The 72,089-nt window shown below is 35.9% G+C and overlaps 3 protein-coding genes and 1 pseudogene across 3 annotated transcripts; all 4 read right to left on the bottom strand.

Moving 5' to 3' along the window:
* Positions 1-15,589: 15,589 nt before the first annotated feature.
* On the bottom strand, positions 15,590-16,438 carry LOC111905267 (uncharacterized). The gene has a single exon (XM_023900958.1). It carries the CDS (start codon positions 16,436-16,438, stop codon positions 15,590-15,592), a length of 849 nt encoding a protein of 282 aa, XP_023756726.1.
* Positions 16,439-16,564: 126 nt separating this feature from the next.
* On the bottom strand, positions 16,565-17,413 carry LOC111905268 (uncharacterized). Its single transcript, XM_023900960.1, has one exon. The coding sequence runs from the start codon at positions 17,411-17,413 to the stop codon at positions 16,565-16,567; it is 849 nt and encodes a 282-aa protein (XP_023756728.1).
* Positions 17,414-28,211: 10,798 nt separating this feature from the next.
* Positions 28,212-30,298, bottom strand: LOC111905269 (casein kinase 1-like protein 4; annotated as a pseudogene).
* Positions 30,299-53,536: 23,238 nt separating this feature from the next.
* LOC111905303 (probable xyloglucan endotransglucosylase/hydrolase protein 26) lies at positions 53,537-54,969 on the bottom strand. The gene is made up of 4 exons (XM_023900996.3): positions 54,762-54,969; positions 54,554-54,654; positions 54,186-54,379; positions 53,537-54,096 (listed from the first exon to the last, which is right to left on the bottom strand). Exons 1-4 carry the CDS (start codon positions 54,931-54,933, stop codon positions 53,688-53,690), a joined length of 876 nt encoding a protein of 291 aa, XP_023756764.1. The 5' UTR covers positions 54,934-54,969; the 3' UTR covers positions 53,537-53,687.
* Positions 54,970-72,089: the final 17,120 nt, after the last annotated feature.

The raw sequence follows: 72,089 nt of genomic DNA, 5'->3' as shown, positions 1-72,089 counted from the left end.
CCCATATGCTTTGGATATAGGATTGTTTACATATGTTATAATTTTCACTTGTTTTGATTTTTCCATATGCCTTGCGTATTGAGAGGGGAAAAGGACTAGAATGTGGTGTGACTAAAGTTGTTAAACAATTGTCAAGAACAGTTTGAGGTTTACTAAAGATTGGTTGCTTGTGGACAGTTAGAAGTATAGTATTATAATGGACGGACCATATTGACATAATTCTGGGTGGAGGTGATTATTATCCGGAATATATGGTCATATGGGGATATGAAAATGTTTCCATAGTAGGATTTGTTTATTAAAATCTGCATATGAGTTAGAAACTTTAGTGCAAGGAAGGGGTTCAAGGAGTGTGCTCTGAATTTGAAACTTCAACACCATCGAATTGTTTTAAGTAACAAAGCTTCAATGGAACATTTTGTAATATCGTTGGAAAAGTCACTGTGACTTTGAAGCCTCGACATCAAAAAAGGATATTTCATGAAAGGTTAAACTCTAACACATTTAGTAGTAACAAGAATTTGAAATTGTGAAATGAGCATCATTGGAATAGTGTCCAATCGATCTATTCACAAAGGAATGACCATAGAGAGACATAGTATGCATGTTTATAACATGGCATGACTGATGTTTAATTTAAGTGTTTAGTTGATTACGCGAAACATATAATGAATAAAGTCTAATTAATATGGTGATTAAATAATAAAAGTTTTATTTATATTCAATAGTTTTAAGATCATAGTTAATTAGGTTATTATTGTGTTTCATTTTGCATCTTTTACTTTCTGAATAATTGGATTATTCAAATATCCACAATCAATCGTACTTTTGGAAGTAAGTAGCGAATTAAGACTGTCATGAATATAATTGTAGATTGTGTATAGGGATTAGGCATAGCAATTGTTTGCTGCAATGTTCATGAGTACTTGGAAATGGGGATTTTGAGTATTGGATTAACCCACGCTCAGAGAATTACTTCATGGATTTATCACAAGTAATTTTGAGACGATAATATCTTATATTCTTGAAACAGAGATATATGAGTTGTTTACAAGTCGGTTGTGCATTGATAACACATAAATGCATCAGTAACTTGATGTTATAAAATGTATTGTTATGCGTGATTTGATGAGTGAATAGTGCAAGAATATAAGTCGAAGTTTATTTGTTCCTTTTTCCCTAACGGGAAAAACGATATATGTGGGCCCCTCGATGATTCGATAATGACATCTAAAGTGCTTGGCCAAGCCTGGACTGAATTGATGTGCTCATTTGGTAGTCTGACTTCAGACGTCTTAAATCAGAAATCGGGAAACAAATTTTAGATAAGGAGATTGATTATAATCCATGTCTCATATCTATACGATGTCTTATAGAACATAGGAATATTTGATTACTTATCTTAGGACACGTAACTGATTGGGTCAAAGTTCAACAACAACTTTTGAGAGCTACAATTTGCTAATCGGTTTTTGAAGGATATAGTGGAAACTATAGTTATTAGACTTATCCAAGTGGGAGACGATTGGATTAGGTGTATAAGCCCATAACTATAATTAGTATATACTTAAATTGATAGTAGCACAGTCCTTTTGGGTTACCCTCAAAACTAGTATCTGGACAGATGATTTTGGAGAATGAGGTTGATTTATTATTTGATAATAAATTGAAATAAACAATTTGTTAATATATTATGAGAATAATATATTAACTAGAAATAGTAATATTTAATTAATACTTAATTAGAAATTAATTTCTAGATTAAAAGAATTAATTAAAAGTGCAGGGACTGAATTGTAATTGTTCAATAGTTTGAGCAAGAGGCAATCTAGAACCATCCATAAGGTGGGACGATTTCTTGGAGCCTAAGGGTTCTAGAATAATCCCTAATGGATAATCAGGAAAGTAGATAATTACCCGGATTAAGATAATCTTGGATTTGGGCTTATCTAGGGTTTCCTGACTACACTATAAATAGGGCATAACCCTATGATTTTTGGCCACCCCTCTTTAGAAGAGATCCAACCGAAAATTTGAAGTCTTCTCCTCTTTCTCAATCATCTTCCATATCTAGTGTTGGGTGTGAACCATTAGAGGCGTGACATTTGTAACGCTATAACAATCAAGGTCTGATTATTCTAACCCTATTTGTGAATTTCAAAATTATAAGAGCATGCAAAGGTTTTCTATTTATTGTTTAACTTGTATGTTTAATTAGAGAAAACATAGATCAAATTATTTATGGTTGCATCCACAAATAGGATTGTTTGGTATGCTCAAACTCCATCACCTGAAACATAAACAACTAGGAAAGCACAAAGCTTAGTGAGTTTTCCAAAAATAACCCATACAAAAAATCTACTAGCATGCATACTGGGTCCACAATCATCAGATTAGATTACCCTGGCCAATCAGTCATCGGACTGGAATACCACCATGCGACGGATCTAATTAGTCATCAGACTGGAATACCCTAGGTTTGTTGGCTTGCCACCTCAGCCCAACCGCACTTCCCGAGCCCTCGCGCCTACAACTTACAACTGACTCACACTAGGTATCTTGGCCTACAACACACACCAGAATCGCCTCAACCTCAATCATCACCATATGTATACATATAAACAAACAAGGATCAAGTAGGCATATAATATATGCAATTTCAATCATACAGTTCGCTACCACCTACTGGATTTCTCACAACACACTGTTCCAGTACCAACTAACCTCCACGAAATGTGTAACCATATGTAACCAGAGGTTAGATAGCCACCTGAATAGATGATCATACTCTAGAGCCACAAACAAACAAGGAACATGCAAGAAATCCTAGATCAAGAGTTCTCAGCCTATCCTACATGACTACACAGTCCCTAGGGCACTCCAATAGATGATAACCTGCCCACCGGTACTCTACCAACATACCACTACTATTACACCTATACATATATAATTCTAACAAATCACTTGTGACATCCCCAATTTCACGACCAGAAAAGACCGATTTATTTATGCTTGTTTTTAAAATAAGAGTAATCTTTTAAAGAAAACAGTTGCCGAATTTGTTCCCAAAACAAGATATGATAATAACTTATTAAAACATTTCTCAAAGAGAATGTATTTTTATTTAATAATAAAACCTCGAGATGTCATGTTCCGATACAGAAATATAAGCATAAACATAACTTACATTCAATTACACTAATGATTTATATCTCTTTTAAATCTCTCTATGAAATATGTCTTAATATCGATACCTGTGATACAAAGAAAACTGAGTGGGTCAGGCTTGGGAGCCTGGTGAGCATATAGGGTTTTCATCCCACAATGTTATATCATGTATTTATAAATATAGAACATTCAAACTTGTACAATTTCACCATATAAAGGCAACTCTTATCCCACCCCATCGATCCTTACAACGACACAATCTAAACTCTCGTATCTAAAACTAACATTTTTACCTGATCCATACTCACGGATCTAAAACTAACCTTTTCCCCTGATCCATACTCACAGATCTAAAACTAACCTTCTGATCTGATCCATACTCCCGGATCAATAACTGTACCCGATCCATACTCCCGGAATAGGTACAAATAACTATACATTTATCTTGATCTGATCCATACTCCCGGATCAATAACTGTGTCCAATACATACTCCCGGACTAGGGACAATTAACTTAGTCTTAATCAATAATCCCAAACTAATAGAAAGTTTTATCTCTTTACCTGATCCATACTCCCGGATCTAAAACTAACCTCTTGGTCTAATCCATACTCACGGATCTCATCTACCCATGTCCTACCCAACATATTTGTAGATATAAATTACATATACAGTTTAACTCATTAAAACCTATATCGTTCATCCATTCCACCAATATCTCAAATAAACAACAATATATAAACACATAGCACGTATTTCGTAGCAAATACTTTATACTTATGTGTTAGAAGAAAGTAACCACACACTCACTTGATTAGAAGATGATCGGACAACACTACGGCTTGTAGAAGTAGTATTCTTCGGTAGATCTGGAAGATCTTCACAAAAATTGGCTTCTCGTGGGCAGAGCTTCGGCTCGGGAATCGCACTTCTCGGGATCTTCGGGCTTCGGGACTTGCTTCGGGGCTCGGGAATTATATCAGGGCTTCGGGGTATAAATTGCACGCAAAACGAGGTAAAAACCAGAGAGGAATGAAGAATGGAGCAATAGAACTCGGCTGCCCTCGACTTCCTTTTATAGGGGGCTGGAAACCCGAATTACGCTGGGCGTAATGAAGATAGGGTCGCTGACTCCCCCCTTTGGATAATATTGAAATTTATATTTAAATTTAATATTTTAATTATTTAATAAACTTCAAAAATTCATATCTTCTTCATACGAACTCCGTTTTCGACGTTCTTTATATCCACGCGTAGGTGAGACTACGCTTTAGAACTTTCGTTTAGACTTCGTCGGCTAATTTTGACTTTATTTTTATTATTTATTTTTAGTAGGCCGGGACAAGAAAACTCCGTTATAAATTCATAACTTCATCCGATATCCGTTTTCGCCTATCTTTTTATCGTTTCACTAATATTAACTAGATCTTCGATTCTCGTTTAGATTGTTTCGGCTAAAAACCGCTCAGTCTCAAATCGAGTATTCGGGCTGCACACCGCTAAGTCGAAACTTCGAAAAATCATAACTTCCTCATACGAAGTCAGATTTGGGCGTTCTTTTTATGAACGCTCACGGTTTAACGAACTCTACGACTTTCGTTTAGATCACTAAGGCTAAATATCGCTCTAACGTAAATTCACTTTTTACGTCATTCAGCGTCGTGCCGGTTCCGTTGCGAAACTTCGACAGGTCATAACTTCTTCGTTATAACTCGGATTTCGGCGTTCTTTATATGCACGGAATCCTTGTAACATATACTACAACTTAGTTAATAATATTCATCCTAAATAATTTTCTATAAAAAAGTCATTTTTGACACTTATCGTCTCTAAATTGACTAGCCCTGATCTACAGGCGTTACAATTATCTCCCCGTTAGGATGATTACTTCCCGAAATCATCAACGAAAATAGAACTTGTATAATGATTCCATACGCTATCTCTTCATCCTAGGTAATAACCGTAACTTCTATGTTTCCTCGAAAGAGTATTTAACTCTATGGATTTCTTGATCGCAGACGATGCTCAATCTTGCCTCTGCTTATCGTACTATGTTGTACTTTCAATCGTAACCTTCAAGTTACCAAATAAGTCCTTATTATGGACTCCTTCTTCTTCTTAGGATAAATACTTTCATTTATTTATTGTAACAGATCGATGGGTCATGTTCTAATGACCTCTCATCGCATGATGCAATGCTTTGACTCAAGTCTCTTAGAGTCAAATTCCATAATGGAATATACCTTCCTTCATATTCTAATGTGATATAATCACATTTTTACATGTAGCATTTCTAGCTACAAGCTTCCTTAACAACGAGCATGATTCTATCGATCACATTGATTTCAATCTTCTAACTTGAGTCAGATGCTACCTCGAACTTGGTTCTATGAACCATGTAACAAACTCATCGTAGTCGGACTCAATTTGATATGACCACTAGGGTTGGAATAACAACCATCTTACTAGTAATTACCGAAACAAGGGTAATGACATATCCGAGTAAAATGGAATCAATCACTAGCTTCTTGGTAACCTTGTGACTTTCCCTGATCCAAGTGTGAGTCATGTGCTTCCGGTAGTATATGCATCTACTACCTTTCACACCTACTCATACTCGTCCCAAGTATTGTCCCGCAGTCGACCAAGTCACCATATAAGAAAATCAGACAATCATTCAACACACCATATAACAAAACTAGGGTTTATATTAATTCCTTGAAACTGTTACACAAAAGTTCAAGTTCACCCTATACTATGCCTCTAATAGGCTACACCACATGTTACTTTTCATATCGCTACTTTATAACTTGATCTTTAGATATAAAATCCTTATTCCTGATTCCTTGCATTGCCATCTGCACCATCAAGGATCATTTGAAATGCTCTTGCCTTTGGCTTTGGCGGCACATTTGGCTTTGTAATCTCTTCCCTTCCTGGGCAGTTTTGTTTGAAGTGTCCTTCTTCACCACACTTAAAGCAGGCTTCTCTTTTGTTTGGGCATTTGCTGGCGTAATGACCAGTCTTCCCGCATTTGAAGCAGGTCATTTCGTTAGAGCATTCCCAAATGTGCTTCCTTTTGCACTTGTCACACCATTGTGCTCCTTCTTCGAGCTTCTTCAAATCAGACTTTGAAAATTTTCTCTTCTCATCGGACCTTGAAGATCCTTCAATCTTTCTTTTCTTGCCCACCTCGATTCTCTCTAGACCCCTTTCCTTTAACTGGGTCTCCACATTTCTAGCTGCTCGGACTGTTGTCTTCAAAGTAGTTGCCATCTTGACCGTTGGGCCAAAGTCGACAGGCAGTCCGTTTGCGAACCTCTCAATTTTTGAGAGTTCAGTTGGCACTAAGTATGGAAATAACTTCATCTTTTCGGTAAATTCCGTAGCATAATCATCAATGCTCAATTTACCTTTCTTCAGGTTCTGGAACTCATTGTTCAGATCATTCAGATCTATCTCTGAGCTGTACTGCATCTTTAACTGCTCCAGGAATGATTCCCAAGGCATCCTTAGTGCTTCCCCTTGGGGCATCGTATCTGCCAGTAACTTCCACCAGCTCAAGACTCCAATCTTCAGTTGTCTAACTGCAAAGACAGTCTTCTGTTTGTTGCTACAGTCACAACTTTCAAACACCATTTCCATTTCGGAGATCCAGTCCATAATCTCTACAGGCTTTGGGCTCCCAGAAAGACTTGGGGGTTTGGCGCACAAGAAATTCTTATACATACGCCCATCCCTGTTTATTTCCCTTTTTGGGTCATTCCTTTCTACCACTGGGGGTTCTGCTTGTTCAACAGTCCCACTGTAGTCACCTCCCTCCGAATGCCCTCTATTCAGTTCAGGCTCTTCCACTTGAAGTGACACTTCCTCACGACTCTGTTGGAGTAATCTCCTTGTCTCGTCCATTTGGCGATCCAACATCATCTGTATCATCGCTTGCACCCCAGCCATCGTCATTGGCTCTGGTGCTGCTGCTACAACAGGTGCTTGCTCAACCATTGGTGGTTGATTCCTATCTTCGTTCACATTTCCAACTCCACTTCTAGTTCTTACCATTTTTGATCTTCACACCAAATAAGGTGAATTCAGATCCTCAATCACAATAGATAATTAAATCATCTTTATTACTCCGAAACGTTTACATGCTAGTTCTAATATCGTAGTCGTACACTTAGAATCCTAAACACATAAGGTTTTTAGATCCGGTCGGCAACAGACCATGGATCCGAACAAATAATAGCATTGATAAAGCTATCTCACAAAACATTTAGCACAAAAAAGCATCTTATGCATCATTCCTAAAATAAACTAGTGCTTGTATCAATTTAGGTGTACTACCTAACATATTTTAGTCACACTCCTCACAATCATTACTTAGCATTCTAAGTTTAAGTCTAGAAATTTCCTACAAATTCCTACTTCGCTTAAACTAATGCTCTGATACCAACTGTGACATCCCCAATTTCACGGCCAGAAAAGACCGATTTGTTTATGCTTGTTTTTAAAATCAGAGTAATCTTAAAAAAAAACAATTGCGGAATTTGTTCCCAAAACAAGATATGATAATAACTTATCAAAACATTTCTCAAAGAGAATGTATTTTTATTTAATAATAAAACCTCGGGATGTCATGTTCCGATACAGACATATAAGCATAAATAGAACTTACATTCAATTACACTAATGATTTATATCTCCTTTAAATCTCTCTGTGAAATATGTCTTCATATCGATACATGTGATACAAAGAAAACTGAGTGGGTCAGGCTTGGGAGCCTGGTGATCATATAGGGTTTTCATCCCACAATGTTATATCATATATTTATAAATATAGAACATTCAAACTTGTATAATTTCACCATATAAAGGCAACTCTTATCCCACCCCATCAATCCTCACAACGACACGATCTAAACTCTCGTATCTAAAACTAACATTTTCACCTGATCCATACTCACGGATCTAAAACTAACCTTTTCCCCTGATCCATACTCACAGATCTAAAACTAACCTTCTGATCTGATCCATACTCCCGGATCAATAACTGTACCCGATCAATACTCCCGGAATAGGTACAAATAACTATACATTTATCTTGATCTGATCCATACTCCCAGATCAATAACTGTGCCCAATCCATACTCCCGGACTAGGGACAATTAACTTAGTCTTAATCCATACCCCCGGACTAATAACAAGTTTTATCTCTTTACCTTATCCATACTCCCAGATCTAAAACTAACCTCTTGGTCTAATCCATGCTCACGGATCTCATCTACCCATGTCCTACCCAACATATTTGTAGATATAAATTACATATACAGTTTAACTCATTAAAACCTATATAGTTCATCCATTCCACCAATATCTCAAATAAACAACAATATATAAACACATAGCACGTATTTCGTAGCAAATACTTTATACTTATGTGTTAGAAGAAAGTAACCACACACTCACTTGATTAGAAGATGATCGGACAACACCACGGCTTGTAGAAGTAGTATTCTTCGGTAGATCTGGAAGATCTTCACAAAAATTGGCTTCTCGTGGGCAGATCTTCGGCTCGGGAATCGCACTTCTCGGGATCTTCGGGCTTCGGGACTTGCTTCGGGGCTCGAGAATGATACCAGGGCTTCGGGGTATAAGTTGCACGCAAAACGAGGTAAAAACGCGAGAGGTAGGAAGAATGGAGCAATAGAACTCGGCTGCCCTCGACTTCCTTTTATAGGGGGCTAGAAACCCAAATTACGCTGGGCATAATGAAGATAGGGTCGCTGACTCCCCCCTTTGGATAATATCGAAATTTATATTTAAATTTAATATTTTAATTATTTAATAAACTTCAAAAATTCATATCTTCTTCATACGAACTCCGTTTTCGACGTTCTTTATATCCACGCGTAGGTGAAACTACACTCTAGAACTTTCGTTTAGACTCCGTCGGCTAATTTTGACTTTATTTTTATTATTTATTTTTAGTAGGCCGGGACAAGAAAACTCCGTTATAAATTCATAACTTCATCCGATGTCCGTTTTCGCCTATCTTTTTATCGTTTCACTAATATTAACGAGATCTTCAATTCTCGTTTAGATTGTTTCGGCTAAAAACCGCTCGGTCTCAAATCGAGTATTCGGGCTGCATACCGCTAATTCGAAACTTCGAAAAATCATAATTTCCTCATACGAAGTCAGATTTGGGTGTTCTTTTTATGCACGCTCACGGTTTAACGAACTCTACGACTTTCGTTTAGATTGCTAAGGATAAATATCTCTCTAACTTAAATGCACTTTTTACGTCATTCAACGTCGTGTCGGTTCTGTCGCGAAACTTCGATAGGTCATAAATTCTTCGTTATAACTCGGATTTCGGCGTTCTTTATATGTACGGAATCCTTGTAACATATACTACAACTTAGTTAAGATTATTCATCCTAAATAATCTTCTATAAAAAAGTCATTTTTGACGCTTATCGTCTCTAAATTGACTAGCCCTGATCTACGGGCGTTACATCAGTATAGCATAGAAACATCCTATACACAAGGATACATGACTAAATATTTAAGAATGTGTAACCATATGTACCCAGAGGTGAAATAGCCTCTTAGACAGATGATCCTACTCTAAAGCCACAAAAAAACAAGGAACAGGCAAAAAAGCCTAGATCAAAATTCCTCTGTCTATCCTACATGGCTACATACAATCCCTAGGGGATCCTTTGAATAGCCGACATTGGTGCCTTCGACCAATGAGTACAATAAGGAGAACTCATCAAAAATGAAGAACCCCAAGTTACTGAGACGTGGTTCCTTTTCTGTATTGCTTGCTCCCGTGAATCGACTAATCACTAAAACCACGTGAAATCTTAATCACCAGTCAAACCCTCAAGTTTCACCTAAAGTCAAACTTGGTCAAAAAGTCAGTGGTCGGCGAAAGTCAAGATCCAAGGCAGGCTGAGTACGCCATGTGTACTCAAGTTATGCCCAACATACTCTCATGTACACCCAATGTATGCAATATGGTTCTAACATTTCCATTAAGTAATTTATCCCTTAATACATTTCATCCAAAGCTCATATCTAAGTCCAAATGATATTCTAAATCATAGAGTTTCCAACTTTATGATTTTTCATGGCTAGAAAGGGTCAAAATCCAAATACCTAACTTATCATAAGATTCTATGCTTCATAACTCATGCATGAATGGAAGAACAAGAAAAAGATAGCATTTTTATGACTTAACACCCTCAAATACACCTAGATTTTACCTCACAAGATCTGGAACAATTCACACTCAAACGGACCAATTTGTGGGACAAAAAGGACATAAATTTGACCTCTAAACTAAATCTATCAATATAGGCGTAAAGGTACACACTTTATACCTTCTAGAGATGAATGGGGGAGGCGAACTTCCAGATCCAAGGTTGCTTCAAGCTTCTAAGCACAATCACCACCTTCTTTTTCCTTCAAAGGCACTCAAAACACCTTCTTTAGATCATAAGGCTCAAACTAGGGTTAGGGTTTCAAGGAAGTGTGTTTAAGCGATGGAGGTTGAGAATGGAAAGGGTTTGGGGAAGTTAAGGAACTTAAATAACACTCAAAACCCCGAAATTAGGGTTTGGGTTCGGATCGCGTACTTCCAGTGTACCAAATGGTATGCCCAGCGTATGCTTCCAAAGGCGCGTTTTTGGTTAGCTAGTATGCCAAGCGTACCTAAAGTACCCCCCAACATACTACTGTGTTACAACATTCAACGCAAAATTCAACTTGTTACAACTTCTTCGTTTCAACTCTGATTTTGGCATTCTTTATATGCACAGAAAGGTATTGAAGATCCCTACAATGTTATATAGATAGCTTGGACTAAAAAATTCTCGAACTAAAACCCGTAATACATGCAAGAAACCCGGTCCATGACTCCAAATTAAGAAATGACCGAAAACCGGATGTTCCAATTCTCCCGCTCTTAAATTAGATTTTGTCCTTGAAATCAGTTCTTGCTTCCACTACTCGATGTAACCCCTTGAGGGTCCTTCAAACATGACTCCAATATTTGATTCATCTTTATTGTAGCACCTTCAGCAGTCGACCATCCCTCGACAATTCTGCCAGCTCAAAAATTTTGGCGATACCACGCGGCTTGAAGAAATGTCTCCACACAACCTCCTTAAATCATAACAAAAAGAACCTCTTCCCTACTCGGGACCTGTTACAATCCTCACATCAACCAATACTTACTAAAAATATACAGATTGATTATCCTAAAACTTCTCGGCCAAACGTCGTCATGCTAATCCCGCACACAAGTATACTGACACAAGGAATCCAACGGTCACATACTAAAATAGAATAGGCTCCTACGTGACTCTAACAGCCCATACACTGCTATCCACTGACGATACTTGAGCTTACACCCGATTCACCAACCAACAACTACATTCTGGTTTACCCCCAATCCACTAACCAACAAATGTACTCAGGCTTACCCCCGATCCACTAACCAACAACTACAGGGCTTACCCCCGATCCACTAACCAACAATTACACTTGGGCTTACCCCTGATCCCAACAAAACTTAACTGACCTTATCAGGCATTTGGGTCGTGACTCAAACTTCCAAGCCCCAATCAGACAAGAACATACAAGGAAGTCCTCATCACATCCCCTCAACCTAGGCTCCTAGCACTGTGGAGTCTAAAGTACAAGCACATCCTATAGGTTTCTATCGCAACTAAAGCTAATAAGACTTGACAGAAATCCAATAGCTGATGATATTCTTGATACGAAACCAGAAGATTCGATAGTTACATGGAAGTCTTGAACTTGGAGAAATTTTGACTGAGAACTGAAATTTGGTATAGGGTCTTCCTACTGCAGGGTTCCACTATCCACTACTTTAAGTATGCTAGAATCTGACAACTTCATAATCCTTGATACCCAGACCAACTTGCACTCTATTACTTGATCCCAAACACTGATATCCAGATACACAAGAGACTCTAAATCCACACAACATTCACAAATTCCAACACACATGCAACCGATGGCAAAGATAATTAATCCATTCATAATAAGAAATCAATTAGAACATAGCTAAATAAGATAATTCCATTAAACTGATCATCCAAGATTACAACTGAACTTCGAAACGTAAATAGTAAGTACAGCTGAATACCAACACTACAACATTCGACTAAATAGAAGAACTAATAACTCAAACCACGACCCTAAAACTCCCGCTATCCTATGACGACTGTCGGGTAACGCCAAGCTAGGGGTGTGTGGTCCAGTACCTCACCGAAAACCAGAAAGGGACAACGAGCTCTAATGTGGCCCTCGTGGCCATAATAGAAACAAACTCACACACTACGTCTGCAATCTCCATCAAAATGACCCTTCTCGCCACACCTGTGACATACAAATTAGCTACACCTCCCAATAGTTGATCCTGAACTCTATTCGGTGAACTTGAACCGCATGGCTGCTGGCGGATATTATCCTGAAGTTGTCCCTTCCTCCTTCTACTGAATCTCCAACTCAATCTCGCTCTTTCTAGCGCTTGACTGCATCTCGGTCAAGGTCTACTGTTGAGTAGATACAGACTCTAGAATATCTATCTTGAGCGTACTCAGATATTGCGACATCTGCACTTGCTCTGAAGCAGCATACTCAAGGCATAAAAGAGCTCTCTCTGTAAACTTCTTGGTGATCTTTGTCATCGACTCAATTGTCTGCTTGAGCGACATGTACTCATGTGTCGTTCGCTCCCGCTCCACAAGATGAACGTACTTTTCTCGGAACATATCCAAAAACTGCTCCCAAGTCACTACGGCTCGCTCTGTACGTGAAAAGCCTTGGGTCACAAACTCCCACCAATCCTTCACACCTCAGCGAAGAAGATTCAACACAAATTTTACATTCTGGCCCTCGGGGCATGAACACATGAAGAAACATCCCTCTACATTAGAAATCCATCTCAAAGCGATGATTGGGTCCCTATCACCTCTAAAGTCTAAAGACTTCGTATAATTATACCCTCGGTACTGCATCACCTTGCCTCCTTGAGATCCTAATGGTGACGACTGCGGTAGTAGCTATCTACATGACGATGACATAACGTTGGTCAAACTCCTTGATCAATGCGGTCTTGACCTACCCAAACAACTTCGTAATTGCCTTCCTGAACGTCTTTGCTACTTAAACAACAATGATCCCGTAGATCTCCTCCTTACTCAAACCTACTCTCCCAGTGCCACCAACTCCTGATCCTGAACCTTCAATAGCCGCCATACTGAAAATTCACCATGGAAAGATCAGACATCAAAACATAGTGCTCAACACACCAGGCCACCCCATATTAGTTCCTTAGTAACCTTGAGATTCCTCCTAAATCTCATACGGATCCTATACTTTCAGTAGTAGGGGCCCATACTACCTTTCACACCTATCTGTAGTTGATTTAGAATTCATCCCAAGATTCTAAGTCACTACACCAGACCACCCCTAGGTGTGCTAACACCTACTTCTCCTACAAGATATAACTAACTTTCTAGGCACCCTTTAGGACCATCCTCACTCCCATAATATTGGTTGCTTTTGTGCATGCTTGTTGTACACAATATAGGGTCAGATAGACTGTCGAATAATTGACTATGCCCTAAGTCCACAACCAAAAAAGGAATAGGAAGTAAGGCTAATTCGATCATTCTAAGGGTATTTAATCTCGACCATATACAACTAATCAACATATACGTAGCTATCACAAAATTAAGTAACATATAGCAAGTAATTCCCTATATCACCAGGCATTACCAAAATCAGCCACTTCTATCCAACAGTTCCCAAAATAATCTTATCTACTAGCATGCTCTTCTAACAATCCACATATCAGCAAAATCAAAACTCAACATGTATGACAAGTATGGGTATCTTTGGGACCACTCTCCTGTTCGGGCTCTAGCTGACTGTACACACCACATCTTCATGTAAAACCAAAGTTAAGTCAAGGTCCACGTTCCCGATCCCAAGCCAATAATCAAAGAAGAACATGTCAAGAGATCGAACCCATGTCCCTAGCCCAACCTTTTTATTATAAATTCTTTTCAAAAATGTTTTTGTGAAAATTCTCAGACCCTAGTTTGAGTTTGGATTCACACAAGTGTTCCTCCAATTCGCTCAAACCAGGGTTCTGATACCAACTTGTAACGTCCCTTTTTCACAACCAAAATTTTTCATTTTTATTAAGGTAAAACTTCCCAATTAGAAATCCATTTTAAGAGAACCATTTATTTAAAATTACATTTATTAAAAAGAATCAGAGTAATATAAATATCGCGACATCCTCAATGTTGCTAATGCATGTATATAGTCTTGCCTTCGCCTTCCCGCGATCACCGATGGAACCTGAAACATAAACAACTGGGTAAGCATAAAGCAAAGTGATTTTCCCAAAAATACCCCATACAACAAACATAATAGCATGCATATCGAGTCCACAATCATTAGATTGGATTACCCTGGTCCAATCAGTCATCAGACTGGCCCAATCTGTCATCAGAATGGCCCAATCAGTCATTACACTGGAATACCCTAGGTTTGTTGGCATGCCACCTCAACCCAATAGCTCTTCCCGAGCCTCTGTGCCTATGGCTTATAGTCGGACCACACCTGGTATCTTTGCCTACAACACACAACATGACCGCCTCAACCTCAACCACCACCATATTTCGACATATAAACAAACAAGGATCGAGGCACATAATACATGCAATATCAATCATACAGTTCGCTACCTCCTACTGGAGCTCTCACAACACACTGATCCACTGCCAACTAACCTCCATGGAATGTGTAACCATAAGTAACCGGATGTGAGATACCCACCTGAATAGATGATCCTACTCTAGAGCCACAACCAAACAAGGAACAAGCAAGAAAGCCTATATCAAGACTTCTCAGGCTATCCTACATGACTACACACAGTCCCTAGGGCACTAAAATACACGATAACCTACCCACTGGTACTCTAACCAACATACCACTACTGCTGCACACCTGCACCCTATCACACCCAGATATATGCATATATAATTCTAACAGATCACTACAACATAGAAACATCCTATACACAAGGATACGTGACCAATTTTGTAAGAATGTGTAACCATATGTACCTAGAGGTGAGATAGCCACCCGGAAATATGATCCTATTCTAAAGCCACAACCAACAGGAGAACATGCATGAAAGCCTAATTCAAAAGTCCTGAGCAGGGGCAGAACACAAGCACTACAGCCAGGGGGGCCGAAATTAAGACGACTTCGTAATTAACCTTTATAAACAAGGTTTATTTAGTTCAAAATTATGACATATCAAAATTTTAAACAAGAAAAATAATATAAGTGCAAAACCAATGAGTCATTCAAAAACTTGTCTTCCATTTTTTTTCTGTAACCTTGTTTTAATGAGGTTCATTGTTGAAAATGATCTCTCTGTTGTAGCAGTAGAAACTGGAAGAGTAAGTATGAGACTAACTACTCGATAAATAAGATGAAAGTTCGCTACTCTTCTAGTCTTTATCAACCATTGACAAAATCTGGGCATAGATGTCAATAGTTTATAATCTGCATGTTGAACGACATCAATCTCATAATGTTGAAGTTGTATCTTCAAAACTGCTTTCTCTTGTTCATTGAAATCTTCAGGATAAAAATTATCTACTAACTTTATTATATCATTACTTTGAAAAGACTCATCAACACTTTTAGGATCTAAAGTTGTTGAAAGTCGAAACAACTTCGTTGAGCTATCGTTGAATCGATGATTTAGTTCCATTTTTTGATAATTAACTACTTCACAAAATATATCCACTTGGTAATGATGCTCAAGTGTATTATCACTACACTCATTATGAGCTCGATCCCCTATACTAAAGTAGGGAAAAGAGATATCAGGGATATCAATGTTGTGTTCCTGACAAAATGACTTAACAGGAGAGAGCAAACCATCCCATCTTTCATCTTTCATTTTTTTTAATAACAATTTGGTAGATGCAACTATCCTTAATGCATTACAAATATCTTGAGTTTGTCTTTGTAAATCTTGACAAAGTAAATCAGTGATCTCCATTATTTCTTTCTCGAGATGAAGAACAAAAATGAACTCCAATGTAGTAATAGACTCATATGCTAAATCTGTGTTGCCTTTGATTGCACCGGTGCCATTTTCAATAGTTTTAAGTAAAACCTCACAAGTTGGACCAAACATTTTGATTAAGCTCGAAACTGATTTAAGGTGAGAAATTCATCTAGTATCACCAGCTTGTTGTAATGTACCAATTTGATTAAGACCTCTACATGTCTCTAACTCATCAATAGAAATCTTATATGCAATTTACTTGGCTTGTGCATCTCTAATTTGGTCGACACGCTTGGAGGAAGCACCAACAACATTGATAACAAAAGATAATCGAGTAAAAAACTTCTGTAATGCAATAACTTCTTGTGAAGCATCCATAAATGCTAATTGAAATCGATAGGCAAAACAATGAACATAATACACATATGGACAATCATTTGAAATCAATGCTTGAAAACCCTTGAAATGACCTTGCATATTGCTTGCACCATCATACCCTTGGCCACGAATAGACTTAAGATCAAGATTGTTATTTGACATTACATAATAAATCGCATTCTTAAGAGTTTGTGTTGTAGTGTGAGGTACATGAACAAGCCCAAAGAAACGCTCCATAACAAAGCCATCTTTATTTAAAAATCTCAAAACAATTGACATTTGTTCTTTATTGGACTGATCACGTGCTTCATCAACAACTAAACAAAATTTCTCACCATCAATCTCCGCACAAATCATCCTCCTCGCCCTAGTTGATATAAGGTTTAAAACCTCTTTTTGAATTGACGGTGATATATATGATGCATATTTAGGATCAATACGGAACAATTCTTCCATCTTCGTGTTAAAATCGCTAATTGCCTTCAACATCTGACGAAAATTTCCTTTGTTTATGGAATCTGTTCCTTCATCGTGGCCTCTATATGCAACTCCTTGAAAGGCACACCAATGTAATACATAAATAGTAGCTTTCAGTCTTAATCTATTATTTTTACGCTCTTTTTCTATAAATGTGTCAAACACATTTCGTATATCTTGTGCCTCATTTAACAAATCATCACATGATTTTTGTATAACGTTGTGAAAAGATGTACACTCAGTCCCCATATGATGCAAAAAAGCACAACTTTTCCACGAACTTTCTTCCAATTCTAAAATCCATCTATACTAAATGCTTGTTGGCCGTAGTGTCCCATTCCAAAACGCTTGTTGAATAGAATACATGGAAAACAAAACGCAACATCTAAGCTCTCTGAATATTCAAGCCAATGATATAATTTAAATGAAGAAGCTTGAAAACTAATGTTTATGGGTTTCTGGTCTCGATTTTGGATATACAGAAAGTGTTTGTTGAAAGGGATCAAGATTAATATATGCTCGCCTAATAGTATGTCGTTGATTAATCGGGGAATCATAAATTTGCTTACACAAACCAGGATCCCTTTCTAATGTATTAAGATCAATTTCACTAATTTCAAGATGAGCTTTTTTGAATCGATTATTTGTATTAGGAACATCGGGTGTGGGGGCACCTTCATCCAAAACAATCTCTTATGGGTTTTCAGAATCTTGAGAAGAACTTGAGTGTTTTCTTTTAAAAAAACCCATTAATAGTTGGTTGTTTTTTTCATGTTGACATCTACTACGAAACCAAATTTACTAACAATCAACAAATATCAATATAAAATAGCAATAAACAACTAAAGCTTTTATTTTAAAAAGATAATATAAACTCATAAGATATAAATTACATTCAAACCATATTAACAAATGTATAAATATATATATATATATATATATATATATATATATATATATATATATATATATATATATACCTTTGTATATATTAATTCATCTGTTCAACATGTACGAATCTATGTAAATAAGTCAACAGTTACTTTAGAATCAATAATAAACTAATAAATATAAAGTAATGTATATATACTTTTACATATCTTAATGGAATATATACCATCATATCATACTATACTTATAAATGAGACATTTTTCCTATCACCTCATGCATTTGAAACCCCCACACAAATTTCCAAGCACCTCATGCATTTGAAACCCAGACACCTTTTAACCTTCAAAGTAATTAATCACACATCATGAAAGGTTTTATAACTTATATAATATGTTTATTAAACAATTAATGGATAGTCTACTATAAAAATGTCATTCTCTTTGAGTAGACACACAAATACAAATCTATACTGTGACAACATCAATTTTGGTCAAACAAAGTCAACTAAAGTCAACCAGGTCAACTCAAATTGTATTAGAATTTTAGGAGAAATGTGATATTCTCTAATGTTACTAATGTACTATTGGCAAGTTATAATTCAAAGTACCTTTGTTTTTACCAATTATTGAATATAAACCCTAATTAGGGTTAGTTACGTAAAATTCGATAATTCACTTATATATTATTTAGGTATAAATAATATTCATAACACGGTGTAGTTGAGTTTATAAACCGTATACTACATGACATATTCATAACAAAGGTTACATATTCAGATTTTGGTGAATTCGTCACCAAATGCGACAGATTCTATACCCGACTTAAACACTCGAACTTTAACGAAAAGAATTAGGCATCATCATAACTTTCGTGTAATATGTTATTATTTTTTATGATAATGATTTATAGTAATTTGAATTTAGATGATTCAAATTAAGTAATTATACATCATTTTTACCACACTTTTTATAAAAATCACCAACTCTTATAAAAATTACCCTTTTTTATACAAATACACTACAAAGACAACATTTGTCTTATATGGTGATTACACCTTTTATAAAGAATTGTTAATTTAATTAAAATTCGAACTTGAATTTTTTAGTCAAGAAAAAATGCCCTTTCCCCTACCCACCCCACCCTCACCCTCCCTCCCCTCCTTAATTCGGCCGAAACCCTCCCCCTTCATTCCATCTTCTTCATTTTCTTCATCTTCTCTTCAAGAACAAGTCATACTCTCAAGTTTAATCTCCGTAAGTTGGTTCTTGATCTTTTGGTAAGTTTTTCCTTATTAATCTAGGGATTCTATACATACATATACTAGTTTTGTTACAATTACACACATTAATATGTGTTAATATCCATAGGATATTTCAATCTTCAAGTGTTCTTAGCTTGAAATCTTTCACCTTCACCTCTTTATCCACCAAGGTGATTTCATACCCCTCATTTTCGTTTTTATTCAAGTTTTATGGGGGGGGGGAGGGGGATTGCAAGTAAACTTGTGTAATAATACAACTTTTTGTACATGGATTATCTTCATGTTGTCTAAAAATGTTATCTACATGAAATAATGTTATTACCTAGTATTATGAACATTTATGTGTGATATGTTGTATAAAATTCAATTCTGTGAAAAATGGGTATAAACATGCTATATGTTCTTGAGAAAAAGTCATCAAAAACAAAACTATAAAAACTATGGTTTTTATGAACATAATATGACTTTTCTAGCAAAAATGGTTTTAATGAAGTTATTATATCACTTTTGTAGGATATAAATCTAAATATGTTATTTGTGCATATATATATATATATATATATATATATATATATATATATATATATATATATATATATATATATATATATATATAGGTACAACAAAATATTTCTAATAAACTATAATAGGTATAGTTTATGGGTCATTAACACTATTATAACATTTTGGGGACAAGACAAGATAATTATATAAAAGTATATAATTATTATACACTATGTTAATGCTATGGAAAAGTGTTATTTACACATACAAGGGTTTCATTACACTAGCACATAAACTTGTGAAAACAATTATGTGAGACAAAGTCTTCTCCGTACCTACTAGTGTACACAATGAAGTCCTGAATTATAACAAGAATCTCAGTAAGAGAGCGTGACACTTGTGTATAGATCTATACAGGACTGACAATCTCGCACCTAAGCTGCTAGCTATAGCTAGACCGACAGGTCTGGGGTGACAGATGTGTCTAACATTCTGACGCCTGAAGAACGTCGTGGCAGGCCAACTTCGGTTTTAGCATGATTGCAATAACTCACATGGGAAATCAACGATACATTTAGTTTATGGAGTAACATGCATTGTAATGGTTTTATATAAGAATAAAACTATGTAATACTATTTTAAGTATAGAAATACTTATACATTTTTGGTCTTAGGGTTTTTAAGACTACAACTCATTTTTAAAAAATATTGGATTTTCTGGGAACAAATACTATCATTTTACAAGGAAAGAACTACAGATTTTTACCCATACAAAACTCTTATGAACTCACCAACTTAATTGTTGACATTTTTCAAAACTACTTGTATTCTCAGGAGACCGTTAAACAGGTAATCACAAGGCTTTTGAGGATGGGATGTTATGACGTCGTAGTATTCATTTTTGTCATCATAATTTAATTGGTTTGAAACATTTAATACTTGGAAACAATGTAACATCTCAATTATATTTATGATTGTTGTGTTTGCTTTGATCATTATTGTACATTATACTGTGATACCGTTCATGAAGTCATCCATCCCAGACGTTTCCGTCATCCTGGTTTAGGGGTGTGACACATACAAAGTTCGCAAAGAAAACAAGTTTAAAGGTATTTGTGTTGGTTTGAGGGATTTGGACCATTTTTCGAGCCATGTTATTATGTTAAGTTTTTAATTTGTATGTTTGTTATATACTAATTCTTATATATATATATATATATATATATATATATATATATATATATATATATATATATATATATATTCTTTTGTTTAAGTATTCTTTTAAGACAATCATTGTATGTTGTGGGTGAAACTTTAATGTAAATTAGATTAGATTCATGTTTATGTTATGGAAAGTGATATAGATAATAGTTAATTAATATTGTATATATGTTTGTATCTTTATGTTGCTTCAAAGTAATAATTAATAAAAAATCATGGATATGCAATATTATCCATAGTATCCATGTAAGTCTCTTCAAAATGAAAATTGTCTATCTTATTGCTTTATATTTTTGTATACGTTTAACATTTTAATTATAATAATAAGTGTCTTTTAAAAGGTTTCTTTTGTTTATTAATTAATAATAATAAGTGGTTTTAAAACTAATGATCCATAATTATAAATAATAAGATCAAATTATAAAAATCATGGACAGGTCATATTATCCATGCAAATCTTTTTTGAAATGCAAATTGTCTATCTTATCAGTTTATTATTTAGTGTATGTTTCACATTTAAATAGTAAAATTAAATGTTTCTTAAAAGTATTCTTTAACTTATTATTAACAATTAGTGGTCTAAAACTAAAGAACAATAATTTTAAATGATAATAACATCAATTTATAAATTACATAACGTTAACAACAAATAAATTGTATTTTCAATGAACATCATTATTGAAATTAGAAAATAATCGTATAAGTAAAAATTTAAATTAATCAATCATAACAATTGTTAAAATAATATTAAATAAATAATTATATTTAATTTTATTACAGAGTAATGTGGATTGATGTCAATGAATAATATTGTTCAAGATATTATGTCAAAGTTAATGTCAATAACAAAACCATTTTAAACATATATTTTTCAACATTTTAACAATATATTTTTAACATATGTTGCGCAACACGCGGGAATTCGTCTAGTATGTTATAATGTCAGAGTGGTGTGTAGTCATAACTCATAATAAAGGCTTTGCAAGACTGCAACTCACAGTTTCTACTTTATCGTTTCCTACACACTACTTCACTAGTGAGAGAAAATCAATTAATAAATATATAAAGAAAAACAAAGAAACAAAGCTATGTAACTGATAATGAGAATATAGAACGAAGACCACCAACGGGGTAGCGGAGAGCACCCAACCGCACGACGGTCGGCAGACGGCTGAGGCCAATTTCAACAGACAAAAGTCAACAGTTCAGGCTCCGGAGACTAGCGAAGAGGAGAAAGAGCGTACGATACCAACAATGTGAACAATCCGGCGAGCAGAAAAGAGTACAAAACAACAATGGTCTTAATGGGCGGCAATGTTCTTCCAGTGAGCTATGAGAAAAAGTATTTTGGTGGACAAAATAAACTTTTGATTTAGGTTTAAATTTTAATACATATTAAGTTTCCTTATTTTATATAATCCTAAATAAACAAGGTTGGTTTTGATTTCTTTTGTGATCTTCCGAAAATTTTGTTACCGGGTATTGTTATATATATTCACATGATCTGGAAACGGGGGGGGGGGGGGGGGGGGGGGGGTCAAAGATGTCATTCTATTATTTTTTTTAATTTGAATATCAGATAGTTGGGTATATACAAGTATTAGAACACCTAATAAAAATGATAACCAAAACTAGTGGTCCGACATTGGTGCCTTCGACCCATGGGTACAGTAAGGATAACTCACCTGAAATGGAGAACCGGAGTTACTGAGATGCGCTTCCCTTTCTGTACTGCCTACTCTTGTGAATCCACTATTCACTAAAACCAAGTAAAATCTTAATCAGTCAAACTTGGTCAGAAAAGTCAGTGGTCAACGAAAGTCAAGATCCAAGGCAAGGCAGGTTGAGTACACCCTGCGTACTCAACTTACGCCCAACGTATGTGGTTCAGGTCTAGTACGCCTAGTGTACGCAATATGGTTCTAACATTTCCATTAAGCACTTTATCCCTTAAGACCTTTTGTCCAAAGCTCATATCTAAGTCCAAATGATATTCTAAATCATAAAGTTTCCAAATTTTGTGATTTTTCATGGCTAGAAAGGGTTTAAATCCAAATCCCTAACTTATCATAAGTTTCTATGCTTCATAACTCTTGCATTAATGGAAGAACAAGACCAATATTGAATTCTTATGACTTAACACCCTCAAATACACCTGTAAATGCACCTCACACGCTCTGGAACAACTCACACTCAATTGGACCAATTTGTGGGACAAAAAGGACATAATTTTGACCTCTAAACTAGATCTATCAATGGAGGCATAAAGGTACAAATTTTATATCTCCTGGAGATGAATGAGGGAGGATAACTTCCAGATCCAAGGTTGCTTCAAGCTTCTAAGCACAATCACCACCTTCTTTTTCCTTCAAAGGCACTCAAAACACCTTCTTCAGATCACAAGGCTCAAACTAGGTTTAGGGTTTCAAGGGAGGGCGTTGAAGCGATCTAGGTTGAGAATGGAAAGGTTTAGGGAAGTTAAAGAATTTAAATAAGGCTCAAAACCCTGAAATTAGGGTTTGGGTTCTGATCGCGTACTCTAAACGTACCAAATGGTACGAAAAAACAAACACTTCCAAATGCACGTTTTTGGTTAGCTAGTATGCCCGGTGTACTACCATGCTTCAACATTCAACATAAAATTCAACTTGTTGCAACTTCTTCGTTTCAACTCTGATTTTGTCATTCTTTATATGCACATAAATGTATTGAAGAGCCCCACAATGTTATCTAGATATCTTGTTCAAAAAACTTCTTGAACTAAAGTCCATAATACATGCAAGAAACCTGATCATGACTCCAAATTAAGAAATGACTGGAAACAGGATGTTATAGTGACATTAAGTTAAAACTCATGTAGCTCACGAGTGTTTTGACTTACATAGTGTTTTTAACGTGCTATGTATTCAAGTATGAAAGTTAAATCTTAGAGATACGGTGCTAAAAAAGGTGTATAAAAGATATATCAAAGTATGAAGGTTGTATAATCCTATTTTTTTACTATGGTTGTTAATATTTGTTTGTAACACCAAAAAATTAAAAACTCTGACGAATTTATGAAAGATTTTTGTAAAATCATATTTATACTATGATTTATTACCACAATATCAGTACAACCATGGTAAAGATTTGTTTTAAAAAGTTACAGTGTTTTAATTTTGTATTAGAGCCATATGTTTTTATAAATTAGGTGGTATTATCTTTCCCAGGCTTAAAGTATGAGAAAATAGGGTGTATGATAACTTAAAAAAGATGGAACTATGCTTAGAATTATATTTGTAGACTGATGTCTTATATGTTTAGGAAGGTGTATTCCTATTATAGTATGAGAAATATGCCTTAATTTTTGAAAATGCTAGAGTCATGTTATATGACTAGGATAGTATTATAACCAAGTTAGGTTCTTGTAGTTGGGTAGTTACATATAAACAATCAGACAAGTTGTTTATATTATATCATCAAGAATAATGGCCATAAAAGCTGGCGATTTTACTCGCAAGGAAAGTGTTAAGATATTTTAAGTATAGTCAAAGGAAACTCTTAGAGTTAGCACCCGAGTGATGTTTTATCGATAATGACTTTATAAGATAATGATGATTGGTAGAGAAATAATATAGTTTCCTATAAGTCCCTTAATAGGGTATACTATATGGTTTTCTATTCTGGTATACATAGTTAATTATGATCCCTTCTGATTTTCATTTATCACATGGAGATATTGGTCAAACCTTATTTCAGAAAAGATATTAGTAGATTGACAGTAGTTGCAAATTTCTTGGTTTCTTCTTTAGCATTCCGTTTGATAATTCTATAATGTTAAGTGAAATAGTTAAGTACAAGAGCTGTGATTTCTATTTTACCTAGGACCGTTGCACTCCCTCGTACATACGAGTAACATATAATATATGATAGAATGGGTTGACTGTCCTACAAATATTATTCACCTTTAAGAATCTTCTTAGAATTTTGGTGAATACAAATAGTAATCAATGCTCTTCATTTAAAGAATAGTATTTAATGACCAAACTTTGGATATTGATGAATATGTTTGAAGCATATACGAATTGTATTACGAGACTTACGGTAAGCATATAAAAGAATGGATAAGAAATTAGGTGATTTTTAGGACTTCAAGAGACTTTAATGACACAATTGGGTCTGTTAAAGTTAATGCGATATAATATAACTTCTAATTTGTTTTTTCTTGTTGTAGTATCAAGAGGGTCGTTGGGTGGTAAGGAATTTCATGTCAATGTTGAAAAGGAAATAATAAATTGTGTCTTTTTTACAAAACTTCATGTCAAAATATAAGGATTTAATTAAAATCAAATTTTTACGAAATTCCATGTTAACAAATGACACGTTAAGGATAAAAGAAATGGTTAAAACAAGTAGTCATCATGATAATTAGGTGGTTTATTGCAAAAAAATATTCGATTTTTTAAGGATCAAGATATAATGGATTTCTAATAAATAACCAATAAATGAAAGTGAAAATAAGAAAAATGAAGAAATAATGATGCACGAATTACTAGAGTATTATGTATACATAACACATGTTGCATGTGTACATCATCATTTTCAATAAAAAAAATCAAAGAATTTGAAACATTTTAATTATAAATAAAAGTTTAATCGAGGAGGAAATCCACATTTCCTTTATCTTTCAACTCACTTGCCACATCATTTTTTTCTATCTTTTCTTACGCCCACCCCTCGTATCCTACACTATATGAAAACTTTTTTTTTTCTTATCCCTCCTAAACAACTCAATTTTTATCTTTAAAATAAATACAAACTAAGGAAATCTATCTTTCCTTTCTCTTTCAACTCACTTGACGCATCATTTTTTCTATCTTTTCTTACTTTCACTTCTCGTATCCTACAAAATATGAAAAGTTTTTTCTTATCCCTCCAAACCAACTCAATTTTTAACTTTAAAATAATACAAACTAATTAAAATTATACAAAACTAATTAACAAAAATATTTCAAAAAATATAAAAATTAATTCACAAACTAATTAAAAACATACAAAACTATTTTTGTATAAGTCTTTATGCATGAAGTACAACTAACCAAAACTCAAAAGAGTAGAAAGACAATTTAAAAAGAGAGACAACTAAAGGGTTAAGTAACCTACTTATAATCACTTTGTCGGTACCACTCTGTCCACCCTAAGAGGTGACTAGAAACAAATACAAATGAAATGCATCACACATAGAAAAAAGGCGACCAAATAAAAATTAAAACTTTGAGGTTATAAATTGCAGGAAATATTTTTCAATTTGTGTTAATCAATGATTGTATATCTCATAGGATTGTGTATACTCATTTTCTTAAATTTGTGTTTCAACCTTACACTTGGGTATCACAAAATGAGTCACATTAAAGGGTTGAAAACTTCAAGTTTAGGCACAAAATAAGAATAAGAATACTCGATCCATGTATGTGGTTCATGGATCCTTTATATGGGTCAAAATCTTGCATTGTGTATTTGTATTTATGTATTTGTACCAGGATTAAGCCATTAATGGATAAGATTTACAAATTTATAGTTTCAGAAAGTGAAAAAGGATACTAGGCTGAACTGACACTATAAGTATCAACCCGACATTGTCAAGCCAACTTCAAATTGACTCAGTTAGTCCTTAATGACGGGCACCAATATTTACCTTTGCTATCTACAATATTATCAACTTTAAACTCTCCAAATAACTAGGTCAAGTTTAAACTCTCCAAACTAACTGTGTCAGTCCAATATGTTCATTGGTTTGTTCCAATATGGTCAACCTCGAGTTAAGAACCTGAATAGACAACCTAAAATTACCATGGTTGAGCACTTCTTACTTATTTTCATGTTTTCCCATTTTACTTGTAGTTTAAAAATCTTTTAGTAGGAATACCACAAGGTGTTTTACCCTTTATCCCCATAAAGGACAATGTTCATTTACCATTCAAGGCGTTTCGTTCCCTGCGACCCTTGAAATTTGTTGTGTTTGGGATCAATGTAGTCTTATACAAACCATAAAAATCATATAAAACCGTAGTATATATTCTTATTGGCACTTGTAAATTCCAATCATCCAAGAATAATTATGACATTAAAATCACCAACATAGATTTCATGTTGCTTACATTTCTATATTTTATGCATGGTATTAATAAAATGTTATTGTTTATTAACACTTTATTAATCCTACTTTTTTTTAATAAAAAACATAAAACCAAATACTATCGTTTGATAACAAACATAAAGCCCAAATAATAGTATTTGCTAACCATTTTATCTGATTGCATCATGTTTATAAGTAAAATGAAATGGTGAGTTCGACAAATCAAGTTTCAAATTCCATTCAAGTATCTCATTCTGATGATGAATTTGAAAATTCATGTTTAAAATTCCATTCCACATCCCTTATCTTTTATGCTTTCGTATTTTCAACTTCGGCAGGTGTGTGCTGAGTTCGGTGGTGGCTTAACTCTGTAGGTGTGTGCCGATGAGAGAGAAGACCAATTTTTTAAAATTTAATTTTTCTATCCATTTTTTTAAAAGTGACAATTTTTTCATAAAAAAAATCAAAACTTCAACCCTTTTTCAAACTTTATAAATACTAACAACTACCTTATTTAACTATCTTATTTTAAAACACACAATAACCTTCAACTTTTCATTTAAACACTCCATATTTTGTGAAAAAATGGCTTCCCCATATAACCCCAAAACTCCAAGAATAAGCAAGAAAAACACAACCACCTCAAACTTTTGATTACCTACCTTTTCCAAAATCAAATTGATCACCTTATTTTTTCACCTCCTAGTTACCATTATAATGATACATACTACACTCCATATCCTATTCAAATTCACAATGTTAATATGTAAACATATTTAACAAGTTAAATGGTTAAATGTGTAAAATAAAATAAAATTACCAAAATGTGAACAAGACAAAAAGGTAATTACCCGCGCAACTCATTTTACCAATTAACAAATGTTGCATTTATTTCATACTTCTCATAAGTAGACAAGGACATAATGGTCATTTAGCATGGACTTAAACGAATGCACACGAACGGATGCACACGGTCCAAAGACTGAACATGAAACATAATTACACTTTAGGGACTAAAAGTAGACAAGTCACATTTCACTTGGGAAGATTGTTATGGGCATTCTATGTTGATTGGTGATTTTAGTTGCATTCACTTGTAACTGTGTTTGACCTCATCCCATCTGTTAACTCATCTGAATATCATTAAGTAGTATTGAAAGAAAAACACAAGTTTGTTCCTTCGTTTTTTAACCTCTTCACTATGTAAAAAACATTTTTTTTTTTTTAAAATTAGAATGTTTTTATATGAAGAAATGAAAGTAGGATACTATAATAAACAAATAAGAGAAACTACATTGGTATTTGATCTCTTACCTAGATGTTTTTCCATATCTTTTTGATGGCTGCACTGTTGCTTTCTCCATGAACTGACTGCAAAAAATGGATAATGTATATCATAACAGATAATAAAAATAATACAATGTAAAACATCGTGGAATAAATATAATGTAAGAGCACTAACCAATACATGTGGCTGAGTTTTACTTTTTGTGACAGCTGATCAAGAATTGTCCAATCATAGATGTAATCAAATTCAAACCCTACAAGACAATATAAAAGGGTTAAATGCAAAAAAGAGCAACATACTTTCATCGATTTGTTAATTATAACATTCTACTTTCATTTTGTCCAATTACAACAATTTACTTTGAAAAATCTTCCCTAAATATAGCAATGACATCAAAATTCAAAACAATTTTCAATACACAAATCGTTTTAAGTATAATAATCCCAATAAAAAAGTCAAAAGTAAAATTTTATAATTAGGTAGAGTTATTAAAATGCAATGTATTAATAAAACAAATGAAATTACCATGATGTAAAAAAAATGAATTGAAAGTAGGATGCTATGAACTTATAAATTGCCACAAAAAGTACCTTCACGGGTGAATAATTCTTGGAATAGACGTTTCAAAAATGCATAATCAGGCTGTTCATTTGCTCTGCAAAAGAGACCATAAAAATCAAACTTTTAAGTTTTTCTGGATCCTATAAATTGAAAGTGCTATCTTACCAATCCTATTATGAGCATTGCAAGTTGCAAAATATAATGTTCCAGATACAATTTTTTTGTTCTCCCTGCAAAAAATAGGTAGTGGAATTAATAAAATCATTAGAAATCATGCAAGGAAAAAAGCCTTCATCTTTAAGAAGTCCATATATGCCAACTTTAGAGGTATACCTGTAGGGAATATGTCGGTTTAAATCCCAAAATCTCTTAGCTATCCCAAAATCGAAAATATAAACCTAATGGATAAAATGAAAGATCATTGCAAAACGTCTCTTATCAATTCGGAACATGCATAAAAGGATTTGGCATATCACCTGACTTGCTTTTTCACTAAGACCCATAAGAAAATTACCAGGCTTGATATCACAATGTACAATCCCTCTAGAATGAACATATTCGATTCTCGTTATCTGCACACACAAAGAAATTAGCTTTTTAATTGCTCTGGTGAAGAACAAACAAATAGCGACTTAACAGAAATTACGAAGTCCAAAATCTAGAAGTCGACATCTATAGAATGAAGGTATAGTGTTTGAATAGGGTGTAGATGTATAGTTTCCATTACCAAAATGTTATCTTCTCCATCTACACTAGACCATTTTATGCTAGGTATACCACGCTTACCACCTAGTGAAAGCAAAACGATTGAAAACTGATATATATATATATATATATATATATATATATATATATATATATATATATATATATATATATTTGTTTAAATAGAAGTAAAAAAGAAAAAGTGTATGTGTATTGTGACAACTGGAAAAATTCTAGAATAAACTAGTCTAAACTGTAACCGTGTACATGTGAATTCACATCGTAACATCGATGCAATAGAACTATGAATGCCAAGAGGGCATTGTAGGTATAAGTTATCATATATATATATATATATATATATATATATATATATACTTTGAGAAACCATGTCGTAATTAATGTTTGTCAATACATCAAGATAGAATCAACCACAAATTACACCTTGCTTTAGAGAATGGATAACTTGCCTTAAGGATTTAAGCCTAGGATCCCACAAAGCTAGGGATTTCGGTTCTCTTAAGACCAAAATCACCTTTCAAAGAGAACCCCAAAACTGAAAACCCTTTAATGAGTAGAGCCATGACCGAAAACACTTTGTTTAAGGCCCATCAAGGCCAAAATCTCTTCACTAGGATCAAAATTTCTTTCTGGATAAAGCTTGGACCAAAATCATCATTAAGAAGGGTGTATAAGGGGATTTTGGTCATGCTAGGACCGAAATCACCCTCATTTAGGCCGAAAACTCCTTAGATCCTAGATATTTTATGCAATGTGGTTGGTTGATCCATTTCTGAAAGTGATATATTACACTTATCAACGTAGGTGTCACTTCTCTTACACCCTTATCTCTTATTATCCCATATATAAGCCATACCCTAAGAACTCTTTCCAAAACACTTGCATAGTTAACATATTCACTTCACATTTCTCTCAATCTTCAAGCTTCCCAAGAACATCAACAAGATTTTTCCAGGAAGCTAATCTTCAAGTAAATTCCTTAGGAATATTGGTAAGTGTTTCTTAAGTAATCTAGTGTTTATAAACATTTCATGATAATAAATACGGTATTTTACCATATTTACGAAAAGTGTTAAATATGCGAAACGACTTTACTACCAACCTACTATATTTTTACATACAACGTTTTGATAAAAATGTAAAGATATGAAAAACGGTTAAAAACGTTCATTCATTAGAACTTTATATATATATATATATATATATATATATATATATATATATATATATATATATATATATTAAGTACAAAACGTTCATTCATTAAAACTTTATAAATATAGTTTACGAAACTTTACCCCCTTTGTAACCCGTTGAGCAAAGGGTAAAATTATATAAAGTGCATATATAATTGTTTTACGACATTTTCGATATTACCCTGGAAAAAGTGGATAATTTCATATACAAACGTTTTCATTTCAAAAACACGTACAGTCGTTGAATAAATTTGTGAGACACTGTCTTCATTTTACCTAACTGAGGTATACATGAAAGTCATGTATTATAACTGGAAACTCCGATACGAGAGCGTGATACTTGTGTATAGATCTATACGGGGCTAATGATCCCACACCCTGACTACTAACTACAGTCAAACTGACAAGTTATGGGTGACAAATGTCATAAACAATTCGACGCCTGAAGAACATTGAGGCAGGCAGTTCATTGTTAGCACGGTTATGAAAACTCACATAGGAAAACGACTATACGTTTATTTTACATGAAAACACATTCCTTCAAACGGTTTTATATATGAATAAAACTACATATTACTATTTTGAAGTATGGAAAATACTTGTATCATTCTAGAACATTTTAAACTACAAATCATTTCTATGGAAAATATTGGATTTTCTGGAACGAACAACCTCATTTTACAAGTGAACGACTTACATCTCATTTATTAGAAAATATTGGATTTTCTGGAAACAAACACGATATCATTTCACATAAAGGCTTACTATTTTTCATATAAACTCTTATGAACTCACCACTTAATTGTTGTCATCTTTTCAAACAACTTGTATTCTCAGGGAATCAGTAAAACAGGTAAACACCAGCTTTTGAGGATGGGACGCTAAGGCGTCAAACCAATCTTTTGTCATCATATTGTAATTGACTTTTGAAACATGTAACACTTACAATGATGTAACTTTTCAATTATATATATATATATATATATATATATATATATATATATATGATGGTTATGTTTGCTTTCTTTACTACTACTCAATTGTTATAATACAATACATGAAAATCATCCACCCTCAGACGTTTCCGCCATCCTGGTTTGGGGGTGTGACATGTATCATGTATGTTTGTGTTATGATATTGTAAAAAACTATATGTACGTCCTCGTAGAAGAGTATCGTATAACTTGGCTTCATATTGAAGTTAGGGATGTCTTTTCTTATTGTTCTCCTGTAGAGTAAGAAAAATTATATCACTACTGAAAAAATGAACAAAAAGGAAACTGCTTTTGATCATGTTCAACACTTACGATCTTTACGGCGACGATTTCAAGCGTATTAACAGTCATCGCTGCATAAAAAAGTGATAAGCCCTTAACTCTCTCAAGTTCAATTTCAACAAATTGTACCGATTTATAAGCAAGAACAACAAAAACTAAAAAGGAAAAGTAAAACCTTGATGAACTGTAACGAAGGATTCACTTCTGATCTTACGCCCGAGTTTGTACTTTCCCCGATTATCCTGTCCATGTATGCATATATGTGTTCCATATCAACTCCAACAGATTGACGAAAGCCGAAAATGGAGCTGGTGTTCTTCGAATTCGAAGGAGACAAATGGAAAAGTTATTGGAGGGATGTGAGGATTTTGAGTATATGGCAAATTACAGTTTATTTATGGCTAATGCTATAAGCCCTCCTTTTTTCAAAGGTTGTGCTATAAGTATCCATTAACCAATTTTACTCCCCCTAACATCAATCTAATCAATTTTTTATTTTTGATTTCACATCATTTTTTTTTTCTTTTTTCCCTTTTTGTTTTTTATTGTTTTTTTCTTTTCTTTTATATTATTATTATTATTATTATTATTATTATTATTATTATTATTAATAATAATTTCGATAACCATATAAAACTCGGACAACATCTTAAAATTCGGACAACATTATAAATTCGGACGAGATTATAAAATTCGAACGACTATATAAAATGGAAGAAAAGTAAAGTTTGATTTTAATCCGTATAACGCACCATACAAATCTACCCTAATAAATGAAAATGTTATTGCCACTTGTCAATCTCTCATTTATTTGGCCACATGTCATTTTATCATAATTTTGAAATATATTTATTTTCCACTTGTCAATTACTTCATTATTCATTTCCACTATATCATTAATTTAGTTTCCATAAATTAAACCTACTATAATGACTATTAATTTCAAATTTCAAATTTGAAATTTGAAATTTCAATTTCAATTTCAAATAAAGTTACACTTTAAACAAATGTATTTAACATTTTATTATAATAAATCGTTTAGTACACGGGTCTAACAATTAAACACATAATTTTAATTAATTTATTTTTTGCATGTTTTTTTTTTTCATAATTTTCACTTATTTCATATTTCAAATTCAAATAAACTCTTCATTTAATCGCTCATGTTTAACATTATGTTTTAATTAACCCGTATAATATACGGGTTTCACAACTAGTGTAATACCGAACCAATTAATATATTCGTGATAAATAAAGAAAAACTGTGTTTTTGTTCCGTTTTATGTAGTCGTTCGAATTTTATTATGTCGTCCAAATTTATAATGTCGTCTGAATTTTAAAATGTTGTCCGAATTTTATATGATTATCGAAATTTATAATAATAATAATAATAATAATAATAATAATAAGATTAAAATAAATAATAAAAAAGAATTAAGAACAAAAAAAAACAAAATAAGGAAAAAACTAAAAAACAATAACAAAAAACAAAAAACAAAAAAAATCAATCAGGGTAGAATTGGAAAAGAAGAGGATAATGATAGCCTTTTCCAATTCTACCGTGATTTGATGTTTTTATTGTTTTTTTCTATTTGTTGTTTTTAATTCTTTTTTATCATTAATTTAATCTTAATCTTATTACTATTATTATAAACTTCAATAACTATTTTAAATTCAGACGACATTAAAAATTTGGACGACATTATAAAATTCGAACGATTATATAAAACGGAACAAAAACAAAGTTTGTCTTTATTTATCACGAATATTAATTAGTTTGGTATTACATTTGTGTGATGCGTTATGCAGATTGAAAGCATTTACTTGAACAATTGTATACCATGCTGCCGGATATTCTATTTGTATGTAGGGAGAAGTCTGGAAAAGACATTAGGTATTGAATATGCTTCTTGTAAATCAACCATTACATAATGGTTTGGTTGAATTGCAATTTATCAATAGACAATAATGGTATCAATTTGTTTCTAAAATGAAGACAAACTTTGCTTTTGTTCCATTTTATATAATTGTTTGAATTTTATAATGTCATCTGAATTTATAATGTTGTCCGAATTTTAAAACGTCATCAGAATTTTGAAATGTTGTCCAAATTTTATATGGTTTTTGAAATAATAATAATAATAATAATAATAATAAAAGAAATGAAAAAACAAAAAAAAAACAAAAGGGAAAGAAACAAAAAAATGATGTCAAATCAAAAATAAATGATTGATTAGATTGATGTTGGTGGGGGGGGGGGGGGGGGGGTTGGGTTGTGAAATTGGTTTAAAGGGGTATTTATAGCACAACCCTTATTTATTCAGAGTAAATTACAGAAATGGCCGTGTGCGTCTAACCATTCCTCACCCCCACCCCACTATAAGGTTTTGTGAAAAAAAATTAGGGATGAGCAGCGAAAGCAGGTATCTACTTTCGAACCGGAACCGTCTTGGTACTGCCAGTTCTGGAACCATAACTGCCTTAGACGGTTCCGGTTCAAATACCGGGTACCCAGAACTAGTACCGACGGCTACCCACCTTTTTTCTAAAAAAAATATATATTTAATCATTTATATATCGGTGAATTTTGTTTTAAAAAAAACGTTTACCTGATTACCTTAAGTTGGTTTTAGGCCATGGGTATGGGTGGTGTTTATTCGCATAAACATCTATCTGGAGGGGATGTTCACGCGTGGACAACACTCCCAATGGATGTAGTTATGTGGAGTAACTAGCTTCATAAATGCTTACGCGAATTTTGATAGGTTACTTCTAAATTGAATGCATTTTTATTGGCTTGTTTACTAGTGAACACCATTTCCAACCAATATTAAATGCATTGTGAAAAGGGATTGATGATGATGTGGAGTTATGTTCACCGTAATATACCCCATAGCCTTAGAGTTTTTGTCGATTCATTCCTAAAAAACGCCGACACCAACTTTTTCCCTTCACTACCTTCTTCTCGTCACTCTCATCTCTCTGACCAGTTGTCATCGTCCCTTATCACATTACTGATTAACCAGAAATACCACAATGATTACAGTTATTTGGAGCTCCAGTCGAGTTGTAATTCGTATCTCGTAACCCTCTCATCAAAGTCGTAACCCACGTTCTTCCCGAATCTTCTATTCTCTCTCTCTCTCTCTCTCTCTCTCTCGCTAGGGTTTACATATGAAGTTCATATTTACTTTAGATTCAATGATTTCGTCGCTCCTATCCGTAATTTGAATCCAACTTGGTAAGATTTATGCTCAAATTCCACTATCTATCCGATTAAGTTGCGATTTGATTTTTCTTACTCAGACGGAACTGTTTGTGTGTGTTTTCAGGAAGGAAGAGGTAGTTTGGACTCGAAAATCGAGTCTCTGTTGAATGTGGAGAAGCAAATGAGAATTGGTTGGAAATGCTATGCGTCGATGGATAATTGTGTGTTAATGTTGTTATTGATCTTACAAACTGAAGGTTATATATTGGGCACTGGTAAGTAAAATGGCCTTTACTTTAATGCCATATTAATAGGACTTATTAGATTAGTTTGTTTATATATTGAACTTTGAACCTAATAATTGTTGGTTATATGGGAAAGTAAGCAGGGATTGAAGCCCCTGAGAATATGCCACAATGTATAAACAATTGCTACAACTTGGAAAGCTTTTGGAAAAATTGGCATGCTTCCTTTAACAAATGGCCTGTTAGGTATTTTATGAAATGATTATATTTATAGGTAAATGTACATTCTCCTTGGGGATTTGGAATGAAGCTTTTAAATGTGTGGGTTGTCTTCACATTTGTTGCCATATGGCATGATCTTGAATGGAATTTAATTTTGGTGGAATTTCACTTTTAAATTTGTAATTAACCGCATCTAACTGAGTTTATGCTATGCCATGTACAAGAAACTTCTCTCTGGGCATGGTTAACATGCATATTCTTTATTCCTGAAATGATTTTGAAATCAGCAACATGTAATAAATTTTAATCGAGCTAAATTAAGCAAGCTTCAGTGATCTAATATACTTTGTAAAGCATTTAAGGAGTTTGTATGAATCAGTTCATTCACTTGCTACTTTTACTGTGTAACTTTTTATATTTACAACTAAATTTTTTATTAAATATAATTAACTAGTAGAGTCATAACTATATATTGTATTTACTTATTATAACATAAAAAAATCTAGATCCTAATACTTTGTTGATTTACATATTTGGACTCTGGAGTTGATAAAATGTTGCAAAACATTCGATTTTTATTATTGAATTCTATTCCACTTTCCGTATTACAGTGTCTTCCAAAAACATATTTTTGAACAAAATACCTCATGATTGTTGAATTCATACACTTATTTTCTCTATTTTGACACGATGAGGGTGTTTTAGACCTTTAACTGACCCGAATGCTTCATTCCATTGCAACTTATGTTCCATCATATGCAGGCTTTAGAAATTCATTTGTAACGACCCAAATTTCCAAATAAAATTTTCATTTTCAATTAACCAAAACATTCCCATAACATATGAAATCTCAATGACAACTGTTTTCAAAATCCCTAACATCAACATTTTATTTCAAATATTAGAGTGTTCCATCAAAATAAATGCCGAAGAGTGCATGCCGCGCCATCAAACCTTGCTCTTGCCCTTAGGCTCAGATGTACCTGAAACAAATCAACAAACTGTAAGCTAATGCTTAGTGAGTTCCCTAGAGCATACCCCACACAGTACACATAATCACATATACCGTACTAGCTATAAAAGCTACATAAACCATATAATCCATGCATACCAACATATAGGGATGTCGGGGGCTCCTCCCAGGGTCTTACTCTAGGATGTCATGGGCACCCCACATGGTCTTACACCTAAGTGTCATAGGCTCCTAACATGGTCTTTAGCTGGAAAGCCATGGGCTCCTCTACATGGTCTGATATTTGAGTGCCACGGGCTTCCCCCATGGTCTTGACCTGAAAATCCATGGGCTCCCCAATATGGTCTTACATCCAAGTGCCATGGGCTACCCCCATGGTATTTACTTGAAAAGCCATGGGCTCCCCCGCATGGTCTTACATCCAAGCGCCATGGGCTCCCCCCATGGTATTTCATGCAAGTACTCAACATATACAACTAACATAACACCTAGCATATAACCAACTAACATGCCACATATCACCACATTAACTAGTGTACTACATATCATAAAATGGGTCGACCTTGGTGCCTTTCGACCCATTGGTATGGTGAGAAGACTCACCTCTCAAAATGCTGAACTGATAATATAAGATCAGATAAGTCCCAATGTGAAATACCAAAAATACCCTTAAATTCAACTGCCTACAATCATCATGTGACTGGTTTTGTCAAAATCTTGAAATACCAAAAATACCCTCAAAGTCAAACTTGGTCAACCATGGTCAAAGTCAAGGTCAACAGCCCATGTTGACCCAACTCGTCGAGTGCATCTAGCAACTCGTCGAGTTCCTTCAGTGTTCAGAAAACCAGGGAAGACCGTAACCAACTCGCTGAGTTATCTCATCAACTCGCCGAGTTACTCGTCAGACCGAAAACGAGAAAAACCCGATCCAACTCGTCGAGTCGCCACTGCAACTTGTCGAGTTTTCCCTTGCCTCAACATAACCAGTCCTTCCAGTCGAATCCAAACCTCCAAACTATAGATCCCGTCCCTTACGACCGAAATACCACATAAAGCTGCAAACTTTACGTGCATGCATGGCGTTAAATGGCTAAAACACTAAAACTAGGGTTCATATAATGTTTAGGACATGGAAAAGGGCCAAGACTAGGTAAAGGGAGCAACTTTATGTCTATGAAGACCTAGAGGTGTCCAGATCTGGAACCATATCCTCATGACAAGTCCAAATCCGAGTATGAAACCCTTTTGCACCAAAAGTGACCATATTCTTCAATAAGATGAGATCTAAGTAAATAGAGATCAAGGTGGCAACTTTTTACCTCCAAGTGGATGCTAACACCAGGTAGATGCCAGATCTAAAGCCCTCTCCTCACTTCAATCTCTTCAACCTTCAAGTTTCCTTCCAAAAAGAACAAGATTCACTCTCCAAAGCTCATACACTCAAAAAGGCACTAAAGCGCGACTAGGGTTTCTCTCTGGTCAGATAGGACGATGAGGGAGGCCACAAATGACCCATAAGCTCCTTAAATAGGGTATAAACCCTAGAAAATTAGGATTTTCCTTTATAGTGTCTACTCGTCGCGTTGGGGCCTTCCAACTCGTCGAGTAGACCCTAAGTCCCGCGTCCAAAATCGATTTGTACTCGTCGAGTTGGGCTCCCCAACTCGTCGAGTCCTAGTACAAAACCCTAAAAACTTAAAAATCAAATGATACTTGGAACAGGCATTACAAATCTCCCCCACTTGAAATAGACTTCGTCATCGAAGTCTGTTGACGTAAACTAATCCGGGTAGTGATCTCGCATCTCCTCTTCCAGCTTGCATGTCCATTCGGAGCCTCTTCGGTGCTGCCATTGCACCTTCACTAGCTTCACCTCCTTGTTCTGAAGAACCTTAGTCTTTCTATCCAGAATTGAAACGGGCCTCTCGATGTAGTTCAGGCTCTCATCTACCTGAATGTTGTCCAGGGAAACAATTGCGGCTTCGTCTGTGACACACTTACGAAGCTGGGACACGTGGAAGGTGTTGTGTATCTCGCTAAGCTTGTTCGGTAGATCCAAACGGTAAGCCGCCTTGCCTACCCGGGACAAAATCCTGAACGGGCCAATATATCGGGGCCCTAACTTGCCCCTCTTCCGGAACCTGATGACTCCCTTCCCTGGTGACACTTTCAGTAAAACAAAGTCCCTTACCTGGAACTCGAGGTCCGACCGACGCTAGTCAGGATAGCTTTTCTGACGACTCTGTGCAACTTGTAGCCGGTCGCGCACCTGCTGAATCAATTCGGTAGTCTTGAGCACTACCTCGGTGCTCCCCATAACTCAGTGTCCAACCTCACCCCAGCAAACATGGGTCCTACACCTCCGACCATACAACATCTAAAATGGAGGTTGGTCTATACTAGCATGGTATGTATCCCAATTCCCTCTGAAATCCAACACACATGACCGAAGCATATCCTCTAGTGTCTGGATCGTCCTCTCGCTCTGGCCATCTTTCTGGGGGCGGTAAGCCATGCTAAAAAGTAACTGAGTGCCTAGTTCCTCGTGGAACTTCCTCCAGAATATAGATGTAAATTAGACATCCTGGGTAGAGACTACTGTCACTCGCACTCCATGACTAGCCACCAACTCTCACATGCAAATATCCATTAATTTCTCAGTGGAGATGCTCTCAGAGATTGGAATAAAGTGGGCACTCTCCGTCAATCTATCCACAATAACCCATATGGAATCCACACCCCTTGCTGTTCTTGGAAACTTCGTGATGAAGTCCATAGTGATCCCCTCCCACTTCCACATAGGAATGGGTAACGGTTGAACCTTGCCGTGCGACCTCTGTTGCTCGGCCTTGACCTTCCTGCAGGTCAGGCACGACTCCACGAACCATCCAATCTCCCGCTTCATGCAGGGCCACCAGGAACTCAACTTAGATCCATGTACATCTTCATGACCATCGGGTGCATAGAGAACTTGGATTTTTGTGCCTCCTCTAAAATTTTCTGCCTCACACCCCTAGTTACCGGTACCCACACCCGACCACACTATGTCAGAAGACCTCGGCTATCCCGAACAAACAATGGATACTGACCTCAAATCCGCTCTATCTTCCAATTCTCTTTCTTTACACCCTCAACCTGAGCTTTCTTGATCATATCTAACAATGGAGAGATCATCATCATCCTCAAACAAACATCCTTGATTGGTGCACTTTCCGCTTTGCGGCTCAAAGAATCGGCCTTCCCTGGATGGTACAAGATCTCGAAATCATAGTCTTTCAGTACATCCAACCACATCCACTACCGCATGTTCAGGTTCTGATGATCCATCAAATACTTCAAACTTTTATGATTAATGAAGATAGTGCATCGAACTCCATACAAGTAGTGCCTCCAAATCTTGAGGGCGAACACCACTGCCCCCAATTCCAGGTTGTGTGTGGGGTAATTCGTCTCGTGAGGCTTCAACTGCCTCGAGGCGTATGTGATCACATGCCCTCTCTGCATCAGTACAACGCCTAACCCCGAGATCGATGCATCACAGTACACTACCAATCATCCAGCCCCTCAAGTAGTACTAGAATCGAAGCGTCACATAACCTTTGTCTCAAGGTCTCGAAAGCCAACTGCTAATCCGGGCCCCATCGAAATGTCACATTCTTCTTGATCAAGCGGGTCAAAGGCACCACAATCTTGGAGAAATCCTGGATGAATCTCCGATAGTACCCCGCTAGAGCCAAGAAGCTACGAATCTCAAATGGGTTCTTCGGTACTTCCCACTGCATCAATGCCTCAACCTTGGCTGGATCAACCGAACTACCCTCTTGGTTGATGATGTGCCCCAAAAATTGCACCTCTTGCAACCAGAAATCACACTTTGAGAACTTAGCAATAAGCCTTTCCGTTCTCAGTGTCTCCAATACCTCCCTCAGATGCCGCTTATTCTGCTCCTTGGTCTTAGAATAGACCATGATATCATCAATAAAAACGATCACCGACCGATCCAACATCAGTCTACACACCCTGTTCATGAGATCCATGAATGCTATTGGGGCATTGGTGAGCCTGAATGGCATCACCACATACTCATAGTGCCTGTACTTAGTCTTGAAAGCAGTCTTCGGTATATCTTCATCCCGAATCCTCATCTGATGTGTCACAACTAGAAATTTTTGTGCCTTGTAACTACAACACTTAAGCCAAATTATGAATCAAAGACATGAGAGCATGTATGATGCTTACTCTATGACAACATAATTTCAATCAAACACCTCATACAAGCATTTCAAGTAGTCAATAAGCAATTGGAAACCCTAGAAGTTCTTGTTTAAGTCCATTTTGGACTAGGACTTCCTTATTGGGCCCAATGGACCAATAAGCTTCCAATTTGACTATCTTGGGCTTAGAACTCTTAAATGGGCTCTAATTGGACCCACTTCCATTTATTTCAATATTTTGGGCCATATTGGGCCTAGAATGAAATAAATTATTTAAATGAACCATATTGGGCCATAATTAACCTAATTTAGCCCTAATAGGTCATAAAAATCACACTTATATTTATTTGGACCAAACATCAGTTAACATAACCATGAAAAAGGCTTAAGCATACAAGGCCCAATCCTTTTCTTTTTTTTCCATCTCCAATTCTCGGCCCAAGCCCTACCTAAAGAATGAAGAGTTGATTTTCCAATGCCACCTCACATTTGTCCATAGGATTCCCATGCACCATCTCATGTTTTCATGCAAATCACTTCAAAACCTCTCTTCTCTCCTCTCTCTCTTGCTCTCGGCCAAATCCAAGCACACACACACACACACATTTCACTCATAATTCTCTCAAGAAACTCTCTCATTTCTTCTCCATATTTTCGAGATCTAAGAGGTGTTCAAGGGATTTCTTCTATAAAAATCATCATCTAAGGTAAGATATTGCTTAGATCCATAAGCTAGATATTTCATTTCATTCAAGAATCATCTCTTAATTCATTCAAACTTATGATCTAGCACCTTAGAAGCATCGAAGTTCGAGATCTTCCAAGAAAGGTTGCTAGGATCGAATTCTTCTCATCTTTTCCTTCCAAAACCGAAACCACACCCAAGGTGAGTTTCATACCCCTTCTTTTCGGCTTTTATGAGTTTTTATGGGGGAGAATACAAGTAAATGTGTAGATCTATGTGTAAATGTATGCTATGTGTGATTTGATGCATGTATGTGTGTGATATCTTGTGTTTGTGATGAATATGTTATTCAACAAGTGTGTAAAACCGAGATCTAAAACATGGGGAATGAAATAAACATAACCTAAACTATTTTATACTAATCAAGTCAAGAAAAATAGTTTATATGGTTAGGATGAACATACTTGAACATAAAACTCATTTTTGGGCTTAAATTGTTAAAAATACAAAACTAAGGGCCCAAACCGACAAATTATAGTTTCTGGAGGGTCAAAAGAGTCCAAACAGTTTCCATAATAATTTTTTGAAACAAAACATTTTTGAAGGACTAAAAATGTAAATTTTACACTTAATGGGCTAAACTTGGGCTTTTCGGCCCAATAAGCCTCAATATGCGAGATTTTTAAGTTTCAGGGGCTGAAAAAGAAGTTTTCTGTAAAACAGGGGATTTAAAGTGTATTAAAACCATTTCAAAGGTCAAAAATGTTTTTCAAATTCAAAAGGGATAAAAATGTAAAAATTTTCTATTTTGGGCCAAAACTGTAAAAGTTGCAAAAATGGGGGTTCTAACGGAGAAAACTTCATTCTGGAAGGACTTAAGCTGTTTACAAAGCAAATTTGGGCTAAAAATGTCTTTTTAACAAGTTTTGATACTAAAGTGTCAAGAAAAATGGTTTAAGGACTAAAATGGAAATTCTTTTATATAAAGAACTAACAGTGTTAACTTTATAAAAGAAGGGTTGTGAAATGGTAAAATTCTTACTTTTAAACAAACAAATCCCTTAAGACAAAATACGAGATCCACGACTACCGGCGAAATGTAATAACAAATACACTTTCAACAACCAATATCGTTACCAAACGAATTGATTCGGTCTCGAATCAATAACAAAACAAAAATCAAATAACCGTAGTACTTCAATAAACACGCGACAACTACGAGGAGTCAATATTCAATCTTTGGGCTTGAAAGTTTCAAATCATGCTTGTTGGGCCTTGCTAGCCTAATAACGTGATCTTTGGGCCCGATGGGGACGCACTTACATGTTAATGGGCCTTCTATGACCTAATTTCATGTAAAAGGACTTTCAATAGCTCTATTGTGCTATTGGGCCCCAAGGGTCCATTAGTACCGCTAGCGAAGTCGAGAAGTCAAATGCGAGTCGGGCCAAGTGCCTTTCGCATTCCCGATAGCCTTGAATGACTTATGGAAATAAAGGAGGCTTCTTACCCTCCTTTCTCCTCGGTTGTGGGGCTATGAGAAACCGAGTAAGCAGATTCGTGACGTTAAACAAGAGAAGTCAGGGTGGTTTATGTGAGTAGTATGGACGACGCCTCAAGGATCGTTCATAGTTTGTAGTTACAAACTAGTCATTTTCAATAATGCGTGATTGTAACAACTCACAACCCTTAATTAATCCAATGTCACCTGGGTAATCAAAAACAATCGTCGTATCGGTATAACAATAAACAAGTCATGCAATTTACACATTGGGAAAACATCGGGTTTTCCCGGGGAGTTCAGCACTTTTACCTACGTGATGTATACAAAGTTCAACAATTATACATGTTTTCAAAATCGACAAACATACTTACGGATCTTCACACTTTTTATAGACAATACTCTTTTTAGAAAATATCGGATTTTCTGGGCTTTCAAACTTCACAAGAAATCATTTTCCATAACATTACTTATGAACTCACCAACATTTCATATGTTGACTGTTTTCAAAATAACTTGTATTCTCAGGTAACAGGTAAACAGAAGAATATGTATCAAGTTATATCATGGTGTTTTGCTTACATTAATGATCAAACGGTTTATGTTATGAAATTGTAATGTTTAAAACAATGTACTGAATGTAAACAATATCGGTTGTAATATTTCAATGTATGGTGATGAATGATGTTATGATTCATGTATAATCATTGTGATGGTATTCAATTAAGTCACAAGAGCCCTCAGACGTTTCCGCCGTCTGGTTCGGGGGTGTGACATGATGGCACCCCAATCGAATATCAATCTTGGAAAAACAAGACACACCCTGCAGTTGATCGAAAAAATCATCGATCCTTGGAAGCGGATAACGTTTCTTCACCGTTAGCTTGTTTAAATCTCGATAATCAATACACATCTTGTGTGACCGGTCCTTCTTTTTCACAAACATGATCGGTGCTCCCCACGAGGAACTGCTCAGACGGATTAACCCTCAGTCTAGTAGCTCCTGAAGCTACGTAGATAGCTCATGCATCTTGGGCGGAACTAGCTGGTACGGTTCCTTGGCTATCAGAGCGGTACCCGACACCAAATCAATATGAAACCCCACTTGCTCTCCGGAGGCACTCCAGGAAACTCTTCGGGGAAGACATCCCGAAAATCTTGTACAATTGGCACACTACCCAAATCTGTAGAGGCCTCAATCCTCGTATCCGAGATATATGCCAAAAGTCCCGAAAAACCCTGTTGAAGAAGTCTCCTAGCCCTCACAGCTGAACAGAGGGTTGGCCCCTGCGGGGCCCTCTCTCCATGAATAACCAGTTCTCCCCCACTTGGGGTTCGAACCCTCACCAGCTGGCATTTGCAATCGATCATGTCCCCATTGGCCCCCAACCAGTCCATCCCGACGAGCACCTTTAACCCTCGCAACGGTATTGGGACTAGGTCAACACGAAACCTCTCCATAAGCACATTTAGGAAATAATCCCGATACATCCTTGCAGCACTCACAATGTGGTCATCCGTAATATCAACCTCACACAGGGAATCCAAAATCCCTAGTGCATTCCGGAACTTCTTGCTAAGCGCAAGAGATACAAACGATCGGGTAGCACCCGAGTCGAATAAAACGTGAGCCGACATACCGTTGACCAAAAAGTTCCCTATACATGAGCACATATATACACATAAGAAATACAAATCAATATCAAGCAGGAAAGATAAAACACATACTAGCCATGACGTCTGGTGCTGCCCGACCCTCCTCGGTGGTCAACTGAAATGCACGTCTCTTCACCGCAGAAGTATCCGCCTTAGCTGGGTGGCCATCGGTAACCCTCACCGTGGCGGGCGGAGGCGCCACCACCGCTCCTCCTCCTTCCTGAAACCTCGGACAATCGACTTTTTTATGGCCAGTTTGGTTGTAGTGGAAACAAATTAGGCCCTTCTTGGGGCAATCCCTATTTAAGTGACCCGGATGACCACATGCATAACATACCGGGCCCGTCCCCCGGCAAGCTCCACCATGAGATCTCCCACACTTGACACACCAGCCACGGCCCTGCTAGCCCCTACTGGAAGTGTCCGAGGTCTTAGGCTTTTTAGCCTGACCTACTGCTGTCTGTGCCTGCTCTGGTTTCGGCTTGGTACGTAACTCCAACTCCATTTCTTGCTCACTGGCCTTCTTTAACATCTCGTTCAGGGTCTTGCACCCTGTAAAGCTCAAGAACTCACGTATATCATCCCTCAGCATGGAATGATACCTTGTCCTCCTCATATCCTCATCCATAGCATACTATAGGATCAATAATGCTCGTTCCCGAAACTTGGCGGTGATCTCCGCCATAGTCTCAGTGGTCTGCTGGAGCTCCTGAAACTCCCTCACTAGTCGTTGCACCTCAATAGGTGGTACAAACTCCATATCGAAACGCCTGATGAACTCTGCCAATGTCATCTCAGCCACACCGACTGCTCTCACCTGGCTAGTCGCCTCTTCCCACCAATCCCGGGCTAGATCCCTCATCATACACGAAGAAAAACCCACATTTTCCGCATTAGGGCAAGAAATCATGTGCTAGGCGATCTCTATGTTCGCCACCCTAGTGCCGGCTAACTATGGGGTTCCTGACCCCGAAGAACACCGAGGCCCCGCACGCCTTTAACTCCTAGAAAGATGAAGTTTGGGCCCCAACCTGGCCCGCAACAATCTCGGATCTAAATGCCCTGATCCTCTCCTCCATAATCTCCATCATCCCTTCCTTGACCGTCCCAAAAATCACTGGGGTAGGGTCAAGGATGCCCTTCGTAACCTTGGCTGCAATGAGCTCGCGTAGCCTCTCATCAATGGGCTCGGTAGTGTCGCCCGACCCAGATCCGGATCCTGATCCTGATCCCCCTGACCCAAATCGTGTCACCACCATACTGAACTAAAATATCATAAAACATAATGATTAGGATGTCTAAAAAGGGAATGCTACCACACTTGTTCTCCTTAGAGCTTCCAGATCTAACATTGGTTCGAGTACATGTCGTGTGCTTTCAGTAGTACGGACTCGATACTACCTTCCGCACCTACTTGTATCTTCCCCAAGGATTTACCTGGTAACCCTAATTCGTCCCAGAACAAAACATATCTCGCAGGCTATCGCATAGCTCAAATCCTAGGCTATCCTAAGATTTGCTCCGTCCATAACAAACCAGAACTCAATCATAACAGGTTGCCTTATGCATGCAAATTATACACAAAATTGGATCAAATAGACTTTCGAATAACAAACTCTACCCTAAGACCACAACCAGACAAGGAACGGGAAATAAGGCCAAATCAATCATTCTGAGGCTATAAGACGCTAACCGTATACAATTTTGAAAGCATACATGTAGCAAGATTCATACGATTATCATAACTCAAATATCAGTATAACATGGCTAACATATTGGGGAACTACTTACTTGGCTCGACCGATCATGCGCATTACACTCTCCTCTTTCCATTTTAAGAAGTTTTTAACTTTTATTTTTTGGAAACACTTTTACCATTTCGTTAGTTTGAGTCCTGACGCACCCGGGAGTGTGCCCAAATTCCTCAAACCAAGGCTCTGATACCAACTTGTAACGACCTAAATTTTCAAATAAAATTTTCATTTTTAATTAACCAAAGCATTCCCATAAAATATGAAATCTCAATGACAACTGATTTCAAAATCCATAACATCAACATTTTATTTCAAATATCAGAGTGTCCCATCAAAACAAATGCCGAAGAGTGCATGCCGCGCCATCAAACCTTGACCTTGCCCTTAGGCTCATATGTACCTAAAACAAATTAACAAACTGTAAGCTAATGCTTAGTGAGTTCCCCAGAGCATACCCCACACAGTCCACATGATCACATATACCATACTAGCTATAAAAGCTCCATAAACCATATAAGCCATGCATACCAACATATAGGGATGTTGTGGGCTCCTCCCACGGTCTTACTCTAGGATGTCATGGGCTCCCCCCACATGGTCTTACATCTATGTGCCATGGGCTCCTCCCATGGTATTTAGCTGGAAAGCCATGGGCTCCCCCACATGGTCTGATATCCGAGTACCATGGGCTCCCCCATGGTCTTGACCTGAAAAGTCATGGGCTCCCTCACATGGTCTTACATCCAAGTGCCATGGGCTCCCCCATGGTCTTTACTTGAAAGCCATGGGCTCCCCCACATGGTCTTACATCCAAGCGCCATGGGCTCCCCCATGGTCTTTCATGCAAGTACTAAGTATATACAACTACCATACCACCTAGCATATAACCAACTAACATGCCACATATCACCGCATCAACTAGTGTACCACATATCATAAAATGAGCCGACCTTGGTGCCTTCGAACCATTGGTATGGTGAGAAGACTCACCTCTGAAAATGTTGAACTGATAAGATAAGATCAGATAAGTCCCAACACATAGCTCGAACTCAACTGCCTACAATCATATCCTCATGACAAGTCCAAATCCGAGTATGACACCCCTTTGCACCAAAAGTGACCATATTCTTCCATAATATGGGATCTAAGCAAATAGAGATCAAGGTAGCAACTTTTTACCTCCAAATGGATGCTAACACCAGGTAGATGATGGATCTAAAGCACTATCCTCACTTTAATCTCTTCAACCTTCAAGTTTCCTTCCAAAAAGAACAAGATTCACTCTCCAAAGCTCACACACACTCAAGAAGGCACTAAAGTGCGACTAGGGTTTCTCTCCGGACAGATAGGACGATGAGGGTGGCCACAAATGACCCATAAGCTCCTTAAATAGGTTATAAACCCCTAAAAATTAGGGTTTTCCTTTATAGTGTCTACTCGTTGAATTGGGGCCTTCCAACTCGTCGATTAGACCCTAAGTCCTGCGTCCAAAATCGATCTCTACTCATCGAGATGGGCTCCCCAACTCGTCGAGTCTTAGTACAAAACCCTAAAAACATAAAAATCAAATGATACCTAGAACCAGCGTTACATCATTCCTGAAGGCATTTTTGGAATTCGAGCAAATGAAGGGTGGAGGAATGTTTATAAATTCTTGTTATATTCATAGCCAAACATGGATGTCTGAGACATGACATTCTACAAATTCTCCTAGAATAAATAATAAGGTAGTATATGAAATATTAATATATTATAATTCGTCGTCATGAAAATTATTACAAGTGACTAAAGAGTTAATATTTTGTTTGTTTGTGGTTGAATAGACTGTTGCAGAATGGTGATTGGTTTTTTAAGAGAAAACTATCGAAATATATTGATTGTTCTTATCCTTGCAATCCTACTTGCTACTACATGGATTTCATTGGAACACAATTCCATTGAAGATGTGAATGACATTCAAGTGTTGCATTTACACAAATGCTGCCAAAAAAAGGGAATCATCAATTGGATTTTATGTAATTGGGATTAGTTCGTTGTTGTAGGATTTAACAATTTGGTGTAATTTGTTAGTAAATGAAATCTAGGAAAGGTATCCTATCAAGATGATCTTGTTTTTCCTTAATTTTGATTAAGATTATTTGAAGTTGTAATAATAAGTTCTCTAGTGTTTGATAAACCTGATTATGAATTTACTTTTGATTTTTTACTGCCAAAATAATTAGATTTTGAGAAGTATGTATTAAAGTGTTTCAATTCAGTTAATTTTTGAAACTAAAAAGTGGATTTTTACAATATCCTTGCGTTTAATGGTTTTTGTAAATGTTTTGGTTTTATATTTTGTATTTATATTGTTTGTATATGTTAACTTACATAATTTACATGGCATGTATAAAATAACAAGTTTTAATACTCAAGAAGTCGGATATTTGGAACCGGAACCGGTTCCAGTTTTCTAGGAACTGGTGTAGGCGGTTCCGATTCCAATACCAAAACTTAAGAACTGTCGTTTTTGGGAGCGGTTCCGGTTCTGTCTAAAATAGGCGGGTATCCGGTTATGTTCATCCCTAAAAAATGGAAAAAAAAAATTCATTTTTACATGTAAGAGAATTTTTTAAATTTTGTTTATTTATGTTGGCCACAATAGTTTGTTTATTATAGACAAAACTGCAAATTTAGTCCTTGCGGTTTGCAAAAAAAATGTAGAGAGGATCCAAAAAGGTTTCAACTTGCATAGAAGGTCCAAAATCAAAATTTTTATGTCAATTTGGTCCAAATAAATATGAAAAGACTATTTTACCCTTATTTTTTCTTTTTTTGCATTTTCTTTGTTTATTTTGATTATTTTAAAAGAAAAAAAGAAACGGGCAGTTAAACACACAACACCCACCCTACAAATTTCTCTCTCTCTCTCTCTCTCTCTCTCTCTCTCTCTCTCTCTCTCTCTTTCTAATGATTAATTCCTCTCCATAGTTATAACATTCCTTTCCCATCAAGAAGCCCTAAAACAATCGTCGACTTTTCTTGCCGGTAAGTTTCTTGCCTCAGACTGCCTCCATCACCCCCTTTCTTCTCAAGCTAGTGGGTTTACGTTTTGGAGTTTGAAGCATGCCATCTAGATTGAAACCTTGATAAAGTTGACAATGTTTAATCCGACAACAAATCTGACAACTTGAAACGTGTTAACTTGTGACAGCCTACTAATCTCTTTCCCTCAGCTGTTGGAAAATTTTAGGGTTCTAGTTTAGATTTGATTTTGTGTTTTCTGCAAATGTGTAGGTTAGTTTAGAATTCCGCTTTACAATTTCTACAATTCGTGTTCGTTATTATGTGGGTGGGTGTAGATTTTCTGGTAAAGAGCTTTTCTGGGAAAATCTAGGGTTCCAATTTAGATTAGATTTTATTTTGTTTGGGTTTTCCGACGAAGAAATGAAGAGGGAGGAATAGTGGGCTGCAATGAAGCTCTAACTCAATCTCTAGTGGGTTTGTGTTTTGTTGCAGGTTTTAAAGAAGGAGAATAAAAAGGAGGAGAGAGAGAGAGAGAGATGGTATGGTGTGTGTATATATTTTTTTATTAATTTCTTTTTATTTTGTAGTTATAAAAACATTATAAATGGTAAAAATAATGTAAAAAAGAAATTAGAATGGCAAAACCGTCATTTCAGGTTTTCCAAGGACCAAAACCATGGGAATCTCTTAATTTTGGGACCAAAATCACGGAAATCTTTTGATTTTAGACCTTCCATGCAAGTCGGAAACTTATTTATAACTGGTTGAAAACCTACAAGATCCTAAATATTATAACTGGTTGAAAACCTACAAGACCCTAAATATTTGAAAAAGTATTTGGCGAAAACTTGTTAATTAACAAAAGTATTTGGTTTGAACAATTCCTCCGACAATTTTTTTCAAATTTCAAGAGTTTTTAGTTTGAAAAAAAATCTCAAAAACTTTTATTGTGAACACTCAAGATCGTCCTAAATAGGGTTATAACACCCTCATCGAGGGAATCATCCAAGCTATTAGGGTAGGGTGGGTATGACATATCCTCTTCACAGGGTATAAACCCCTTTATCAAACAAAATTCACTCCGTCCAAGGTAGCTTCCAGTCACCTAACTCAAAGTATAGTTCCACTATGTCGGTCCATGAATCTATACAAACCTCTTAAGAAAACACGTAGTGCATAAGACTGGAGGGAGTGGTGCTGCACCCCTTATGAAACCGCAGTGACACGTAGGTGTCACCTCACCTATTACCACAAAAGTGTGGTTTCATACCACACCCAAGGAGTGGTGCCACACTTTGTTTTTTTTTAATTAAATGAAAACAATATTTTTAATAAAAACCATTCATTTCATTACTTCAAAATAAAAATAACATTACATCCCATTACCTAAATAAAAATCCTACAAACTTAAAAAAAAACACTAGAAATTTTAAACCTACAAACTTAAAAAACATATATTAAACAGTTTAAAATAAACACACTACATGAAGTCGTCCTCCAAGAACTCGTCTTCCGGGTCATCATTCGGATCCAAATTGAGGTTAATGTGTTGCATCCCATAAATGTGTTCCACCAAATCCATACGAAGATTGTGAAATGTTTCATTGCAACGAACTACTGCTCTCTTTTCAATGTACTCGTCGCCCCCAATTTCTATTGCTTGTGTCGCGGGAATGGTTTCCTCTTCATCATACTCACATATTGCTCTTCCTTCATTTTCGATAATCATGTTATGCAGTATTATACATGCATACGTGACTTCATGTATTTTTTCCTAGCTGAAAAAAATTGCTAGTTTTTTCAATATAAACCAACGTTTCTTGAGAGCTCCAAAAGCCCGCTCGACATCCTTCCTAGCTCTTTCTTGAGCTTTCTTGAATTTTTCCGACGAGTATCGTTCAGACACGTAAACGATTTAACTAAAACTGCATACTTAGGATATATCCCATCAACTAGATAATAACCATATTTATATGATGTTCCATGCAATTGGAAAGAAGAACCCGATGCAGATTCGTTGTATATGTTGTTAAATATATGTGAACGATTAAGAACGTTATTATCGTTGAGGGATCCAGGAGAACCAAAAAAAGCATGTCAAATCCACTGATCATGTGATGCCACCGCTTCAAGTATGACCGTTGGATGCCCATAATCACCTCTGGTAAATTGACCAATTGACCATGGTGTGAGGCCGGACAATTTTCCCATGCCCAATGTAGAAAGTCTAAACTTTCTAACATTCCAGGAAAGTCATGTACGCTAGCATGATGAGATTGCAATTTCATGATGTCATTGTGTTTAGGCTTACGTAAATATTTTAGACCATAAAACTGAATAATAGTTTTGCAAAAATAATGTAGACTATCTCGTGCGGTCGTAGCTGACATCCTAAAACTCTCGTCCAACGCATCAGGAGGGATGCCATATGCTAATTGATGAAGTACAACTGTACATTTTTGTAAATGGGTGAAACCGAGTGTACCTCTAGCATCGGGCAGTTGCTCGAAAAAATCACACTCCCTCGTTACATCTTCGACTATACGTTTGTACAATGGTTTGAATATTCTGAAGTGCATTGTAAAGTAGTATCCTTGATGACATTTTCTTGAAAGTATTCGTGTATTAGATGTTGGTTTGCATCTTCACGATTTCTACAAATATATCTCCGTGTTTTTTGTTCAACACTGCCAGATGCCCTACTGCATGCCGCTTTATACGTTTGTTCCTCAAATTTAACAGCAACGACAAAAACATCGTACATAACATCAAACTCTTCAAAAGAATCGGACGAAGACATTATTTATTTATTTTTTGAAAGGTAATGTAGTAGAAAGATAAAAAAATATGAAGGGTTGAAAGGTTTAAATAGATGTTAAAGTTTAAAAGAAAAAAAAATTAAAAACCCATTTTTGACCGTTTGCAACGGTCAAATGCGCTGCCCAATCAAATTCGTCCATTGACCGCTCCCTTCGAAGGCCGCATTGCACTCTAGGCCGCACCCAGGGGTTGGTGTTCGTGCTTATGTGGCAAGAGGAGTGCAGTCCAAGCCGCACCCACTCAGTATAGTCTAAGCAACGAGTCCCTACCATGTTAAGGAAATCAAGCCATTTGCTGAAGCACGACCCCTAAAAAAACGTCTCATGTCAGCCTTGGAAAGTATTTTTGATCATGGTCAATGAAGCATGGTACACATTATCATGCTCAAATAACAAATTAAAAATATACAAAGTTTGTAAAACACAAACTAAGTGTGGCATTTCAAACATGTTCATCGTATTCAAGGCGAGGTTTCTATCTCGGACAAAAAATCCGGATAAGCTTCTTCGGATTGAGGACTAATGTTCTCATTTCAAACAAGTGTTTCTACTTCATTAGTACTATCTAACTCAAATATTAATCATTTATAAAGCCTAACTATGCGAAACATACCGGCTATATATTTGAAACGAAAACCATTTTCATTTAGGACACGTTGATTTTAGATGAGGGTTTTCGTTTCGTACCATCATTTTTTCTTTCCAGTTTTACACACGTTAGATTGTAGCAAAGATTACAAGCTAGAAAGTAGAAAGGAACATACCCGGTACATATAAAGTTCTTCCATATCAAATTCCATGTTGCTTCGATTTAAGAGGGTCCAAAATGAAATTCCGAGATATAGTGGGTAGTACATTTCAAATTTCCTTTATACATAAAGGGACTACTTCAACGGGTGGTAGCCATCGGATTTCGGGTCCAAAACATCCCGTTTCGAATTTGTAAAATGCAAAAATTGAGTTATTTTGCGTAATTTTCAATCAACAATTTGTAAAATGCAAAAAATTGTGGTTAACCCTTTTATTTTTTTCTCTTAAAAATAAAATAAAATGTATATAATCATTTTAAAAAATTCGTATGGGAGAAAAAAAGATACATTAGAACGAAAACGTAAAGAAACAAAACACATACAAAAAGCAAAAACTGGAAAATGAATTATGGTGTATCATGTATTCACGTATTCATGTTTTGATTAGTATTGTGGCTTGTAGCATTCAGGAGCCATCTTTCCACCAAATCGTTTGTAATCTGTGCAGTAGTTATAGATCATGTAATTATCTTGAACCCACTTCATCTTCCCCAACTGATCCCAATTCAATTGCTTGTAAACACGTGATGTCCACCAGTTAAACGGAGTAGGAACTGCACACTTGATAATGCTCAGAGGTCCCTCCCATTTACAAGCTCTTGCATTGAATTTCTTCAAACCAGCCATGAAAGGTGCACAACTCCAGTCAATTTTGACCAGTCCACCTCTCGTTGCCCAGTTATCAGCATTCCACAAACTCGAATACACCTGCATCCCTTGTTGGTTTGGGAACCCAATTCCTTCACTTTTGTAGTTTCTGAAAACCCTAATAGGTATACTATCAACAAACCACCTGCATTCATTCCCATAATCTAACTGTTAATCTTTAAACTAATTAAACATATATTGTTCTATGATTCGTAGAATATGTGTTAAACTTACACAACTGCAGTTGGGTTCCAATGAATGGTGTAATTGTGGAAATCAGCAGTTGGGTCAAACCATAATTTAAACTGTTGCTCTCTATTGCCTTTTCCTTGGGTAAAGATGTTTGTGTGCATGGTGTAAGGTTGTCCTGATGAGTTTCCTAAGAACTCAAAATCGATCTCATCATGATAGTTTCCAGTAGAGGAAAGCTGGGATGATTCCATATTGATTAGACCAAGTTAGGGTTAGGGCCAATTGCAAAGAAATAGTTTACATACTATTTAATGATATTGTACTTTTAATTTTTTTTTTGTAAGATATTTTGATATAATAAACAAATAAACAAAAGTACAGATGCTATTTCTTGTTATTTGAATGCTTACATAATATGCTGTGACAGTTCCAGCAGAGTTCCCTGGAACCAACTTAATTAGCATTTCAATGCTTCCAAAAAGGAATGAGTTGTATGATTGAACACCAGATCCTGTATAGATCATTACTCAATGTTAACAATTCATGTTTGACTTTTGAAAGACAAATGGACTTGAATTTAAATATTTTCAAAACTAAAAGTTAGAATTTATACTATACCTGCAGTTTTATCAAGAACCAGATCAAGATTATCACCATTGTTATACATATATGCATGCTTTGCACCCCAGTTGAAGTACACATCCCTGTAAAAGTTTCCATTGACAACACATGATTGGAAGGCGATTACTGAGATAAATGCAACTGCAACCAAACCATGGAAGCTTCTCATCTTAACGGATTCAGAAGGTATTCTTCTTAATTTGCTTTATTTTGTAATTTATATGTTGTTTTCTCTTTTCATTACTAATTGACACCTTATATAGCCTTTGTTTAAGCTTATGATGATGACTCTTGCCCCATTATTTTTTCTTCCAAAATATTTTTTGTTTCTTGACCTTGTCTTGCATTTGATATTCCAGCCTTTAATGATTATTTGTCTAATCATGTTTGAAAATAAATTTTATAAAAATAGTGTGCTTGTGGGAACCATTTTCTATAAAACAAGTCCATTCTAGGTCAATCTTAATAGATGTAACAAGGGTGTGCAGAAAAATTAAAACTAAAAAAAAGTTGTAAACAAAAAACCATTTTTGTAAAAAATTTTGTTTTAAAAAAAACCCTGAAATTTTAGTGTTAGTTTTGATTTTTGTTACCGCAAGTAAAAACCAAAGGTATTCTAAGTCATTGCGATTTAGTTACTTTTGTTTGATTTAAATTTGTAGTATGTTTTTTTTGTTATTATATATTGCAAAATTTATTAAGTATACTTGTCTGTGGATTTTGACTTCAACAAGTCCATTTATTCGAATGTTGTTTTTATTGACAAATTATAGCATGTTGCGTTTTGTAGTATTTTGGCACAATAAAAAAAGAAAACAAAAAAGAAAAACGAGTGGGGAGGGGGTTAAGGACTTAAGGTTTGAGGAGAAAAGTACGTGCATAGGACTAAAAAAGAAGTTTGTTAGCCAGCTGTGAAAGAACTTGTAGACAGAAAGGGGATGAATTGGAAAAAAAATATTGGATTAAATCAAAAAAATACCAAAATGGGAGAGTTTTTATTTATTTATTTTAAAGAATATTATGAAATAACTCTTTGTTTTGTAAAATATATATGGGTAATTATTTTATTTTGTGAAATAAATTTACTACAATTCCAATGATTTTTTTTGGATAAATTCTAGATTTTTCAAAACGATTTCCAAAATGCCTATTATTTATGATTTTTTTAGAAACGACAAATAGATTAAAAAAGCACAATGCTTAGCAAGTAGCTAATGTGCATACATAGTACAAAGAGAAAATTTACAAAACTTTAAAAATGGAATTAAGCAGCGACAATGTGTTTATCAGAAATTTAAATGATTGAACAGTGAACAACTCCATTCTGTCTAACTTCTGCATCCAGACTTACTTCTATAGTTGCACCAGACGAATGAGATGGAGATGATGTTATCAACGAATTTTGTAGGTAGTAATCTAATTTTTTTGAAAACAATGTTATTCCGGGCCAGCTAGATCTGTAAACGAACTAAACGAACATGAACGAGGATTGTTTATGTTCGTTCGTTTAAGTTAACCGAATAAATGAACGAACACGAATGGTTAAACGAACGGGTTTTCTTGTTTATGTTCATTCGTTTAACAAATTACATTGTTCATGTTCGTTCATTTATGTTCGTGAACATGCTAAATGAACATAAACAAACGAACATAAACAAACAAAGATAAACAAACATACATAAACATAAATGAACATATAATATAGTAATGAAATCAAACACAATTAAATATATATGAAGATAAAAGGAACTTATATGAACGAACATAAACAAACGTAAACGAACAACATAAACGAACGTTCACAAACATAATTGAACGAATGAGACCATTGTTCATGTTCATTTATCTAACTAAACGAACGAGAATTTGTGTTCATGTTCGTTTATTTATTAAATAAACAAACATAAACGAACTTCCCACCGAACGGTTCATGCACAGTTCGTTGAACGTTCAGTATGTTTACAGCCCTAGGGCCAGCCAAGCATTCCAAATCGTGCAAAAGAAGTTGGAATTGATAATTGCTTTCTTTCAAGGGAAATTGCCCCATGAAGCAGCGTAGTCAAGGAATTCTAGAACATTCGAGAAGTTTCGATATTGAATCCAACACCATTTGAAAATCCACACATAAACTTCCTTCACATAATCACTTAGCAAAGAGGTGATCTATGATTCCGATTCCTTGTTGCATAATGGGCAGAATGTGTGGGGGACGATAACGCCTCTAGCTACCAACGATATTGTCACTGGAATCCTACCCATTGCAACTCTCCAAACAAAGCAGCAAACTTTTGGAGGAATCAAATTTGACCAACAAACCAGAGGACCATTATGTGTAATTGAGACTGAGTCAACCAACATCTTCATGGCCTTAACAATATATCTACCTTCCATGTTCAACATACATCTAAACCCAAATGGAAAATGAGAAACACAATCAATATTCCAAAATTCAACATATAATTGCAGTAACTAGTGGAGTGTCTCCGTATCAGTCGACTCACGTTTCCAATTCCAAGAGAAACCAGATGGTGATACATGGTCAATAATATCACAACATTTGACAACTTCGATCGAGTACAACCTTGAAAATTTTTCTTGAAATGGGATCATACCACACCAGGGGTCTTTCTAGAGCATTATTTTCTCGTCCGAGCATGAAATTAATTTGAATATTTCATTTCTATCAATATTAAATTCAACAAGACTTTTCACATCTCCGACAATGTTACACCAAATCCCATTTGAAGATTTTATAGTAATGCAGGATGCAGGCTTCTTCCTTAAGTTATGAATACTGAAGATGACTTCTTTCAAGAGGCTCCCCGTGTCATTTATAAGCCTCCACCTGTAACATCCCAAAAATTAAGACCAAAAATTTCATTTTTAAATAAGTTATAAGGAAACCATTTGTGTTAAAAACGTTCATTGTGTCATCCCATAACAAAACCAAATGTCAATAATCGAAACATGTCACAATAAAACATCATCAGAGTATATCTCCCAAGGATCTCATGTGCGAAATAATGGTGTGATGCACTGCAATCATGCCGACTCCTTTGCCTTTGCAGAAGAGGTACCTGAAACCAAAACTGAAAACCGTAAGCATAAAGCTTAGTGAGTTCCCCCCATCATATCACATAATCATACATTGACAGACATATTTGGGTGCCCGACCTACCCTGTCTGGCATGTCTGGGTGCCTGACCTATCCTGTCAAACATATCTGGGTGCTCGACCTATCCTGCCAGGTATATCTGGGTGCCCGACCTACCCTCCGATTTATTTCAACCGGTTACGGGGACTATTTCACCCTACCACTACCACATAATAACATAGAAATAAACACATAAATCATAATAGGTAATGACATACCAGACAATTATCACGAAGATAATCGCCTCTACCATAAACAACTACTAGTGGGCCGACATTGGTGCCTTCGACCCACTCCTACAGGCTACAGGAAGGCAACTCACCTCGAAAAGCTGAATGCATAATCTCACGGTTATAAATCTCTAGTGGTAGCTCCGACGAATCCCCGAGCTATCATTATCACAATAACACTTAATCAAAAACTAATAATCCTTCTTAGGGTAAAATGACAATTTTACCCCAAATCTAATTGGGCCAATGCCTAGGGCCCAACACCATAACATGAAAGGCCCTAAATCTAAATAGTCATCCCAAACCTACAAGTGGCCAACCAATGACCTAATTTTCTGAATTGGGCCTAACTCTTCAAATGGGCCTTATTGAAAGCCCAATAAATCCTTAGCCCAAAATAAATAATTTCGAATGGCCCATTATGGCCCAAAAGGCCCAATATCGCCAATCTCATATTTAGGCCCAGAGACCTTATTCCACAGTGGGCCATGATGCCCAACAATCCAGGCCCAAACTTCTAAGGCCCAAAAATCCATATACGCCACCCTTCATGCGTACGCACGACGTACCTAGCATGTACGTTGGTCTTGATCAAAAGTGGGAAGTTGACCCAGTATGCACAGCGTACCAGGGTGTACGCCCAGCGTACTGGCCAGCTTCCTTAGGACCCCTTTTGTGACTTAATCCATTAAGTCCTAACGTCCAAAACACAGATCCAGATCCTTTAAGACGTCCTAATCCATAAAGTTACAAACTTTATGTCTTTGCATGCATAGATGGGGGTCAAAACATGAATTAAGTCCTTAAACTAACTTTGTGACCATCAAACACTTGCATGGTTGTGGCTTAACCATTAAGGTCTGATTTTTATGATTCTAAATGCTTCCAAGAGCTCAAAAGGACAACTCTTATGGTCTGTAACTATCAAGATACAAGAAACCTCAACATTGGAGTCAAAATAACCCATAAAATGCCCCAACACTATAACTAAGCATGCAATGGTCAAGTTTGAAGCTTGCTACCTCAAATGAGTCAGAAATGGTGCTAATCCCTTGGATCTACAAGCTCTCTTCAAGTCCTTGCTCCTTCTTCAAACTTCTTTCTCTTCCAAAACACCAAAACAACACCAAAATGCTCTCAAATGGCTACCAAGTCACAAGAACACACAAATATGGGTTAGGGTTTTTGTGAGATTTGCTTAAAGGTGAGAGGGGGGTTGAACTAAGGGAATAAGGTTCTTTATATAGGGATAAAACCATAAGTTTTAGGGTTTTAGAATCTGCATGTGTATGCTGTGCGAACCCTTTGGTACGTTGGGTGTACGTGCGTGGCATCAGTGCCTTCATCTCATGAGTATGCTGAGCGTACATGGCATGGTACGCCCCATGTACGACACTTCTTAGCCCAATCACAAGGGTCCAATGGTCCAAGCCCAAACCAATTCAATTCATTAATCTTGTAATAATATAATTATTACCTTTTAAATCCCGAACATTACATCACCACCCTTTGATCAAAAGAGCCAAGTTCTTTGCTTTTAAAGAACCCACGTTGTGACTGCCTTCCTTTTTAAGCATAATTACTTTGGACCAATCAACCCAATGTATTTTTCGTTTTGTTTCATCTCCACCCCATAAGAGTTTTATCCTAATATTTTCTATAGCATCGATAACGTCTTGCGGGGCTTTGAAGAGGGACATGTAATAAGTAGGGATAAAGTCGGGGACTGATTTGATTAATGTCAGACGCCCGTTAAATGATAGAGAGTTAGCTTTCCATAACGAAAATTTGGAACTAAATTTGTCCAAGATCAGCTTCTAATTTTTCTTTAATGCGATTTTGCTCTGACAGGAACACCCAAGTAAGTGAACGAGAATGAACCTTTCGAACAACCAAGAATGCGAGCGGTTATGAGGAGTTCTGTAACGCCCGCAGATTCGATCTAGTCAATTTAGTAACGATAAGTGTCAAAAATGACTTTTTGATAGAGGATTATTTAGAATAAATAATCTTAAATAAGTTGTAAAATATGTCACAAGGTTTCCGTACATATAAAGAACGCCGAAATCAAAGTTATAACGAAGAAGTTATGACCTGTCGTAGTGTCGCGACAAAAACGACACAACACCGGGAATCGTAAAAACTAAGTTTATGTTAAACTACTTTTTAGACTTAGGGGTATAAATGAAAGTTGTAGAGTATGTCTCCACCTAAGCGTGGATATAAAGAACATATAAAAAACGGAGCTCGTATGCAAAAGTTATGACCTTCCAGAGATACATCTATCTAAGAGCATGACACATGTCAGAAACCCTAATCTGACTGGACTCACGACGTGAGCATTATTTCTCACGATGTGAGGAGTCAAACGGACGCATTCGAAGCTCACGGCGTGAACATATCATTCTCACGACGTGAGAAGTCGTCCGGACATGTTTCAGAGCAATAAACACAAATGGAAAGTCTACGGGGTGAGCATGCATGGCTCACGACGTGAGAGGCCAAAAATTATCCTATAAATATCCATTACGACACTAAGCTTTCTTACACCTAAGCTTTCTTTCTCTCTCTCTCTCTATCTATCTCTCTCGTTTATTGAAGCCGTTCCGTGTCCCGAGCCCGGCGGTCACGAACCGCTGACCGTTTCTAGTTAGATTCTATCAAATCAAACTACTAATGTGAGTGCATAGATACTTTCATCTTACACATAGATATGAAGTATTTAATATAAATTATGTGCTATGTGTGCACATTATAAGTGTTCTTGATATCTATGTTAGATGAACGATTTATACATGTTTTAAATGATTTAAACTGTATATGTATTTTATATCAACAAGTATGTTCGGTAAAACATGAGTAGATGAAATAGTTTGTGTGTGATGAAAGATGAGTTAGTTGATGAAAGATAGGTGATGACAATTAGGTGATGAGAAATAGGTGATGATAGAAATGTGATGATAATTAGGTGATGATAGATAGGTGATGTGAGATGAGAGGAGATACCATAACCTTGACCGGTGATGTGGCGATGTAGTCATCTACCAGAGTATAAATGGCGATCACTGACTATTCTAAAGAGTCATGTGGAAACACCAGCAGGCTCATAACATGTAGGTGATGAATTATGAGTTCAGGTGATGTTGTAACTACGTATTCATGCGATGATACTCTAACCCTTACTGTGAATTACGAGTTCAAGCGATGTTGTAACTACGTATTCATGCGATGATACCCTAACCCTTACTGGACACGTATTAAGGGAGTAATCCCCGAATTAGTATTGTCTATGCGATGTAGGCGATGATCCTTAGGAACAAATATATAAGGAAATGCGATGTAAGAAGATGAGAGGTAAATACGATATAGGAGATGATGCTTAGGATAAATCTTTGGGGAAGATTAAATGAAGATAACGAGGATGGGTAATTGGTTTAATTGTTTGCTGATTAAACATAATAATTATATTATTGTGGGTTGAAAACCCTATGTACTCACCAGGTTTCCCAACCTGACTCACTCAGTTTATTTGTATCACAGGTGTCGATACAAAGCTACATTACACTGAGAGATTAACGGAGATGTAGATCATTAGTGTAAATAAGGTCTGTTTATGCTTATGTTTATGTATTGACGATGACATCCCAAAGTTTTAATATGAACAAAATACATTTCTTCAGAAATACTTTGATAACATATTTATCATGTTTTTCTGGGAACACACTCCACAACATATATTCTTTAAGAGATACTCTAATTTTTAAAATAAAGCATAAATAAATTGGTCTTTTCTGGCCGTGAATTTGGGGATGTCACAAGTTCATGGTCTGAAATGCCATCACCGAATAGACGATATTTGGAGAAATTGACTTTTAATCCAGAAGACATGTGAAAACATTTTAAGATGTGAGAAAGGTTTTTAATGCTCTCCCTATCCCAGACGCCAGAAAAAAATGCGTCGTCCGCATAGAATAAGTGGGATATTATGGGGCCTCTGAGTGGCAATTCAATCCTTTTATCAGTGATTTAGCGCAAGCACTTCTAATAGCAACATTCAAACCTTCCATTTCAAGAATAAAAAGGAAGGGGGATAACGGATCCCCTTGTCGCACCCCTCTAGAGATCGGAAATTCATCCATAGGAGAGCCATTAACAAGAATAGAAGCTCTAGATGATGAAAGGCAACCCACGATCCAATTCCCCCATTTACCACCAAAGCCCATTTGGTCCATAACTAAGTCAAGATATTTTCAGTTAATTGAATCAAAAGCTTTTTCAAAATCCACATTGAAAAAGAAGATTTTGTTTTTTTTGACTTCTTTACCCACGAGGAAATTAATTTTTAGATCACACCAATGAATCTTTGACTATTTTTTGCCATTTAGGATAACTTTAGGTTTCAAAAGGGATCTTGTGATATTCTTTACTTTTATTTATGGAATTTAAAGACATATATCATGTAGTTCCATGGAAATGAAATCATAATTTCTTAGCCTTGTTATCTTCCATCTTAAACAATAAATCATTTCAATCTAAACAAAGTTAGAATAATGAACATTTTATACTATAGGTATATTTGATAGACTAGCTGGTAGCCTGAAGCTGTAGCTTTTAATTGTATAGAATCTTCAACAAAAATAATAGTTAGCTTTAAAAAGCGTAAAATTTGAGAAAGATTAAAAGTTAAAAGAAGCGTTTAGAAAAACTATCCAGTAGCTAAATTTTTTAATTGTACAGACGTGTTCGGACAATAACATTATTAAAAGTTAGTTTAGCAGTGTTAAGATATACAATGATTGGACAATGACTAAAACAAGACCTTTTGCAAATGCATTTTTCTATAAACTTGTAACACATCGATGGAGGTTATGATTTAAAAAAAAAAAATCCATGGATGGTTGTTACAAAAGGACGCTTCAATTGTGTACTAATTCTTAACACCATATAGTTGAATGAGTTGATCTATTATAGTTCTAATTGGATTTATATTTGTGGAAATTAATTTATTAAAAACTATTCTTTTCAATATGTTTGGTTTCTTATATCTTTTGGAAGGAATAAATACTCAATTATAGGTCATATAACATCTATGTAAATACTAGATCTTGGGCAACCAATTTTATTACTTAGATCAGACAACCAATTTTATGAGTTAGATCTTAGAATTTTTCTAAGTGTTTACTTTAGATAGAATAGTTTGCACATGGAATCAATGACAAGTTATTTTAAGCAAAAACCAACAAAAGTTTTATGCGTTGAAAATTTGAAGTCACAAACTATGTTGATTAAGAATCTACAATATAAGATTTGTCTATAGGATTTAAGACAATTCCTTGTATGTCAAGAATTGAATAGATGCTATGCATTGAGAATTTAAAGAGCACGATTCTTGTTGATTTAAAGAAGTAGAACCATCAAATGAAAATAAGACAACATTGGATCAACCTCTTGTAACCCAAGAACCTGACCTAGACTCAAGGTAACACTATGTATGATCCAACACTTAATGTGTCATATCCTTTGTATGATATGCAGTAGAAAAAAATGGATGAATAGTAAGAAACATGAAAAATAGTTGATTGATTCAACGGTAGTAGACATACTTTTTTGAAAAAAAAAATACAAAAACCGCTTTTACTAACCCTCAAGGTCTTATAAACATAAATGTATGGTTTGGATTATACTATTCCCCATGTTGATCCCCTCAAATCGAGTATAAATACCCATGCGTGTTCACATATACGAGCATCAATCTTCATAAAATACTTTGCACCTTATGTGTTAAGGTTCTTAGTATATTTTTAAGGTAACAATTTATTCTATATGAGGTAGATCAACGATAAACATCTAGTACATTGAATGATTATCAAAAGAGTGTTTACTTTTAACATATTGTAAACATATTTAACTGACCATAAAACCATATAAATATTGGATTTTATTACATTAAATGATAAACCATAAAACCATATAAATATTGGATTTTATTGTTAATTATTTTTTATATATCTTTGTGCTTTAAGAAAAAAGTTTTTCAATAAATACATGTATTTAACTGAACTTGTACAAGTATTCAAAAATGTATTTCAAATCTTATATATATATATATATATATATATATATATATATATATATATATATATATATATATATATATATATATATATATATATCAATACTTACTTTTACTAACACCACCATAACATAATTCATAAACCACTTTCATAAGTTTTCATTTTTCAGAAACATGAATTCAATAATTCATAAACCACCTTTCATAACTTTTCATTTTTCAGACACATGAATCCAATAATTCATAAACCACCTTTCATAAGTTTTTGTTATTCATAAACATGAATCTAATGTTGAAAACTAAGTAAACAAACATGTACTAACAATATCATGTCAAATTCTATGTATTTTATGATTTTTTCAGTTTATTTTATGTCTTTAACGAATTCTTCAAGCTCATCTAAAACAACAATTTCAATCCAAACTTCCTTGCTAATAATGCTAGAATATCCTTAAAGTGATTCTACAACTATAAGATCAATTTTTATTTCGGGTACATAAACTACTACTATTTAGACAATGTACTTTCCATCATTCATACCATCTTGAGCATTGTCATGGGTTGCAAATTAGGAATTCAAGAATATGATTTTGAGAATGCAACCCCCTTACATCTTTCACCTGTCTTATTCCAACTACGTGTGAAAATTATGCAAATCATTCGTTGGCTCAATACCAAAATTTTTCAAATAATTTCCTTAAAGCTGGGTTTCAATGTAGCAAAAGTGATAACTCCTTATTTATTTATAGAAAATGGAAACAAACATGTGTTTCTCTTGTAATATGCTGATGATATATTTCTCCCCCGCCCCACCAAGTATACTAACAACAAACCTCATCCATGCACTCTCATTGAAATTTGATATGATGAATTTGAGAACTCTAAGCTGTTTTTTTGGCATCTTAGTCACTCCAATAATCCATCAAATATCATGCTCCTTAATTAATGAAAATACACTGCGATCATCATCTAATATACCAAAAATGAAAAGCTACAAAATTATACCCATCCGGTTGAAAAAGGTTTAAACTCACTGCCAATTTCACATTCTCTCATCACTAATAACTCCATCTAACAAAGCATAGTTGGGTCTCTAATCTATTTCACTTTCACTCACCTTAACATTGAATATGTGGTTCAACAAATTTGCACTTCCATTCATGTTCCCTGTGAACTGCACTTTACCATCTAAAAATGCATCATCCGCTAACCCAACGACACCCTTGACTACAAGCTCCATTTATACCCATCTACCCCATGTTTTTTTTGAATAGCAAGCAAGGGAATTCTACAAAAAGAAAAGATAACGGGGAGCTAGAATTACAAGCGGTTTAGGCAAGCTTGTGTAGGGCCATTACACCCAGTAGAACAACATAAACTATCGCCTCTCCGAGCTCTATTTTTTTAATGAAAAGAAAGCTATAAAGTGCACCTCACTATCGCGACCTTTAATGCTCTCACCTTGTTAAAAACTATGTAATTTCGATAGCTCCAAACCACCCATTGCAAGATTGATAACGTTTGCGATTTTATCTATGTTCGAATCAATAATGGTACCTGGCGAAATCTAGAACAAGCTCTCAATTGTGTTATGGATAAGCAATACCGTAACTTGCCACCGTTTCAGGAAAGAATCCGCAACATTATGTGTCTTATTGGTAGCTTCTAGAAATACTTGCTCTTCAGTTTCCTGTTGCATGTTGCATAAGGGACAAAGATCAGATAGAATATTCACCCCTATATAAAGGAGATTCGTCTGAGTAAGGAGCCTTAATTTAGTTCTCCATACCAACAAGTTCACTTTTCCAGGGACTAATCGGTTCCAAATGGTTTTGATTTTCATCTAATCCAAATAGTTATTGTCAATGAGATGTTTTAGAGAGGAAACCGTGAAAGAGCCGTCCCTTTCTACATTCCAAATTTACTGGTTATTTTGTAGTTGAAGGTAATCAATAAAAAGATCCGCCATTTTTTGCATTCCAAAATGCTTTGATTTTCATATGATCTAAATAGTTGTTGTCAATGAGATGTTCTAGAGAGGAAATTATGAACGGGTGTAAAGCCCCGTTTATTTATGTGTTATGTGGTAGTGGTAGGGGGTGAAATTGTCACACCCCGAAAACCAAAGGCGGAAACATTTTCGGGGTTGACTCCACATTGAGTATCAAATCCAATGCACATAGCAATCAAAGTAAACAACCATTACATTAAATATATTTGAAAGTTTACATTTGTTTCAAAAGTAAATTATACAAGTGTTATACATATATCATATGAACAAACGTAGAGACGAGTCTTCTGCGCACTCCGTCTTCACCAAAAGATATCACCGGGTACCTGTCTAATGTGGACCTGAGAATACAAGCGGTTTGAAAATCAGCATAAAGCTGGTGAGTTCATAAGATTGTTTGTTTTCAGAAAATGTACCAGTTTCCTTTAGTTTTCCGAAAAGATTTGTTATCCAAGAAAATCCCATATTTTCTTATGTAAAACAGTTTAGTTATCTTTCATTACAATTCAATTACGCGTTATATGTCACCCTAGGAAAATCCATATTTTCCTAAATGCAAGACTGATTGAATAACACAAAGTATAGTTTAATACACAAAACTATATATTGAGAATCATAGGATTACTATCCCGAATTAGATATAAAATACTTTAATATACGTGAACTGTAGATAGAAAGTAGTTTGAAAACCTTGGGAATAACATCCCGTACTACATATAGATTTAATACCATGGGACTATCATCCCAGACTAGATACAAGATAGTTTGATATACATGAAAATATAGACTGAAAACCATGGGACTACCATCCTGGACTAGATACAAGATAGTTTGATATACATGAAAATATAGACTGAAAACCATGGGACTACCATCCCGGACTAGATACAAGATAGTTTGATAAAACCATGGGATTACTATCCCGAACTAGATATAAGATAGTTTGATAAAACCATGGGATCACTATCCCGAACTAGATATAGATTCTAACCATAGGAATAACATCCTGCAATAGATATGAATCCTATAGACTAAAAACCATGGGATTACCATCCCGTACTAGATATATATCCAAAACCAAAGCCGTGAATAAACTTATATTAATACGTATTGTGAGTCGGGTAACCATGCTGATACGACAACGAGACCTCCTTGACGCTTGTCAGACGTCGGACGATATCCAGAATTTGTCACCCCAGGTGTGCCCGCCTAACTGTAGCTAGCAGTTAAGGTGTGGGATTGTCAGTCCCGAATAGATCTATTCACAAATTCCTCGCTCTCCCTCCAGGAGACTCTGGTTACACTTCTGGGGAGGATTTACTGATCACCCATAAAGGGTAGTGACGAACTCACAAGCTAGTACTAAACTATTCATAGGGTTCTCATACGATATCAAACATATATAAAAGATTATGAAACATAATACAGAAAGAAACTATCTGGCAATACATTCAAATGATGCGGAGATAAACTGAATCAGACATAGTTTATATAATAACTTTATACACATATCAGTACATGATAAAAAGAAAACTAAAGAACCCCAAATTATTCCCATAATAATTTGATTAGTTTGTCTATTTCCTTAACTAAAATTCATTTATTTGTAGTTGATAAATCATCCCTTATGCTCAGCATAATACATAAGGAGTAAAAGTATTTATAAGTTTGCCACATATTATTTAAAATACATCAAAGTTATGTTTTGAAAACATTTATAGTTTGCTTGTATTCCCCCCCCCCCCCTGAAAACATTGAAAAACAGTGAAAAGGGTAGGGGGTATGAACTCACCGGACGAGGAACGTGACGATTTCGGATGCTAAACGTTGGTTCGGGGCTTGCAAACGCACGAGGTTCCTATGAATTATGAAAAGATACATATTTGTATCTAATTAGGACTTAGATTATTTATTTGGTAGAGACAAACACTTCTAGTTGCGGAAACACTCCCTTACAAGTGTTTGGAAGGACCCAGGTGACATTTGGGGACACATATAGCTAGGATATTGAATTGGGACTTCAAGAGTAAACTCCTTAGGGAGTTTACGGCCCTAAATACCACACCCACATGAGTTCACGACCGTGAACTCATAAGTGGTGTTTTTGGATGCTAAATGGCTTCATAATTCATGGATAATTTAGCTAGGATTGCATCTAAGGCATAGGAATGAATTTAAACTCACTTAGGGACCATTTATTGGAGTTTACGGCTGTAAACATGGAGTTTACGGCCGTAAACTCCCCCACACACAAGATCCTTAATGTTTTGGTCCTTTAATCAATCACATGTGATTCTAATGATTTTTCCAAGCTTTCAATGGATTTTTAAGGGACTTTTGACATGGTTTTAGGAGTTTACGGCCCATGAACCCCCTCATGGCCATGAACTCCTTGGAAGGGTGTTATAATATGTTTTAAGGTCCAATACTTGTTTGTAAACACTTCTAGAATTTATCCCAAGGCTTTAGGTGTATTAAAGTGGCATTTTAACACATTTAGAGGAGTTTACTCTCCATGAACAATGAGTTTACGGCCCAAGCATGATCTTGGGCAGTAAACTCAAGTTTACTCCTCTAAATTGATGTTCAAGGTGTTCCAAGGCCAAATCCATAATTCTAAAATTCGTATCTAAGCTCCAATGGTGTTTTGGAAGGGTTTAAGGGCATAAAAACCCCTTTTTTATGAGTTTATGGCCCAAGCATGCTCTTGGGAAGTAAACTCATGTTTACTCTTTAAAATCCATGCTTAAGGCATTCCAAGTCCATTCCATTAAGCCATTAATCCATATCTAAGCTCCAAAGGTCGATTAGAAGGGTTTTTGGGCTCCAAAACCCATTTTATGTGAGTTCACGGCCTAGGACTGTTCTAGGGCCGTAAACTCATGAATATGGTCCTATTCCATGATTTGAACTCGAATTTGAAGGCCTAAGATGTTATACTAGGAATTAGGGTAGTTACCTTGGTGATTTGGAGCTTAAATTTGATGATTTTGGACCCTTAAACTTGGTTTGAGGAGAGAGGTTAGAGAGAGAGTAGAGAGAGGAAGCAAAAGCTTCAAATGAAAGGTTTAACACGTTTATATAGGTCGCAAAACTTGGATACAGTGGAATTCTACCTGATACCGGCATTAAACTGGGCTTTTGGTCGCAACCAATTAAGTTTTCGTAATCCGGCGAGGACATTTCTAAAATACACATTTTGGGCTAATTTCATGAGTTCCTAAGGGGTTTGGACACTCATTAGCATCAAATAAACATATAAGTTTAATTAATTTAACCCAAAAATGAAATTGGAAGAATTGATATTCGGCGAGTTTTACGGGTAGAACGGGTTTTCGGCGATGAGTTTTACGGGTAGAATGGGTTTTCGGCGATGAACAACTTCGGGATGTTACAGAAATAGTCCCTAGTATCCAGTCAAGAGGACCAAAGGGGAGACCAGCACCCAGATATGCTAGTCAGTATCCGGTCGAGAGGACCGAAGGGGAGGCAAGCTCCCATATATATTGGTCAGTATCCGGTCGAGAGGACCGAAGGGGAGACCAACACCCAGATATGCTAGTCAGTGTCCGGTCGAGAGGACCGAAGGGGAGGCAAGCTCCCAGATATACTGGTCAGTATCCGGTCGAGAGGACCGAAGGGGAGACCAGCACCCAGATATGCTAGTCAGTGTCCGGTCGAGAGGACCGAAGGGGAGGCAAGCTCCTAGATATACTGGTCAGTATCCGGTCGAGAGGACCGAAGGGGTAGGTCGGGCACCCAGATATGACTGACAATATTTCTATGTTATGTGATTGTATGGTATGTGGTATGTTGGGGGAACTCACTAAGCTTCGTGCTTACAGTTTTTCAGTTTTGGTTTCAGGTACTTCGTGTCTAAAGGAAAGGAGCTGGCTTGATCGTAGCGCATCACACTATGGTTTTCTGCACATGAGATCTTTGGGATTACACTCTGATATTGTTTTATGATAACATGTTTAATTATTTCTACTTTGGTTTTGATACGAGATGATATTACAAATGTTTTATTACACTGTTGGTTTTATAATGACTTATTTAAAAATGAAATTTTTGGCCTGTATTTTTGGGATGTTACAAGTTGGTATTAGAGCTTTGGTTTGAGGGATTCATACATACTCTCGGGTGTGTCTGAACTCAAACTAAGGGCTTGGTATGAAAGTTTTCAGAATTAAAACCATTTTATAAAAAAGGAGTTTGAAAAGAATTTGAAAAGAGAAAAGAACTTTGTGAAGAACAAAGTGTGTGATGCGTGCAATCGGCCGAGCTCAAGTAAGTTTTTTTGCAAGATATCCATACATGTTATGATATGATATGATATGATTATGAGAACTGCATGCTAGATTAGGGCTAAGGATCTAGGAGGATGCCTTATATGCCTATTGTATGTGTTTGTAGACTTGCATGCTAGTACAGATCAGTTAGTGATAGGATAGCCTGTTTAGGTTATGCCTCATTGTATGAGACTTTGAATTGCATGTACAGATTCCTGATTAGAGGATAGAATGATTTGATTGGAACATGATGGTTAGAATTTCCATTTTCTGAATGCTGCTTACTTTGTGCTTTATGGGACTTTTAGTAATGTGAGCTAACTATTAAGTGAATATGGTAAGTCACATGTGGCACAAGCTGGATAATTTCAGAGTGATAGACTTGACCCTATTGCGCAACTCTTGTTTGAGTCCAACCGTTCTAGGGATGGGTCTATTACTCGAAGGATTATCTAATCTCGGTTGCATGTGGCTATATTCATGAGGTAGCTAGTTGACATTACTGGGAATCTTTTAGCAGCTGAGGACTGGGTGAGTTCGGGAACCTAGGGAAGCCTAGGATATGTTTCAGTGAGTTAGTAGTGAGGCTCAGTTAGACTTGAGTGTACCAGTTAAGGAAGTGACTTGGAGGATCCAGGAGGATTGTTGAGGAAAGTATGGATAGGTGTGGAAGGTAGTATTGGGCTCGTACTACTGAAAGCACATGATCCATACTCGAATCAGCAAGAGTCTTAGAGAATCTAAGAAGCTTCAGGGAAGAGTTTGTGACCCAGTTTGGGGACAGAGGATGTTCTAGTTGTTGCAGCTTAGCCGTTGGCAAGCGAGCTAGTGAGCGTGACAGGGTGTCAGACCCTGAAGGATACGATTTCCTAGAGTTGCAGATGCGGGATCGATTTGGGAGCACCTTGGAAAGAGAGGTGTGTGCCAGGTGCGTATAGTAGGGGTCTCGGGAAGAGACCCATGATTTCTGATCATTAGGTGAAGGAACAATAGGGCCAGAGTCAGTGCAGCACGTACAGGATAGTGTACAAGGGAGTTTGTCACTCCAAGGGTTTAGTCTGCTACAGGGTAGCGAGGATTGGTCATGGCTAACCCGGTAGGGCTAGGGTGTGCCCAGAATGGTGACCATGATACTAGAGGGGTTGGGCGAGTGAGGAATGGTAAGGAATGATTTCGGGGACGAAATCTAATTAAGTGGGGGAGATTTGTAAAGCCCCGTTTATTTATTAAGTCAATAAATAAAATAATGAGCGAATAGTAGCCCTAAAATAAATAATTATATATCAATGGATGGTCTCGAGGGGCTAATTGTCATAAATTTAGAAGTGGAGGGCTGAAGGGTAAATTATGGACCTTAATTGGAAAGAATTTTTCAAGCAAGGGGAGGTTTTGTAAATTCTGGATTAGCTTTGTGAAGATTTTAGAAGATAGGGGCTGTATTGTAAATCTCGGATCTGGTTTGTAAAGTATTTAGTTGGCAGGGGTTGAAAGGGAAAATATGGGATTTAATTTAAAGAGAACTTATAGGGAGGGACCAATTTTGCCATTATGGCAATATGTTATGG

The sequence above is a fragment of the Lactuca sativa genome, chromosome 8, assembly GCF_002870075.4.
Source record: "Lactuca sativa cultivar Salinas chromosome 8, Lsat_Salinas_v11, whole genome shotgun sequence".
Lineage (NCBI taxonomy): Eukaryota > Viridiplantae > Streptophyta > Magnoliopsida > Asterales > Asteraceae > Lactuca > Lactuca sativa.
The sequence above is the reverse complement of the archived record's forward strand: the minus strand, read 5'-3'. Positions and strand labels throughout refer to the sequence as shown.

Coding starts and splice junctions, on each gene's coding strand:
- LOC111905267 (XM_023900958.1), bottom strand. CDS start 16,438: ATGTTTGGTCCAACTTGTGAGGTTTTACTTAAAACTATTGAAAATGGC.
- LOC111905268 (XM_023900960.1), bottom strand. CDS start 17,413: ATGGGGACTGAGTGTACATCTTTTCACAACGTTATACAAAAATCATGT.
- LOC111905303 (XM_023900996.3), bottom strand. CDS start 54,933: ATGAGAAGCTTCCATGGTTTGGTTGCAGTTGCATTTATCTCAGTAATC. Junction 54,655..54,761: donor GGTTCTTGATAAAACTGCAG/GTATAGTATAAA, acceptor TGATCTATACAG/GATCTGGTGTTCAATCATAC. Junction 54,380..54,553: donor GAACTGTCACAGCATATTAT/GTAAGCATTCAA, acceptor GAATCATCCCAG/CTTTCCTCTACTGGAAACTA.